This window comes from Cupressus sempervirens, chromosome 7 (genome assembly GCF_028749045.1).
Source record: "Cupressus sempervirens isolate cs-2001-9-10 chromosome 7, ASM2874904v1, whole genome shotgun sequence".
Classification (NCBI taxonomy): domain Eukaryota; kingdom Viridiplantae; phylum Streptophyta; class Pinopsida; order Cupressales; family Cupressaceae; genus Cupressus; species Cupressus sempervirens.
In genome coordinates this window covers 20,927,501-20,987,500 of record NC_143124.1, presented here as the reverse complement: position 1 = coordinate 20,987,500, position 60,000 = coordinate 20,927,501, and the positions used below count along the sequence as shown (strand labels likewise).

The 60,000-nt window shown below is 32.0% G+C and overlaps 2 pseudogenes; one reads left to right on the top strand and one right to left on the bottom strand.

Annotated features, from left to right (window-relative positions):
* Window positions 1–36,277: 36,277 nt before the first annotated feature.
* On the bottom strand, window positions 36,278–37,075 carry LOC149545216 (uncharacterized; annotated as a pseudogene).
* Window positions 37,076–45,615: 8,540 nt separating this feature from the next.
* Window positions 45,616–46,750, top strand: LOC149545215 (putative 12-oxophytodienoate reductase 11 pseudogene; annotated as a pseudogene).
* The last annotated feature ends 13,250 nt before the right edge of the window (window positions 46,751–60,000 follow it).

Here is a 60,000-nt window from a genome sequence, read left to right as displayed (position 1 = left end):
CCCAAATGGGGATGTAAAATAGTCAGCTCTACACAAACATGGTTACAATTATCCATAACCTAATTACAGTAAATTAAGGCTTTCACTTCATCGGCTAAAAGTAATTTTAATGTAAGACCAGTCTCATCAATCAATCAGTTGATCACCTTCAGTAGCACCTAAGAGGAGTGATGACTACCATGGAAGAATGCCAAATGTATGTTGATATGCCCTAATTTGAGTAATACAAAACGTTTGGTTTAGTTTTCATGTTCACCCAATAAAGTTTGAAAATTTTCTTCAACTATTTCCCCGAAGGTGAAATTAAAAGGACAGACTTGAACGGTTCTAATAAGGAAAAAAACACAAAATTCTTGTGTTAATCAGAACTAGAATTTTTGGTTTGACCAAACTCGCTCTGTTAAATAATGAATATCAAATCAGATGATAGAAACTATGAACAAGTATCCTTAGTCCATAAAAAAAATCAAATTGTAATTATGAACTCAAATAAAAGAGACATGAAAAATAAACTTGACAGAAAGACACAATTCCTAGATTTCAAGAGATTGAGTTTTTCACACTTGTATTTCATCAAACATGTAACTAGAAGGTAGGAAAAATGATGAAAATTTTATGCAAATAAACTCCACAAAGTACAAATGTATTTCAGTACATTCCAAACCTGTCAAAACATGAAAGTGAATCAGAGCTGTGTAATTTTTATAAAACAATGGTATAAGTTGACCAAATTCTTCCCTAGAAAACTAGGTTCCTAGTCTGGTCTGGTCCAAATAAGGGTTTGATTTTGGTGGAGCCCAACTATGGGTTCGGATACGTTCAGATCTAAATATAGCCTATGTCCTACATTCCCACTGTGGGTTTGCAGAGAAGGATCCAGGAAGAGCTTTCCCAAAATTGAAGTGAAATTTGATGCATGCCGTAGAACCTAGGTAGAACTTGAGTTGTGAATTGAGACAATGAACTTAAAATAGGATTTTCAGTGGTGTCCTTTAAGAACTACTTGTAAACAAACCATATCTAAGGAGTTGTGATTGGAATTCCAGAATGGTTATCACCAATAGTCAAAGTAGAGGATGCATCACAACTGTATATCATACAAAAAGACTATGGAAATTTATATTCGATACTATGGAATTATTTTGTAAGGGAATGATCAGTTGACATCATCCAGACATATTAAAAAAAATTGGATCAAGGAAGAAGCAAATCAAAATTCAAGAACAAATCTGCGAAGAGATCACTAATACTAATGTTTAGATTCTCCAGTAGCTTGGTGGTTTATTCTCCTATAGATTATTAAGGGAGAAAGCAGCTTCAAGGCTTGCGTCACAGTTTATCTAAGGATGAAATTGGAGTCATCCTTGAAAATGAAATCAGCTTATCTAAGAATGCAAATGGGATTGAGAATAAGTGAGGAAACAAAACATAAGACAACTACTCCCATAAGGAATCAGTTCAAAGGTTATCAATAGTCGCAACTCTGATAACTACTATCACCTTCACTACAGCTTTCACAAATCTAGGAGGAGTGAGCAGCGATAAAGGTATTCTGTAGAGTTGAGATCAGACTTTTCATACAAGAAAGAAAAAATTCAGCATGGCCTAAAGCAATGCTTGATGCATCAAAATCCTAGGACGATCCATGGAGTGGAGAGATAAATGGTAAGGAACCACGTCAAATTAGGGCAAAACATTGTAAAACATACAATCTCAATGAAATTATTAAAAGATCAGGATATCGCACATAGTAGGGCATATAAAAACAAAGAAAGCTTATTAATATATTATGCAGCCACAACAAGTGTCTTACCTCAGTTAATGTGTTTGAGATGGTCCAAGGCTGTTAGCAGTTGATGTTTTCCAGCCTAAGCGATCTTTTTTCATTAGATTGAAAACCCAAAATCCCAAAGACCATATTAATTGTGCCAAACTAGAAAAGTATAATGCAAATATAGAGGAAATGGAGCAAAAACGATTAAACTTACAAGAGATCAAAAGGGTATTTACCTATTTATTATGCTTATCAGAATCTTTCTAGTTGAAGGCACCGACAGTTAGGGCATAATAGATCGGGATAAAAAATGTGATATAAATGATGAACTCGTCATGACTTCCAATCATATCCACGATGATAACCCTTTTTCTTCTGTTGAGAACTGCCGATGGCGCAAGGGTATGATAGATCAAGGAAAAAATTGTGATATAACTTAGGAACTTGTCATGACTTCCAGTCATATCCATGAGGAACCGACCTTTTGCCTTTGTTGAAATCTGCAGATGATGCCCTGTTCAGAACTACGAATGATGCCTTGTTAAGAATGCCTAAACTGAGTTAGGCTAATGAGCGCCATAACAATCAATCATTTTAGAAAAAGTCAATCTTTGATACATATGCTTCGATAACACCACATATACCATCCTAATTGTCAAATGTCCAACACCCTTGCTACTTGTCCAAACCATTCATTACTTTTTGCATGGGAGATAAACAGTATTTCCAACAGCCCCAGAATTGTTTTGTAGATATGTGCGAAAGCAACTACACAACATCTGCAATGCCAATCAGCACACTCCATAATAGTTTGTATAAAAAGGTTGCTTAAAAAATATGCAAGTTCTCGATATTACATAAGGCTATATAAACCTATGCATAAGTTTCATGTAAATTGATTGGCTGAATGAAAAGTGATTGATTAATCTAAAAAGTATTTTCATTTCATCTGTAGAATATGTTGAAGAAATGGCGAATATAGATTTTGAATGAAATTTATCTAGCCTTTAGCTTCTTTGGAACCAAGTGCAAGCTTCACATCAACAGAAGTCAATATAGAGAATTGATAATACCTTTCTACTTTATTTTACTAGTTTTGTTATATTTTTGGGTTATTTCATTAAATAGAGTTAGCATTTGGATAACTTAAACATCACATACTAAGATTCCTTTCAAAACTTAAAGTGTTAAATATTCAAAGTTGACTTATTTTTTTGAAGCTTAATTTTCTTCTTAATCTCTTTAGTCTGTAATGTTTAAAAGTGACAATTTCTGTCCCAAACCAATAGCAAGATAAAATTTCATATGAAGCCATTCATATAAACAGAATATTTACATTTTCATATAAAAAAATATTCTATTCTTTTATAGTTTCCTTTGGATAGATCCGCTTTACAATCATTCATTATTTTTTGTTTTTTAAAACCATAAGATGCTAAACTCTATTGTAATGCATCTCAAATTCATCATCATTTACTTGTATTAAGATACAAACCTTAACCATTATTCAATCAAGCACGAGCTTAGTACTAGGTAATCTTTAAATATTATATTTAGCTGAAAACTCTTCTAGTTCACATTATATGTATCATCATCCCTACTAACTACTCCTATGACAACATAGAGAAATCATGTACTTGTATTATTTTCCCGCATATATTTTAAGATTTATATATTACAAAACACCTTGTGCCCTAACCCTATTTATAACCAACTTTCCCAATGTATAGAAGAAACTATTAACAAAATATTGTAAATATAGATTTTATGCAGCTGCCTAACCATAGAGCCTTTCTTACATCTTAATTGTTTTGCCCGTACTTGTCAAAGCTTTGTTTTTGGTAGACTCAAAAAGGACGTTTAACTTTCCAAATTGATAAATGTAAATTGTAATATAAACATCTAATATAATTGATTATGAATTTATAAATGTCAAAAATATTTTAATTTAAAATTAATATTTTAAAATAATATAATAAATAGATTCAACAGTACATGGACATTCAACATAGAATGTTACACTAAAGAGAAATTGAGTACAAGAGAACATAAATATTATTAAATTATTATTCCAGAAATAATACAAACCACACATAAAAACTCCAAAAATGAACGTAACATCATGTCCAGTCATTACATTATCACTTCTAAAAGTTTTATTGGTTATTGTCCTCCAAGCCTCTTTATTGTCTTATAAGTCTTCGGCTTCATTAATTTCACGATGTCCTAGAACTTTTCTCCAGCCTTCTCCTTAAGAGCGTCTTTCATATTCTTCTCTTTGTTTCCCAATTCCTCATCAATAAGCTGCGCATATAGACATCCCAACATATAATATAAAGCAAGAAATTAAATTGTGATTCTCAAAATATTGTTCTATAGTTCAAAACAATCAAATTGAACAAACTAGGCTAAGAAGTTAAAGAGAAGTTACAGTAGTCGACGAAGATATGCTTGTGAGATTGGGTTTTATAATTGATCCCTTCTCATCCATTATCCCTTCACTCTCATTTGGATCATTGAGCTCTACCGCAGCTGGAGGAAGAACATTTTCCACATTTCCATTAACATGTGGATCTGCAAGACTGGTTTTCTCCTCATGGCTTTCCTCTTCATTCTTCTTCTCTTCTTCATTTGTCGCCGGTATTACTTCACACGGAAGAATACTTTTTATCAAACCCTCTTGCACTGCATCATTTGCTTCACTGGAGTCTCTAGAACCCACCATTTTCTCTTCAATTTCCTTGCCATCCAAACCGAAGATCTCACCATCTTTCTGCTCTCTTGCATTTGCTTCTGCCATAACTTCACGAAGAAAAAAAAGCTCAACAACACAAAGAGAAGAATGTGGTAGAGTAATATTGTATAGGGTGAAGGTACATTTATATGCTTGGGATGGTATGGACGACGTACTCTGGGCATTCTATTGTTGGTTGCAGATGAATGACAAATTATTCATATTATCCGTTATGCAACTCTCCTAGTGGATATTAAAGATTGCTGACAGTATACTTTGCCCTAAAAATAACTTTAGCATATATGCATGGTAATGCAGCTTTAAAGGTTTGCACAGGGATGGAGAATATTCTTGCAACGTTCCTCTGACAGGTTATACGACTTGGACTATATTTGGCCGCCCAAAAGAATTCTAGTCCATGCATGCTAATGCAGCCTTTAAGGTTAATAGACAATGTAACGCTCATTGTTTCCAGAATTGGGACAAATCAGTGAGAGAACTCCACTCATAAATTACAAAGAATCTAAACCGTCCCATTATCATCATTAATATGAAAACAATTTATCTATAGAATAAAATTCAATATAATCAATTTTCAAGATATTTAACATTAAGTAAAATCTTGCATGGATTAAATATATATGATTTATTAATTAATACAATTATAAGTTTCATTTCATATCTCTACATTGGCCTCATTTATGCCAACATTTCAACAATAAATATTAATTTTAATAATGCTATTAGGTTTCAATTATTTGGTTTATAAGTTAAACTCACTATCCAATATTTTAAGAGTAGTGGTTTACAAGATCTCATCTTTCACAAGAATAAATGAAAACTTTGCACTCATTGCATCTTAGTGATGGTCACAAAGGTAAATCACTCTTGTATTGTGAACCACCAGATATGAAACGTAGGTTAATGTGTTTGACTTGAAAATTACATTGTTGAATCCTAGTAGCAATATCGCATTTTGACATGTTGTCCAAAATATGTCCCACTTATCAATTATTAGAAAATTAAAAGTAATTTTTAAAAGAAAGAAAGTGACATATAAAAGAATAAGAAAAATTAAAATATATAAAAAATAAGAGCCTCTCATAAAATTAAACTATGTCATTTATACTCCATCCAATAATGTGTGAGGGTTTTGATATCCCTCACAAATATTATGGTAAGGTAAGTAGTGAGATTGAGATGTAGATATTCATCATCATATTTGTTGGTTTTCAAAAATTATGAGAAATGGCATTTGGAGGTGTAGAAATGATAGATAAAATAAAAAGTTGATGAAACTCTCTTTGTATAATGAAATGAGAACTTTACATAGAATAAGAGAGTTCATAAAAGCATAAAGAATGAAAGGATTTCATTAGAGTTTGTGTGTGCAAGAGGATTATTCTCTCCATGATAAATTTAAATTATCAATGCTTTCTTTGAACCCATGTTTTCCCTTGAATCATTAGAGAAAAAAATGTTTTCAAAACCAATTCCACTTTTGGTACTATAATTGGGACCCAAATAAGTAATTAAGTGTATAAATAAGCCTTTTGGCACTATACTTAAAATCAAACTTTAATGTACTATCACCATGTGGTTATAGTTTAAAATGCCACTATTAAGGCTAAAGGAATGAAGAGGAGGTGAAGAGTGAGAAATAGAGAGATGCTAGAGTTTTAAAATCTACATTGGTAAAAAGGGAGCTTTGTGCAATGAAGATCATGTTGGACCTTCTATAGGTTCAAGGATTCAATTATTATTTTTTGGTTTAAAGTTTTTTTCTTCTATGGCATTAGGATTTTAGGTTTTGTTTTGTTGTCATATTGACTAGCTGCAACTTATATGAGCTTGGCACTTTGGGGTTCCCAAAATGCATTTTTTTGGGATTTATCCCTATCTCATAAATTATTCACAAGGCATTATCTCTTTTATATTCATGCTAATATTAATTTCTTGATCTATTAGAGACCCTTTAGATTTTGGCCAATGTTTTCTCTTTGACTTCTTGTGTGTGATGGTGAGGTTTGGAACTTGTTTCTCTAGTTGGTATTTTTTATTTTATTTCAACTCTTGGATTCGATGTTACTATGGTAGGAATTGGACTTCCTTACAAATAGTGGGCTAGGTATCTTGTTTATGCCTTTTCATTGGCTATTCTAGTGGATGTCTAGAGTATTTTTAAAATCTTTTGACTCTAGGGTCGTTGTTTCTCATGGAATTTCATTTGAGCTATGATAGCTTTTCTAACTATTCATGTTATGTGCTATGAATATTTTAGCATTAGTTGCCCTGATTAAGTGTGATAGCCTAAAGAAAATTATGTTTTTTACCTTTGGGCCTTGTTGTGTCGAGTGTTTCCTACTACTTGATTATATTTACTGTTAGATCTAAATAGCTTGTCATTCATGGTTTTTGTTTCTTTATGACGTTTTTTTGCTTAGTCTTTGCTATTTTTATCTTTTTAGGATTTTTTGGATTTTACTCCTCCCTTACCTATATGATTCATAAAGAGGTCAAAATTTCTTCTATAAAGGTGAGAAAGTTTCTCATGATTACTATTTAGGTTTTATTCTCTTTCCCTCTTTCTGCCTCCTTTGTTGATCTTACTAAGGTAGGAATATATGGAGGTAGAGATTTTCCTTTTAAGAGAGCTAAGAATTTGTTCTTCAAGGGTTTCACATATTATTGGTTTCTTAAACAAAGGGTTGTAATGAGGATGTATTTTCTACTAAAAATTTTCACCCTTTTCTTTCCCTATGGAGATGGGTTCTTCTCCTATAGAGGTTGATAGTGGTTTTATCTAGGAATTTAAGACTTGTGAATGGAAAATTATTCATGATGACCACTTTTTGGTTTTGGGTTTCATTTTTAAAGCCAATTATAATCTTTAGGAGTCCTTTATAAATCTTGTGGTCCCCCTCTTTTCGTGGGTGGCTCTTTAATATCTAAGGAACACTTTTTTTATATTATTATTACCTCTATAGAATGTAGGTGAGTTACATAGTTTTTAGAGAAAATCCTTATTTGATAGTTGCAAAATGGTTTTGTGTTCAATAATATACTTTGAAGAGTTAGGTACACTCAAACTTATTTAGTTTCTCCATTGAGGGATAATCTCTCTACTCTCCAATATATTTTTATTTATTATACCATGTTACTAGTTATAAGGAAGGTTATCCAAGCCTTGATAAAATACATTTCTAACTTTGGTCGGTTAAGGGATCCTACATAAAAGACTTACCTAGTAAAACCCATGGTTTTTAATGCTTTAGGTTAAGTGATCCTTTTAAATATATGTGTAGTGTCTTGTAAGTAATCATCTAGTTATTGATGGAGCAAGTTCCTTGTATGCTCTACTTTTAGGTTATTTTTGTCATTATGTGTTAAATTATTTTTTAGAACTATATCTTTGCATTTATTTCATTTGTAGTTACAAATTATTTATAAAATCTATTTTTAAATGGTTCACCTTTTGTACAAAACCTATTTTTATTTAATAAAAATATGTGGATTTAGTTTTTAGTTATTCATTATTGTTCACTGTCTTTATCATGTCACTAGCAAGATATGAGATATAAACAATCTCACATTATATGTGTATCGTATAAAATAGTTATCAATATGTAAGGTAGGAATATGAAAGCAATCCAACCACTACATTAATGAAGGGGTAAGACCAAGACCTACCCCTTTAGTTAGGTTTTCTTCATATAAGAGGAAGTATCAATGAAACACCATAATACAAAATGAATGAATGACTCATATTTATTTCCCTCTCAACTCCATCTTAAGAGGGTTTAATAAATAAGATATAGAATATAAAGATGAGATGAAATGATAAAGTATTTATAAATGAAAGAGAGGAAGATAATATGTACCTTGTGAAATACAAAGCTAAAAATGGGTTGTCAAATAACCTAAGAAAGGGCCAATTCCCACTTATTAGATTTTAAACTTTGCTACAAACAAAACCCATAAATTAGTTGATGATCTGTTAGGGGTGACCTGGGTAATTAGGGGGAAAATGGAGCATCAGTAGTACTATATGCCCCTAATTGAAAATGCATGATGTTGATTCTGATTTCAAAGTTTTGAAGAAAATGATAAGAGTATCTAGTTTTACAACCTTTTCTTTGATATGAGATCTAAATCTTTCAAAGTAAGGATTCTTTTTGTTTTTGGGAGGGTGGAGGGAGGGGTGCCTCATTAAAATATTTTTTAATGAATTAACATTGAATTGAAATAAAGGTAGAATACTGTCAAGTAGTAGTGATAGATATAACATAGAATCATTGTAAATCTATGAATATGCTCTTGAATTTTTAATGTAATCAACTATGTAGATGTAATAGCCTTAACTTGACTTCAAAACTCTAGAAATAAAATCAAAGTGAAATCAAAAGCTTCATAAGTGAATGTGTTGGAAATCCTCCTCAAGAATGCATTTAGGTGAATGTACATCTTGAAGGATGGATGTAGAAGATCCAACAATGAATCTTAAATTCAAGAATAGAGATCTTGAATTTTGAAATGGTAGCTCTTGCATAAACTCCTTCAATAGATTGAATGCATCAATCCTTGCTCTTTAATGAAGAGATAACATGAATGACCTGAATTCCTAAAGAATACTTGAGAACTTGAGAGCTTGAGTTTGTTACTTCTTGAGCACTTGATGATGGGGTATAACAAATGGAGAAAAATAAATTGAAGGGTTTACATGGATTTCATAATTTACTAATGCTCACAAGTTAACTTGTCTAAGAATTAAAACCGAAAACATACAACTCAATGCCAAACCTAAAGAGGAAACCCAAAATAGGTTCCCATCAGGGGTGCTCTACACCCCTAATTGGCTCATCTAGGTACATGGCACCCCTTATTGGTCAAGGGCGCACTGGACCTTTAATAACTAGTTCATGGAACCTTTGGGATCCTCTAGAGATCCAAAATAGTTCTTAGATCTCCAAAATTAAGTGTAGAATCTAAGATATAGGTGTTACAGTGCAAGTAGTATATTCCAAGTGGATAGGTGAAGGAAGGAGAGGACCTAAAAAGGATAGATCATTCCTTGAGATTAATTATGTGAAGATAGAAGCTTTAAAGAGAATGTCTTAGGTTTTACAACAATGGAAGAAGAATGAAAGATGTAAGGATATTGATGATCTCTTATTCAATATGTTCTAAAGCTTCATTAAATTAGATTGCATCTAATTTAATACAAGGTACATTTGGCACCCATTGTAGTGAAAGTTGTGATCAACTCACACTTGCATTAAAGTATAGAGAAGAAGATGTCAAGTGTCCAACAAATCACCATGAGATAGGACACCACTTAGTCAAAGAGAATAAGGCACCAAGACCAAGTTTAATAACCCCACATTCTTGAACAAGGTTGCAAAGGATAAAAAATAAGAAAAAAATAAAAAAGACTTGACAAAGGGGTCGGCACTAAAAAATCTCAAACAAACCAATGAAAGAGACCTCAGCTAAAGAAAAATCTCACCCATCAATATCATATTTGGAAAGCCATTATAGGAGCATAAGTGAATGTGCGTAAGAAATTCTAGAGAATGATCATTAATAACATAGCTTCAAAATCTCTCTTTATTAGAATGAAAGAAAAAGATAGATAAGAAAGCAAGAGTGATTACCTCACTTGGTAAAGTGTCTACCCACTATGAATCACGAAGAGAGCTTTCGCAAATGATAGCATTGAATGGTCAAATAGAGTGTTAATATTCTAGTCACCATACCATAGTTCCATGTATAAATCAATATTTATTACATCAATATGACATGGTCTTATGAAAATGTGTTACCCGTGTATGGGACTTAGCATTTTATTCTTGAATGTGTTACTTATATTGCGAATTAGCAAGTTGTTATGTGTTACTTAATTATAAGATTTAAATATATGTGTCTATATGCATTACCCATGAATGAAATTTAGTAAGTTTATTTCCATTTCTCAATATGAGATTTATCATATGTCTCTATGTATAAAAAAGAGAGATGAAGTAATGATGCGTACATTTTAGAATGACTTAGAAAGCATACCTATCATCTAGGAATAAAGGACTCTAAGCAATGCTAAAAATATCTATTTGATACCCCATGAGAATAGAAATGATGTATAAGGAGGGTGTATATATGGTACCTTCATTATCATGTTTAGTTATTAAAGATGAGAATAGAGAAAACAAAGGATGCCTACTTAAAGTATCTACAAGATATCCTTAAAGGAAGAATCCAAACAAGGTTCATAGCGAAGAGCCTAAACTCTTTCAATCTAAGAACATACACAAATTGTGAAAAGTATATATCACTTATAGAAAGAGGATCCTCAAGAGGGAGAACTCTCAATGACAAGACATCTACCTAAGATGATTTCTTCATTATGATAACATCTCCAAGAATAAGAGAAGAAGAACAAGAGTGCACCTAGTCAACCCACTATATATAGGTAAAATAGGGATCTTTTGATGAAGAATGATAATCTCCAAGCAAAGGAAAGTGTGCATAATGGAAATATGTTTAATTGATAAAGAAGAGATTGTGAATTAGGAAATTCACCTCTTGAAAAAGAGATAACATACAAGTGTTTTTCCCCCTAAGAAAGAGACAAGAAAAAGAGATCTAGGGTCGATTATATAGAAACATATTGATGGAAATAAATATTAGTCATAAGAAAAACCTATAGTAATGCACAAAACACAAACATCCCATAGGAAACCAAGAGGATATAATGCTACATCATAGAGGGGATAAATGAAACATGATAGGATCATCAATTCTAACATAAGAAAAGATATGACAGATGATGTAAACTAGAGATGATCACTGAATGATAAAAACTAAAAGATAAGATACGAAAAGAAACTTATTATGCAAAAACCAAATCCATGCATGTAACTAAGAAAATCATACCAACAAATAAGAATGCTACATAAGATAATATATATATATATATAGAAATGGGATAAAGAGTTGAAAGGACATTATGCCTACATAGTTATCATCAAAGAAACAATAAAGGGATAAGAAAGTGTAGATAAAACATAGAAATAAAGTCCAATATACAACCCAAATGATATATCCCTTATAATAGCATAATAAGTCATAAGGGATATTTGATACATTAGATAAGGGAAGAAGTAAAAATTATGTCTCCTTAAGGGGTTTCAATTTGCACTAACATGTAATTCAAGAAAGTCAATGAAAGAAAATATGTCATTGTATAAATGGAAAAGAAGTTAGCAAAGGGAGAGAATGGATCCAATGACATACATAGAAAGAGAAATAGGGCCTTTGTCCCCCAAGTAAAGATTCAAGGTAAATGATTATTATGTTCCTCACAAAGTAGGAAAATGAATCCCCAAAATATAGGCTATCAATATCACAAACCTAGGAGAAACATAGTAGGGATATAAATGAATCAATGAAAATGATCATAAAAATTATACTATTCATCATTGCAAACAACATTAAACATAATATAAGTGATGAATTGATAAAACATTAAAAATCAAGATATATTATATGTAATTAAATTGATATGTAATGAGAATGAATCAACTTGTGTATACTCATCAAATAAAGGATTTGAATACACAAAGTCAAGGATGTATGATGTTGATGTGAAGTCGAGTGTGTCTCAATCATCAAGAGACTATAAGCCACTTATAGGGTTGATAAGAATAGAATATTTATGTGATAATGTTGAATAAAGGAAAGGAAGGTCATAATGATTATAATGTTCAACAAGACAAATTTATTTGAGATGCATTTTGATAGGAACAAGAACAAGAATAAAGGGTGTGGTCTTCTACAACTAATGAAATCTAAGGATAAGGACAAACAAAACTCATGAAGGCCCTATGCATAGAAGGAATACCAATGAAATACATAGAAAAAGGTTTATCAATAGACTAAATAACCATTTTATCATCAAAAAATGTCTCATAAGTAAGATATTAATCTATATGATATCTACATCCTTAGTAGTACAGAATCATCTAAGGAGGGAAGAAAACACACATTAGAGGAGGAAAAATCATGAGTCAAATAAGTATTAAGAAGGGAAAAATATTCAATATTTCTATCTAAGGGCTCATCTCAAATAGTATTGCTATCAAAGAAAGGAACATTATGAATCAAGAAAGGTTGATCAATATCATCTTTAATGATGTAGATCATCTTGGGTGTAAGGAAAATTATTCATCACCTAAAATTTTTATGCTTTGTCATTTTCAATAAGTAATATTTTGGTAAAGAGTTACTATTTATAAAAACTTATAATTTTAGTAAGAGGGCCATAAAATCTTAGAATGTTCTGATTTAGGAAGTGGAGTTTTGTCTTAGTCATATTAGCCTACTAGTGTAGTTTTATTGTAATACCATATGTATTACAAAAGTTATTGAGGATTTCCAGTATGAATCCTTTGAGCTCAATTTCGAAGGCTATAGTGGCTTCAAAATAAGGTCATGCTTGGACTGACTAGTGCTTGCACATGTTAGGTACTATAGTTTAGGTGTTGATGATTCTAAAATGTATTTATTGTTGAAAATAAGACACGGTTTGAAAGTTTTGGACTCTAGAAGTTGGTATAGCTAAGAACATAATTAGGGTTGACCCTATGTAATTAATTTATGAAATATTTTTTAGTTGGAGTTTTATTGACAACAAGGGCTGAAGTTAATTTGTAGAACCTACCCATATAATGAAAAATTGCCTATATAAGGAAGGCTTCTAGTGATGTTAAGGTAGCTATAGGTGGTTTTTGTGGATCTATATTAAAGAATATTTTAATGGAATTTCCCATGTGTATTTTCATATTGTATGTCTAAAGATATAGAATTTTACATTAGTGTCGACATAAGAAGCCCACTTACTTATGGTTAAGAAAGAAACCTCTGTAGCAAATTGTGCTTCGATAAACTGGATGGGATCTCGAGAAAGATGGATAAAAAATCTTGACAAAAGTATCACTACTAATAGTGCAGAAATAATAAAGGGATTGAACCAATGAAATGCCTCTACATAGAGCCTACATTACAATGAGATAGAGTAAATAGAAGAAGCTATGCAAGGACTTCATATAGCATTTGGAGCACTAGAAAAAAAATTTCACTTTAACATGGGAAGTAAGATACAAAAAATATTTTAAAATGGGAAATTCTAGTGCACTCTGACATATATACAAAACTCTTTTGAAACATGTGTGGAATAGTCCATTGCATAGATGAACCGAAATTATAGATTATGTTCTTCTACATAGATTGGAAATTGGACACTATTTTCTAATGTAGAAAGGTAAAACTTACAAAAAAAATTATTGGCCTATATTCTTGTAAAAAAATTAGGCATTTTATACTATTTTTTGATGTAAAAAGGTAGAAGTTGATATTTTCTTTATCCAAATCTAAGATGCTTAGCAACTACTTCCTACTTGTTCAAGCTTTTATCTAGTAATATAGGAAGGTCTGAGTTATTACATAGTCATTTGATTTTTCAAATATTTATGGAATTGCTAAGATATTACATAATCATTTTTTTGGGGATATATTTATGGAATTGTTAAATTAATGCTTTCATATTTCTATTAATCTCCCTTTACTATAACATGTGCTCATAAAATGCAACTTGTCACTTTTTTACACATGTAGACACATTATTAATTCACTTTTGATGATAATTAAAAAAATAGGGGAACAAGAGCATCATAAGGAATTAAACAAAAAAAGCATGAATAACACTACAAATCAGAGGAGAAGGCATGGGATTGGCCACCCATTTTCAACTAATTTTACCCTTGCTTTGTATTTTTTCATTAACTAGAATATACTTATTGTTTCCATCTATGTGCCAATTCCGTGAAATGTTGTGCAAGAAATTTGATATCCATTATTTCCTAATTCTAAATCCAAAAACCAAATTTTCAATAAAAATAATATGGACTTTATTCAAAAAAAATTATTTCTATGGTATTGAAATAAGAAATAGAAAAAGTTAAGAGTCCACTACATCATTATGCTAATTGTAATACAATATGATACTATACATTGAAACAAAATGACCCTATCTATTGCATTTTAGTCTAATCTAGAAAAGCTCATGAATTGATAAGGAATAGATATTTTTCACAATTATTCAAATTGTGTTATTGATAGAGAGTAAGGAAATAGAGAGAGATGTGGAGATGGAGACTAAGAAGAAGATAGATGTGGAGAAGAGCTAGATAGAGATAAATGGAGAGAGTAGAGTTGGAAGTTATAAAGAGAGAGAGAGAGAGAGAGAGAGAGAGAGAGAGAGAGAGAGAGAGAGAGAGAGAGAGAGAGAGAGAGAGAGAGAGAGAGAGAGAGAGAGAGAGAGAGAGAGAGAGAGAGAACAATCTATAGTGACAAAAGATGTAGAGAGATATAGAGGTAGACATAGAGAGGGAGAGATATGCAAAGATATAGATGGCCAGATGGATTGATAGATTGATAAAGGCATACATAGAGGATGATATAGAGAAATGGATAAAGAAACAAATACTTATATGATATTTCATAAATCTACCCATTGCACACTAATGTGAATTTGATTTCATTGTATATTTTGGTGTTATTCTTATTTGGAAATTTCGTAGAAAATGCAATCTTTGCAGTTTTGAGTATGGTCTAAAGTTTTAACCATTCTAAATCTTATATATTTCATCCAATGCCATAGAAATAACACTCTGAGCTTCTCTGTAATCACATTTGAGGCTATCCTAATTTAGAACAAAGAATCTTATATCATACTAAAGATAAGGGTATGTATAGTTAAACAATTTTCCTTTCTCATTAGAAGATTGGGAGTTCAACATAGATTGAAGTGATATGGGAAATCCAATTATTTTATTGAAGGATCTTTATTCGTAGGTATTGATGTCATATGATGAGTAGACTAAATATCCCATAAATAAAACTACCATACTTATATTTAGAAAAAAATTATAAACTTGTAATGAGAGCTTTCTTTCCACCAATCTCTTCTTGTTGTTTTTAGTGTGGGCTAAGCTGTTATAGAGAGTGAAATCTAAACTAAATAAGAAAGGGAAGCTAGTCAATAAGGATAACACTTTTCTTGGCAACTGATAATGAGAAAATCATTTTCATCTTACCCAATTCACAAGATGTGAAAAAAGCCACAAAATGCAATGGAAAAATACCCAATGACTATATTTCATGCACTATGAATGCAATGTTACAATAATTTTACCTTTCATAGTTCATCCACTTTCATTTTGTATGAGGAACATAGTTTGAAAAAAATCTATTAGGCGTTCCTTTAAACTTTTAGGCATACTACTAAGTGAATGCGACATGCCCCATATGGCCTCTAAATTTTTAGTTTACCTTTATCAAATTAAGTAGATATCAGCTTTCATTGCACTTTCCTAGATGGACTAATCTGATTATTCCATGCAATTGCATCCAATAGTGCAACAATTAGAGCTCTTTCTAGCATTCAGTCAAACATTCTCATTTCCCAATTTACAAGTAATATAAAGGTTGATGTAGTGCAAGGCAGGAGAATCCCCAATAGAGATATCCTAACCTCCACTAAATAACCAACCAACATAATATAAACAAAAACATAAGATCTTATACCAATTTGCAACTCTTTATTCATAAAACAACTGATTATAGTCAATGCATCAGGCTATAACTATTTGATACAATTGTTCAATTATGTTTTGTCCTTGATGTTACACAAATGTCATATCAGTTTGTAGACAGAATCTACCAAGCTCATTTTGTCAGCAAAGCAAATTCTAGAGTCTATCGAGCATTCTTGAAAAATACTCTGTGGAAACTATGTTTACCAAGTTTACTCAAGTGTTGAAGGATTTTGTGGCAAAATTCAATGGCAAGTAAGCTCATAGGGTTAACTAAGGAAAGTTAATGTTTACCAAGTTCACTTGGTCTCCAAAGTATTTTTTAGGGTTCACAGTGTTAACCAAGCTTCAATTGGTTAACATTGGAAATCAATTCTAGAGAAATGTTTATCAAGTAGGGTCGACCAATGAAGGATTTTGTTATTTTGGGAAATAAAGCTCAAATGTTTCATGCAATAATTGTAGCTAACTGATTAAATGATTATTGATATTTTTAAGTTGTAATTGCGCTGACTTGACAATTTGTAAGGTATTAATGAAGGGTCAAGTTGAGAATTTTAAAGTATGAATGAATGAATGAGTAAGCATGCAAGTGTATTGATTGAAGAAGAAAGTGTGAGCAAATTTTTAAGGATGGTCAAGTATCCTTAAGGAGTAGCAAAATTTTATTCGATCATAGAGGATCTAGTGAAGTAGAATTGAGATCTATATCAACACTTCAATTGCATCTCATTCAGGTCAATTCGTTGTTACTTTCTCACCATTGTAGTAGTGATTTCTAAATCTCTTAACAAAGTTGGTCTAATATCCAAATTGTAAATCCTTTAACAAGATGATAGTTCTATTGAATTCTTCTAAATTCCTCTAGCAAGGAAACTCCTAACAAGGTGATTAAATCCTCTAAAAAGGTCACACCTAATAGTGTGTTTTATAACCTTTAACCAGGTTGGTCCTAACAAGGCTCATCTCAAAAGAGGAAAAATTAGTAGTTAGTTACTGGTGTTTTTTTCCCATATTGGGTTTCCACATTAAATCTAGTGTCTCATGTATTTATTTTATTTCTTTATGATTGTATGTTAATCATTGGGAATATTTAAGTTCTATGAAAGATAATATACATTGCATCTACCGAGTTATAGCATTTTTCTGTATAGCTACCGAGTGACAATAGTAACTAGTTTTATAAGACATCTAAGGGATCTATGGATTTATTTTGTGGTAACTAATTCACACCCCCCCCTCTTAGTTACTCCATCTATATTTCCAACAATTGGTATCAGAGCTTTTGGTGCTTGCACGAAGGATTGCAAGGATCTAAGCTAAAAATTAGGATGTCTTACAAGAGGGAAATTCCAAGGCTTAACAGGGATAACTTTTCAACATGGCAAGGACTAATGAGACTTCATTCGGCTTCCATTGGAGACACAAGATTAAAGTACCTTGATGAAGAAAACACAACTCCTTCTAGAACATTATCTATTAATGACATTGCTAAGAAGAAGACTTATAGTACCATGATGATAGGCATTGCATCTGCTCTAAGCTATGAAGAATTTGGTTATATCAAGGACTACAAAACTACATTTGAAATGTGGACCAAGCTAACAAAAATCTATGGAGCTTAGTTAACTCTGTAAACTCGGTTCACACAAGAAACTTGTTTCAACACTGATAATATTGAACAACTTGATTTTTTCTGTGAGCTCAGTTAGCATAGTATACCTTCATCTACTCAAGCTACACTAAAATTTTCTCCATAATGGAAAGCTCGGTTGCAATATTAACCAACCTTCTTGGATAGCTTAAATGGTTTGTCACTAATTGACAGTATGCCTCACCATAGGGTTAAAAATCTCCACCTTTGGCATTAGTGACAAGAACACTTATCTTGAGTAGTTCTGCCAATAATACAAAAATGACTTAATCAAGATTTTCTATCAAACTCCCCTTTTTCATGTGCTTGGTTATGTAACTCAATTTAAACTAGAATATTGTAACTCAATTACAACTTTATCTAAATTTGGATTTTTCGAAATTATTTTTTGTTTGACTAATCATCTATCATATACATATTTCCTTTATACATTTCCTCATATACATATATAACATGATTTCCCCCCTTGATTATATATGCACTATTTTTTCCCCCTTGTTTTTGTTGCAAATGCCAAAACATGTATTTAAAAGATAATACAAGAATGTGTGAGGAAATCATTATGCACTTTCAATTTTAAAGACATAGTTTTATCCCAATTTTCCTATAGTACCTTCAAAATGTGTAGTTCAAGTTGGATTTTAGTTGATGGCTCCATCATGAGATCTAAAACTAAGAGGTTGGTGCCATGAACCAATATCTTAACATGTGCCTAATACTTCTGCATCACATCCATGTGAGGATGTATCATACTCTAGATGTATGAAATGCTTGCCCTTATCATGGCTTCCTCCTTTAATAACTTTGCCTACAAATCTGTTAAAAATCTGACCTTCACAAAATAATTTGAGCTGGTACTTGTGTCAAGTGCTAACTAACTAGCATTGTTCTTCAAATCTTCATTATTTTAAAATTCTAGTTTGTCTTTTATTTCATTAGTGAAAATTGATGTATCACTCAATTTTGTGAACAATGAAAGAACATTATTTACAAATCCTTCATGAGTTCCAATAAGAGTGAAACATTCCACTTGGTCAATAGAAATTTTCTTTGCTACATTCTCCAAAACTTCATTCTCAAACTTTCTTTCTTCCCTTTGTAAAGTTTATTCTTGGCCATATATATCCTTGTTGAATTTATTTATAGTATCTACTAATTTCTCAATAACAAGGGTCTCATTATTTACCCGAATTTGCAATACATCCAATGATATGTCCTTGATGTCTTTAAGAACTTTACCTTTGTCTCTTTCTCCTCTCAACTTCCTTTGTTGTGCTCTTTACCTCCATAGATCATTGAGGATCTCCATATGATCAGCAGTGAGATTAGATTGATCCTAGTTTGGAATCATAATCTCATCATCAAGGTCTATCTCATCAGAGGTATTTTCCTTTTCCTTACCTTTGGCACTAAGAGGGACTATGATTGCTTTATCTTTTTGCTCCTCTTTCTCCTCTTCATTTGGTTGACTCTAAGTTTCTTCTTTTCTTTCTTTGTTAACCTTATCTTCATCCTTTGGTTTTTTCTTAGTTAAAGTTGTCTTGGAGGTAGATTGAGTCTACAACTTGACTCCTACTTGGGTGGAAAAAAGACTTTGTTCCTTCTTCTCTAATTTTTCTACACTAAATTTATCAATGGCTTGGCTTAAAGTGGAGGGTAGAGATGCAATCTTAGCTACTACAATCATCTCTATATTATACTCTTCTATAGTGTGTACCTCTTGCTCTTCATCCTTCTTCAATTTACCTTCTTCCTCAAAAATTACTTTCGATAGCTTTGTTGTCGACTACACAAGATCCTCAATATTATTTTTCAAGATTTGAAATACTTTGAATCTTGGAGTCTACATATTCTCCTGCTTTTCCATGGCCTCCTTGATTTCTACATTTAAGAGGTTAGGCATGATACTTTTTAGAGTTTTCTCTCTGATGTATCTTTATGTTTTCACAACATTTTTCCATCTCTATGTAACTACCTTTAGTATGATTTCAAGGGATTGGCTTTTTAACACATTTGTGTCATATTTCCATTTAGCCATTTTCTCTATTAGATCATCTTCAATCTATTGTTTCTCTTCTCTACCTCTGGTTCATACTTGATATACTTCAAACCTTCCATGCCACTTCCTTCTCTTAGCCTCTTTACTTATTGCTCAAAGGATAGTGGAGGATTCTTGAGCTAGATGATAGGAGCATTATCCTTTTCTTCATCTTCATCTTGAAGTTCTAGCTTCCACTTGGATTTTTTGGCAATTTTGAATATAGGGGTAGCTACCTTCTTGATTGTAGCCTTCTTAGGTGCCAATGTAATCACTTTTCCTTTCTTCTTAGGGGGTTCTTGTTCTTGTTCTTCATCTACTTCTTCCTATTCTCCCTCTTCTCCCTCCTTTGAATCTTACATTTACCCTCAATTACGATAAGAAGGTCATCTTTAAACTTCTTCTTCAAGGTCTCCATCCTCTTCTTCTCTTTTCAATGCTTGAGGAGTCTCTATCTCTAGAGATATCTTGGTCTTTTCTTCATCATAGGTACCAAAGTATGTTGCCTTAGGGTTAGTAGTCTCATTAAAAATAGCCTTTATGATATCCCCTGTACCATCTATATTAACTTCATATCTCAAGGGTTTTACCCATGTAGTCCAAGGAATGATTGCATGAATGTGAGTATTATGACAATCACCCAAGAAACAAATATCATGAGCATTCTTCTCAACCAACTACTAAGGTATCATATGCATGTTTTGCATTTCCTTCTTGAAATTCTCAAAATAAGCTTCCATTATGCCATCAAAATTGTCTCCCAAGTCTTTTATGTAGTCATTGAGTTGATAAATTATTGGCCTATCCTTAATCCAAACAACACAACCTTTGGATGTAAATAACTTTTGAAAATAAAGAATAAACAAATTAGGTGGGATCCAAACTTATGTATGTTCTTTAATACTCAAATGCTCTCCATATTTTTCTAGTGTTTACTAAGTTGCAACTCAGCAAGGCCAAATGATAGGTTGTTCTTCACCATCTTGTAAGCCAAGTCAACAAGTTCACAAGGGACATTGTTTGGTCTACTTGGACTGTCTATCATGTGAGAAATGACATGGATCCTGAATTTTATTTCCATGTCAATTAAATTGTTTAGCTTCATTCCTCTATCATCCCATTCAACTAAGGTCTTCTTTGCTAATTCACCACAAGCTATGGTTTTTGTCATTTTGGGTCTATCAAGCATAAGGTAACTTGTAACTTAGTGAACCATATTCTTCATGATCTTCACAAGTTGTTCTAACTACAAAGACATGTCTTGAACTCTTCTCAAATTGAAACCAATCCACTTAATTTTGAAATTGTTTGGCATGTACATGGCATGTGTTAAAACCTTAATCTCTAGTAGAGTAAATGGTTCTTTTCCATTTCATTCTTCTATTAAGTTTACTTAAGTGAACTTATAAATTAAGAGGAATTATATATTTTGATTCTTACTATTACTAGGAGGATATTGTTGATTCATCCCTTTGACTTCAACTACTCCTAAAATTTTACGTGGTTAGTTCCAATTTGGACACCACCCTTCTAGATTGTAGGTGGATGGTAGGTGGTTGAGTCCATGAGGACTCTACTTCCTCCAAGTTGAAACACTTGTCTAAATCTTGTCCAAGACCTCTATTAACTCATCCCTACATAAATAGGCTAGCTCTTTGTATTTCATATCTTAGATATCTATCAAATATATCATACAATACATTAGGAAATATTGATGTTATTATGCCTCTAAGCATTTACATTAGAAAGTGGTCTCATATAATTATTATATCAATTTCATTTCATCTTGTTTGATCTAACTCTTTCAATAGATTATATTTTATGTATTTATTTTCACAAATTCTAACATGGTGTCAAAGTAGTTATTGAAAGATTAGATTATTTTTAGTGGTCTTGGAAAATCTTGTATGATCTCTTGCATTTCTATATGAACTGGAGAATCAAAAAGGATTCTTTAAGACTCATTAATCTCTTTTACATATATATTGTTTTTCTTGATCTAGTCATTGTAGCACTTTGAAGGAATTTAGATCTTGAGGACAACATGCAAATAGAGCTTCTTTTTTCTGTTAGTGTGGTCCACCTTCCCGTAGGGCCCACCTTATTGTGGGGCCCACCTACTTGTAGTATCCTACGTCAAGCAAGGCCCACACCAAGTGGGTTCGACCTCCAACAGGTCCAACTTCTAGTGGGTCTACATCAAGCAGGACCCACACTGAGTGGGGCCCACACCAAATGGAGCCCACACTAAGTGGGGTTCACATCTAGCAAAGCTCACCTCTAGTAGGGCCCAAATCAAGAATGACCGACCTCTAGCAATGTTCATCTTCTTGTGGGGCCCACCTATTATGGGTCCTTCTTATAGTTCTTGATGACAATCCTTCTACAATCATGAATTTTGCATCTTCTAAGGTATTGTTTGAGCTCATATAGACACTTTTTTAGATGCTATTTTTTTTTTAAGTAAATGATTTTTTCTACTTCTTAGCTTTGGTATCAATTCTAAGATATTATGGTTAGACATAGAACTTTAAGAATTTTGTCCAAATTGGCCTAATTTGGCACTTGTAATCTATTAGATCCTTGAGTGATCTATGTCCTAATTGTATGAATCTCTTTTTGCTTCATATTTGAAGTTGTAGTTATCAAAATCCTAAGTTCACTTTGGTCCATTTTTGTAAATGAAAATTTTAAATGCACTAAATTATAAAGTGTCAAATTATTGCATCTTTGGTGGGGGTGATTTCTCATCTAGTAAATTTGGGATGATGAACTTGTGTTGTGTTGGTGTCATTTTTTCTTTCTTGTAGTACAAATGGGAAAATCACAAATTGAACTCCTAACTCTATATAATTATGAATCATGGAAAAAATTGGTATGGAATTATCTAAGGGAAAAGGGTTGCACATGATATGTAAATGAAACTATTACTACACCAACTGATGCTAATGCTCTTCAAGCATGGGAGATCAATCTTGAGAAAGCTCTTGGATTCATTTTTTCATTAGTCTTTGTTGATTTTAAATTTCATTTGGAATCCTTTAATACACCTAAGGAGGCTTGGGGTTCTCTTGAAACTTTGCTTTTGTAAAACTGACAAGATTAAGGGTTATCAAATTTATAATGATTTGATGAATCTTGATCCAAAAAGTTTCAACAACATCCAATAATAAATCTCCAAGATTAAATAATTAATAACATAGCTAAAGGACTACAAGACAATTAAGGAAGATATACAATTGACTCTCAATGTGTTATCCAAGGTTGGTCCTGAGTATTGTGTATGTGTTTCTAACTTTCATACCAATTAGTTTTCTATGGGAGCTACATATGTTGATCCTACTTTTGATGCTTTTTGAAATCTTCTAATCCAAGAGGAAGTAAAGCTAATTAAAATGGGTATCATCAAGACATCCAAGTCACAATAATTAATTGCAAGTAAGGCAAAGGTGTAGAGAGATGCAGAGAATCTTGAAGAGAAAAAAAAGAACAAATAGATTAAGTCACAAAGAAAATTTGGATCTTCTTCCTCAAATAAGGAATTATTTAAAAAGGAAAAGTATATTTGTTCATGTTGCAAGAAGAATGGACATGAAGAACATCATTTTTATAAGAAGGATATTGATGAACTCAAGAATACTCTTAAGAAAATTAAAACAAATCTATCTTCAAGAATGACTACTTCATCCTCTTCTACTCATTCCAATGATGCTAAAATAAAATATAACAAGAGAAAAGGTCAAGACTTAATTTCTACTTCAAGTCATGATTCAGGGAGATGGCTTCTAGATTGAGGAGATTCTCATTATATGGCATCTTCAAAGTCTTTGTATTCTTCATTTGAGTCTTGTAATGCACCACCTATTTTGTTGGGAAATCATACTTACATGAATGTTATTGAGAAAGGAACAATTGATAAGGGGGAGAGAACCTTCAAAGATGTGTTGTGTGTACCCCACCTTACTCACAATATATTTTCCATATATCAAGTCACTAATGAACCAACAAGAAGGATTGTAGAATTCAATACTGAATTGGTTCTTATCAGAGAATTGAAGAGTAGAGAGATCATTGCTACATTAATGGTTGATCATGCATCTTGAATATATACTTTTGAAACTTTTATTCAGATGATGATGGTGATTATTCAACAAATTTTGATCACACTTCTAGTATTGATTCACATATTGGCTACCTAAACTTGGGTATTCTTACATATGATCTAGTTCGTGAGTTATCCATTCCTTATTCTTCTATTGATATTATTTCTACTAGTACTTATGATGATTCTTTCATTCATATAGCCATTCATTCACAAAAATTATTTGAACAATTGATGGAGATCATTTTATGTTCACATGGATTAGTATAACAATTGGAGATCACTTTCATCAATTAGTACAACAATTAGAGGAGATCACTTTATCTTAAGAGGGAACTATTGATTCTTTACAACATGGTCTAGATTCATCCTTGGTTGATCATGAGTCATCTTTTTATGTAGAGTTCCCAAGTACAAATTATCACATGGATCAATTACCATTAGATCCTTGTTTGTCACCTTCTTTTATTAGGCTTGATCCTGATTGGTTTATGACATCTTCTTTCAGCCTTGACATGGAGACACTTGAACACAATCTAGTGATTCTATACTTTCTAAGATTTCTTCCTTCATATTAGGGAGACTTCATTGAAAGACCTTTGATTTTATTTCTTCCTAAAGGGAGGAATGTTATTATTCAGTCATGGTGAAGTTTCTACATCAAACTTAGAGCATCTACCACTAGTTGACATTCTATATTGAATAAGGGCTATTATATCTATCTTCTTCTCATACTTATGTATATTTTATGCATGATGTATGCCATAACGGGGGTGTCTTGATTATACCTTACATTCATGCATCTTTTTTTTTCTAGCTCTCTCTTTTTAGGGGAGAGTTTTTCCCATGTGGTTTTCCATTTTTGCCCCTTTTTTTGAGAGATTTCATATTTTTAGTTGTACATGGATAGCTAACATGGCTTTTTTTTCAGGACCCATTAGCTATTTATTGAATTAAGATACTTCCTAATTTTCACTTAAGGTGGGGTGTTAGAGTAAATGGCTCTTTCCCATTTCACTCATCTATTAAGTTTACTTAGGTGAACTCAAATTAGGAGGAATTATATATTTTGGATATTATTATGAGAATATTTTTGAGTCATCCCTTTGACTTCAAATGCTCCTAAAATGTCACATGTGGTTAATTCCAATTCAGACATCACCCTTCTAGATTGTAGGTGGATGGTAGGTGGTTGAGTCCATGAGGACTCTACTTCCTCCAAGTTGAGACACTTGTCCAAGCGCTCTATCAACACATTCCTATATAAATAGGCTATCTCTTTGTATTTCATACCTCAGATACATATCAAATATATCATACAACACATTAGGAAATATTGATGTTATTGTGCCTCTAAGCATTTACATCAGAAATTGGTGTCATATAATTTTTATGTCAATTTCTAATACATGTCTTATCCCTGTTAGTGTCTTTACAATACCATCAAACATCTTGATTCTAATACTCCCAATCCCAATAGTCTTACAAGAAGCATTATTTCCCATTAAAAAAAAAAACCTCCATCAATAGGTTGGTAAGAAGAAAACTAACTTCTATGTAGACACATGTGATCAGAAGCACCAGAATATAAAATTCATTCATCTTGATTATGTAAGATATTACAAACAGATAATAGTTTACAAACTATACCTAAATTTTCCTCAGTTGGACTCACTTCCTTTTTGAATTCATCATTCTCTGCTCTTTTCCAAAAATATTTATTGAGATGCCATACTTTATTGCAATACCAACATTTACCCTTACTCTTTTTGCCTCTTGACTTGGATCTGGATTTATCTCTCAAACCTTCCCATTTTTCTATGGAACAGCCTCTAGCCACCATTGCTTCTAGTGTTGAGGTTTCTATATTAGACTTCATTTGAACCTCTTTAGAGAAAAAAGCTCCCACAATAGAATCAAATTCGAGGGATTCAGTTGTACTAAAACTAATAGAAGTAACTAAGTGATTCCAGGATTTGGGCAAAGAGTATAACAGAATAATTGCTTTGTCTTCATCATCAATTTTTACATTCATACTTCCCAATTGAAAAATTAGAGTATTAAAAATATTTAAATCATCAAGAAAAAGTATACCTTCCTTCATTTGCAAGCTATATAGTTCTCTTCAAGTAGATTGAATTTGTGAAGGATTTTTTCATATAAAGACTCTCCATTCTACCCCATAAACCTATAGCTATATCTTCTTCAAAAAATTTAAAAGAACCTCATCTAGAAAACACACCTAGATTTTTCTTAGGGCTCTCACATCCAAATATTTGCAATCATCCTTTGCCATATTTATCAGTTTCTTTGACTTTCCAGCTAATGTCTTATGCAATCCTTGCTACACTAACAAGTCACGTGTCTTGAGCTACCATAGCTCAAAGTTGTTTTGCCATTAAATTTCTCCACATTGAATCTTACATTTGAAACGTTTTCCATTTGATACTGAAAAAACTCAACACCAAATTCTAACAAAACCACTGTAAAAATTAAATTGCCCAGATATCAGTTGTTATGGGAGCAGAAGCATTAACCAAAAACAATATACTTACAAAATAAATTAGATGCAAAGAAATAGTGAGAGAAATATAAAAGAATAACAATAGAAACAACAATGCACAGATATATGTGGTAAAATCTTAACAATATGTCAAGGAAACATCCACGGGGCAAGTATTGGTTTTCTTATTGCTCAGAAGAAACTCATTACATCTTCAACTTCACAGTTGCTGCAATATTTCTATTCATACATTGATAATGCCTTAACAAAGAAGAAAGATATATAACCTCTTGAAAATAAGAGAAAAATTTCTCAACATAGAATAAAACTCAATTTATACTTCAAAATGTTAAAGTTTCCTTTTGAAGATAAAAGCTTTGTTTTTTTTTTAAATAGAAAAAAGATTGTTTTCATAATCTTGTTTTTTCTATTTTGCTTTAATTGTTGTCATTATCTAATATGATTATCATTTCCTACACACCTGGCAAGGGAAAGATGAAAAAATGTTATTTAGAGAACAAGTGTCCCTAAAATTAATACTATGCAAGGAAAATCTCTTGTCATGATAGAAAATTATTTCTGTTATGCATTTTTTTCCCTTCTCTTGGCCGCTAATTTAAAGTTCATTAGCTAGAAATTATAGTCCACTACATAAGATGTGTGTAGACCTGAAACAAAAATTTATTATGAAATTATTAGAAGAATATAAAGCATCTAACATTGACACATACCATTGGAATTAGTTCACACTAACATATGTGGACCTATGAAAACTCCATATTTAGGAGGAAGTATATATTTCCTAAAGTTTATTGATGATTTCAGCAGGACGATTTTGATATACTTTCTCAAACAAAAGAGTGAAGCTTTTGACAAATTGAAGGAGTTTAAAACTTTGGTTGAGAAACAATGTGGTCTCTATATCAAGGTATTATGATTTGATAGAGGTGGTGAATTCAGTTCTAGGGTGAAAGTATGAAGTTCTATCACATTTTAGGCTAACTAATCAGAATGACTAAGTTTGAGTATTTCTATCTATTTTTTTTTTTTTTCAAATATATGATCTTGTTAGATCTATTCTAGCTAAGTTATATATGGTCTCGCACTTTTCCAATTGGAAATGTCTATTAAATGCATGTTTTATAGTAGTTAGTGTCAAATTACCAAAGAAATTAAATTATTTCAGAAAGCTAACATTTCAATAACTCTTACTATTTTTAATTTTTTCTTTTAACAACATATAAACACCATTTTATAGAGCTCAAAGTCAAGAACATTCTAATATAGAGTTCATAGAGTTTTAATCAGATATAATAAATTGTAATTAAAAAATTGTACAAGTATGCATTTTAACACTCGAGAAGATGTCAATTTTGAGAAAGAAAAAAATAAAAATCATATTTAAAAAATTTCAAAATTATACAATGTTCTAGAGGAGAGAGTCCTCTTCAAGAATCTATAATTTTTATTTTGCTTGGAATAGATTTATTTACAAAAATGTGGTGGGAGATGAAAACTATCAATTTGAATAAGTTGAAATTTGAATTGTTATAAAAGAGAAAATATAGGTCTAAAGTCAATTTTGTTTTTTATTGTTCTAGCTACATATATTATCTATATCATAATATGAGATCAAAAGGAAATAATTTTATTTCCTTATAGTTTTGTAGTGGGAACTAGACCACTAATTTCCAGCATTTTTCAACAACTAAAAAGTTATCTTTAAAATAAAATAAAATCTATGATTTCTTTTTTCAAATAATTATAAAAAATTATAATTCTAAACTTCATCTACTTCTACACATCTCATTAGTTTACTTCATTTTCAAATTCTAAATAATAATATAAGATTTATATCATTGAAGTTGAACAATTATACTTTAGTTAGCCTTTTCTTTTGTAAAAGGGTGATATGGGTTTGTACTTTTACCCTCTAATGAGTTTCTAAAATTTTGAAGATTTCATGGAATTAAGAAGTAGTTTACCACCAGGTACACACCACAACAAAATGGTGTAGTAAAGAGGAAGAATAGAACCATAATGGAAATGGAAAGGAGTATGTTGAAGGCCAAAAATCTATCTAATGAGTTTTGGGCAAAAGAAGTAGCATGTGTTGTATACATGTTAAACAGGAGTCCTACAAAGAGTGTTAAGAACACAATTCCACAAGAACGGTGGAATGGTAAGAAATATAATGTATCCCATTTTAGAGCTTTTGGATGCATTGCTTATTTATTGGTGCCATCTGAATTGAGAAGGATATTGGATGATAAATGTGAAAAATGCATCTTTGTTGGTTATAGTGAAGAATCAAAGGCTTATAGATTGTATAACCCTATTTCAAAGAAATTGATCATTAGCAGGAATTTTAAATTTGAAGAAGAAGATTCATGGCATGGAAATGATAACAAACAAGTCACAAGAGAAGCACCAATATTACAAAGTGATGATGAATTAAAAGAACAAGGGACACAATCACCACCCATTACTCCACCAAGAAACTTTGTGCAAGGAGCCTCACCTCTAGGTTCAAATGTAAGTGATAAATTAGATTCTACTTCTCAAGACGAAGTTACAAAGGTAAGAAGACAACAAGCTTAAAAGAGATATATGATCAAGAAGAAGAGAACGTAGACATATACTCAATTTTTTCCTTATTTTCTTGTGATCCAATGGTATTTTGAAGAAGCAATTAAAGAAGATAAATGGATCAAAGCAATAAATCAAGAAATTGACTCTTTTAAAAGAAATAAAACATGGAAATTAATGGGTTTACCTAAAGGAAAATAATGTATAGGAGTCAAATAGGTCTACAAAACTAAACTTGACGCAAAAGGTGAAATTGTTAAGCATAAGGAAAGAGTAGTTGCTAAATGTTTTTCACAACACTATGGAGTTGATTATAATGAAACATTTGCTCCAGTTGCTAGACTTGACATAGTTCAAACTATTTTAGCAATAGCTACACAAAAATGATTTAGAAGTGTATCAAATGGATGTAAAATCAGCTTTTTTGAATGGTTTTCTTGATGAAAGGTTATATGTTAAACAACCACATGGTTATGAGGTTTGTGGGCATGAAAACAAGATATATAAACTAAACAAGGCACTTTATGGTTTGAAACAAGCTCCTGGGGATTAGTATAAGAAAATTCATTCATACATAATCAGTAATCAATTCAATAGAAGTAACAATGAGCCCATGTTGTATGTCAAGACTAATAAGGAAGGTCAGATTTTGATTGTGTGTTTATATGTTGATGACTCGATATTCACTATAAATCTGTCAATAGAAATTTTCAAGTCAAAAAATATGAAACAATTTGAAATGATAGATTTGGGGTTGATGAGATAATTATTAGGTATTGAAGTTATTAAATGTGACAAAGGTATCTTCGTTTGTAAAATGATGAATTGCAAACCCAGCATCAACTTCAGTTGCAATCAGAACAAAACTTAGCAAGCAAGAGAAGGGCTCAAATGTTGATCCAACTACATTTAGAAAAATATTAGAAATTTAATGTATATGATAGCTACAATGCCAGATATCATGTGTGGTGTCAGTATGATCTCAAAGTTCATAGAGTCACCACAAAATCCTCACTAGCAAGTTGGAAAAAAGATATTGAGATATATTGTGGGAACAACATGATATGGAATCCTATATTCCAAAGCTAACAATTTTTGTTTGATTGGTTATGCTGACAGTGATTTTGTAGGTAGCATTGATGATAGGAAGAGCAGTTCTAGATATATATCAAGAGCCATGTCATGGGCATCAAAGAAGTAGCCTATAGTAACGATCTCATCAGCTAAAGTAGAATATGTAGCTGCCACTTCTACAGAATGTCAAGCAGTATGGATGTGTCAAATTTTATTCGATCTTCACCATCATTACGTGTAACCAACAAAAATCCTTTGTGATAACAAATCAGCAATAGCATAATCTAAAAATCATGTATTTCATAAAAGGAGCAAACATATTGATACAAGGTACCACTTTATCAAAGAATTGGTCAACAATGGAGAAATCTACCTTGAGTTCTACAAATCTAAAGATCAATTCGTAGATATTTTCACTAAGACATTGCCAAAGAGTAAATTGTAATATCTGCGAGAAAAATTGAGTATTATTGATGAAAAAAATGTAAATGGTAGAAATTAAGGGGGAGTGTTGGCTAATTTCTTTTGACCACCCACCATCCACAACCCACAGTCCACCATAGATAGCAAGCAGCCTAGTTGTCCCAACCATTTGACTCAGCAGTCCATAATGCACTATAATATTTTATATGCTATGTAATAAGTGTGGTAGACTTTTAGACACTTCTCGGACCTCTATAAATAGAGGCTTATGTAATGTATTTCAAAAAGGTAGTATGACAATAAACTAAGCTTTAGTTCTGTGTGTTTGTTTATCTTTGCCTTCACTAGATAGACAGAAGTGTCTAAAAATAATGATTTGACTATAGTAAAGATTTACTCCAAAAAAAAAAAAAAATGCATTGAAGGGAAAAAGGAAAGGTGAAATAACTTTTGTACTTCTCTGGCCCTTATAAAATTCAAATCTTGCTTACATTCTAATTACAACATGAAAGTGTGTTTTAAGACAACATTAGAGACAATTCTTAAGGGAATTGTCGTAATTTGAGACAAAAAAAGAAGTTGTGTATTCTTTTACCTATTGTCTTTAAGTGATTGTCTTAAAAAATTGTCGTAAATTATTGTCTTATAAAGACAATAAAGAATAACATTGTTATTGTCTCTTAGAGACAATTTTAATTTTGTCTTTATATAAACTATTGTGTCTTTAATCTCACTTATTGTATTTCTTAAGATGATTACGGAGAAAATGGTACAAACTAATAAATTTTTAAAAATTATATTATTTAGTATAAACTAAAATATAACTAATTATTTCATGTTAAGGCACGATGGATTCGAACCACCATCCCCTACTTTTAATGCAGGTGCTTGTCCATTGAGCTAGCACCTTTTAAAATAAGGAAAATTAGAAGTCTAAAGGTTTTGCAAATATGAGCCACAAGAAAGGAGCAAAACAAATTAATTCAATGAGTAGGAACATTGGTGGTGAGCTGGACTTACATGTGGATAGACGGTGTTAGGTTTTGGCACATTCAAATCTGGCACTTAAGGTTGCTAGCTCATCACACAAATGTAACAAATTAGATGGGACTTAAACTTGTTTTAATTGTAGACTATAAAACATGATTTCAATTGTTGATTACAAGATTTTGATAGTTTAAAAAAAAAAAAATTCTAATTTAAAAACCTTTACGGTATGTTCTCTATGTGTGTTGGCTTAAGGCTTTGAAAATGGGTATGCACATATAGCAACAGAGAAATTTTAGCCGCAACTGATCTGGTATAAATGTACACCTAATGTGGAGGCACCGACAAACATGTCAATCATTTGTCATCACCACTTATGCCAAGAATGAAAGCCTTTAAAAGTAACTAATTTATAAAATCAATTGTAAATTGTTGCATTCCAAGAAGACCATTCAACTCCAATTCTAAATATGATAGTAGGCATCGAGTATAAGTTGAATCACCTTGGAGAAGGCAAATGGAAAGAAAAAAGTTAAAAGAGAGAAGCGCATTGGAATTAAGGGAGCATGGAAAATTTGGTAACCAATGTGGATGGAAAGCTAGTTAATGGAAGACATTGTCCCAGTTACCTCTACTCTCCACATGGTGTTTCTGCCACCTTCTCTCAACCTGTAGACTCATCACTACAAACATCGTGGCATCACAAGATACCTGTAAGCCAGAGCATTAGATATTGGCTCATGACTTAGCACAATGTAATGAATTTTATTTGGCAGATAAACCATCACATCTAGGATGTAAGAACGTTGGTTTTGGCATTCATTGCTCCCACCATAATGGAGTCCAGTACAAAAATACTAAAAGTTATGTAAGCAAAAATTTCTAATTTCAGACAAAATGTTGGACAGGGGTCAAAACAAGGGCCTGCTTCAACAAGGTTGGACGCTGTCACCATGCATGATTGGTACGCCACGCAAGCAAAAGATATTGAACCAAAACAACCTAAGACATTAGGAGTTTTGGATTTAATATGGGAGCTTTCTCAGCCATATTGGACCCCACACAAAAGAGCTAGTGCTCATAGAATAAAAAAAATATTGGTAGAACTTTCATTACAGAGATTCTTAGAAATATATTTGTTCATATGATAGAGGATTTTTTGACTGTGGCAGCATCTAAGAACAATCTAGTTTGTGATGTGGAGCAATACAATGGAGAATACAAAAGTATGTTTCATCTACCAAAAAATTTGTGGCAGGTGATAAAAGGACTACTTTGTAATTTTGAATTTGGGAACACTGATCATTGAAAGTGCAAGAGTGATTTTGGAGCACTCTCCCTACACAATGGAGCTTGCTAAGGAGCAGCAGACACTAAATGATTCAAGTACATTAGAGGAGCTCTATCTTTTACATATTTTAAATTTTCAACACCAGTGGAATCCAATGAAATTCCAAAATCCAATTATCTCATTTAAGGAAATGGAAACAATTGGAGGAGAAGAAATTTTTGACTCTAATTTAATTTAGAAAAGAATCATTTGAATGGTATTAGAATAGAGTTTGGCAACCTTGAGGTCGTCTCAAGATCTTATTGTTATCTAAGATTTGGCAAAAAGAAGGGAATGTTACTGTACATGACTCTACCGATGAAATCGAATGGTAAACAGGGGATGTTGTACTGCATAGCTATGCCAGTTGGACTTAATACATTGTAATTATTATTTTTTGAGTCCAACAGGTATTTTTGACTTCCGATGAGTAAAAGATTTTTATACCACACACAAGTATATTTATGTAAAAACAGATAACTGGGAGAGCAACATTACATACCATAATATACCCTACCAGAAGTCCAAAATGCTAGAGCTCCGCAAACACTGAAGATGCCAATTGTTTGCCGCACCATTGTTGAGTAGGGTTTTTGCATCTAATCTCATTAACTCCCCATTCAACCATCCTAAAAATTGCCTCAGGGCCATCTTCCTTCTTTTCGATACTTTCCTATAATCTTCCTCAATCACAACCAATTACCAAAATCACCAATACTTTTAATATCAAAATATGATAGTAATAAAAAGAAAATCTAAACACATATCACTTATGGAAAAAGAAAAATAAACTCCGCAGTGATCCCTACCAATGCTTGTGAGTTGAGGGTGAGATTTCACCTCAGCCCCTCCCATACATTCCTCTCAAGATGTGTGGCAATTAAAGAAGTTCCTCTCTTATAATATATGGAATAATCATTTACTTTTTAGGACAAAGAAAACTTTCTTCTATAGCCCACAATATATAATAATATTCAGCTCCTTGAATATTTTCATGATGAATTCTCTTATATAAGCTTTTCCAATTTTCAAGAAGGCATCAATCTGCTCACCTAAGATTATTATCACAAAATTAGACAGTCCTAGACTCTCGTAACATTTGGAAAATCATTTTCACATTGATTATTCAAAATCATACACAACCACTGAAAATACAATTCATTTAAGTACATTTTTCTTGTAATCACAAACAAATATAATTTTTCAGAAAGAGGTTATCATGAAAAGTCTATGCTCCTTTAAGAATAATCTGTTCCAGTTGACCTCAATGTTCAAAGATGTTTAGATTGCATAAGATACAAGATCTTTCAACATTGAGGCCCTAGCTGGAAAAAATTATTTCTTAAAGGACCATAGATTTATCATGATAACCACTTTCTGAAAAACAATATTTGTTAATGACTCGACAAATTTTCATTGCATGAACTCTAGTCTGATTTTGTTAAAGAGTTGAATAAGAATTTAATATTTTTTTGGCAAGTTCTAACCAATGAAATTATTTGGTTTTTGTGAAAACAACAAAATCAGGATTGTTTTCAAGGAACAAAAAAGAAACTCACTGAGTCATCTAAAAAACTCATCTTTGTCTATATTGTCATGCAGATTACCCTTACACTAGACCTTACATAGAAAAAAATCTGGGAATTAATTTCCCATGCAAAATCAAGATAGTGAAAGTCAAAGTTGAAGATGGAAAAATGTTGGCCTTATTCTAAAAAAACAAAAAACAATTTTTTCAAAAGCTACAGGAAATTCCAAAAAAGGGACAAGAGGAATTATACCTATCATAAGCTTTAAGAGGACAAGAATCTTAGAGAAGGAATGATAGTGCTGAGGAAGACATGGCATGAAAATGGTGAGATTTAATGACTCAATTTGAGATAACAATCAACTAATTGGAACCTATGATATGGATACATACAGTGAATTGGAATATGTATTTTGCTAATCCTTTGAAATGTTCAGCCCTTGCATTGAACCACCATCTATTCCTCTATATTTAGTTCTTCTTGGTTAAACTGTTGTATCTACAACTCATTTTGCTAAGACCAAGAAGATAATGCATATTCATATATATGTGTGTAACACTTTCCTGTTCATTCACATAGTTGCCCTGCCTCTAAACAAAGAAGTATGAATTCAGTGAATTAAATTAACATGCACAGAAGAAATATTTTCTAACAATAAAAACTGATTTTTAAAACATGAGATGTCAATTAAAATGAGCACAAAAAATAAATCATTGAGGCTTTCCTAATGAACACCAAAGTTCAATTCCCCAAGAAGCATGTTAAATGCTTCAAATATAAAAATCTTGAAAGTTGAATTGGGTAATCTAACACATCCAATTAATGGTATGATGCATCCCAACAGGTTGTATGTTGTATCACAACAAGGAATTCATGTCTGAATATGACATCTGAGATAACCGTCGAAGGAAATCCCATGAGGTGATGTTAACCACACAAAAAATGATATAAAATAACTTACAAACGGTTCCACTTTCTATGATCTCAGCATCTCTAAGGCCATGCGTGCATGTTTGAAGATCTTTACTTTGAAAGGTTGAACAAGACAATCTAGTAAGTGGTTGAATCCCTCTAGACACTACAACATGATATTTTCAATTTGTCAACATTCTCCATTCTTACAATGTCAAATAAAATTAGAATGGTTTACAGCTCAACCTAAAATCAAAATACTAGATCATACAGGGGCCAAAAAAGATATTGACATTCTGTTTGCTTAATCTGGACCTCTTTCAAAGAACAAAAAAGATCTAAGCACCCATAACAAGTATAATGAATATTTTTAAAGAATCCACTCAGCCCATTCCATAGCGAACAAAATCAATCTCTAATAATCAAGGGGAAGTCAATTATGCAGCCCTAAATAAAAGAGTATTTCCAGATTTTTTTAACATTGATTTTTGCAGCCAAAACCATAATATTAGATGCCAAGAAAATGCTAAGAAAGTCTCATTGTGTGCAGCCCAAATCAAAGAACATTTCAGATTTCTTATGACAGATTTTGTTGTCCAAAACAATGACAAGAAAATTATAAGGTAATGTAATAACATGCACCCCATTAATTACCCAATCCATAACGTAGGAAGCAATCTAAAAACTAAGTTAATTGGGGATAGATTCAATTACTCCCAAAGATTTACTTGTCATCAACACAGCCAATAATGAAACTGATCTCTTTCATTTTAATGAGCAATATTTAAAACAAACAAACTCATATGCAACCGAGTACAACTTTCTCTATGAAATGCAGAAATGTCTTATTTCCATGTTTCTCTCTTTACATATTATTACTCTTCCATAGAGAGAGCTTTGTTTTTTGCTCTCCAGTCCAGATTGGATTCTCACAAATTTGTTTTTAAAACAAAACTATGTTATACTTTTCCTATCAAGAATCAACCCTGAGACCGCAAGGAATGCACCAATGAAGTTGACACTAAAAAATACATCAAAAAACCAACAACAACTAGATCATGAAGTGGCAACTCCATTTGACCAAGTCTTATTGGCACAATAGTGTCAACATAATGAAATGTACCCCAATAAACATAGAGAACCTTTATTACCACAAAGGCACCAAATGTCTTAAGGAAAACAACACCACAGAATTTTTCTAAAGCCAAAAGAGCCCCAAAAAAAAATGTTGTCTCCCAACTTTTAAAAATAGATGAGAAATAATTCTATTTTAAACCCAGTGCTAATATTTCCAAGGTCCCCAAGCCAACTACAAGTTTGTGCTACATATCCAATATCTGTGGTTTCCAATGACTGATGATAGTTGTGAAAACTAAAAATTTTTGTCAATGTTGCTATCTTATCAAGTTAGATAAGTGTGAGTTAGGGCAATCACAAAGCTCTATTTGCTGGAGGGTTTTGATCTAATGCACAATAATCATGGTGAATTCTAAAAGAATCAAACTAATGGCCTGTATCCACATGTATATTTTCATCCCATGATTTAGATTCATCATCTATTATACTAATAGTTAGCTCTGCAAGTTGTTTCAGATCACTCCTTGAATTTTGTCTGATACACCATGGTGATTTATTGAAGTGTCTTTCATGTGCTGCTGTAGAAGCTGGCACAGATTCCAATGAATGCATACTCTGAGTACACTTACTTTCACCTTTTTCCTTCATTGTTTAGAATAGATCCCTAGCTAAGGCAGCTAGGACCATTAAATCGTAACCATTTTTTTAGCATATAAGGATCGATCTAAATTGTTCTCATGTGAATTTTTCATATCCTTTCTTTCCCTTTAAACCAATAAACACATTAAACAAGTGTTAATGAGCTTCCTTTGAATTCACTTCATTCACCAAATTATGACAATTGACATGAATAAATAAGATTGATATTTAGAACCTGCCAAATTTACCCCACAATCTAATACTGGTGAGGCCGTAAATTGGGGATGCTATCTTTATAAATCCAAAAGGATAAAACTATAATATTTACCAAATTCCAGTTTATTCTAGTTTCTTAGGATGGGGTTCCATGGAGAGGGGTTGGGTTGATATATGGTCAAAATATTTCCTATTTTACCTCAATCATATTTAGAGGGCCTCATGCATGGCATGTATATAATTTTTTTATAGTTTACTTTATTGCAAAGTCATGGATCTGTACTAATATACAAGTTTATCATATGGTTGCACTTAAGAATGCATAGTTCACCCTCAATGGGAAGACATCATTTGTTTGTCACAAACGAAACAAATGACATTTTTCAGTGATTTTCGTATTGTTATCAGCATTTTTTTTTCATGGCTATTTAAATTTCATTTGTATATTCATTTCTTGGGCTGGAGATCTATAATGATTTTGTGAGCTGCACATAATCATCCCTAGTTTTTCTTGTATAAATACAACATTGATTAGCCTTGTTAATTTTTTATTCTATTTCTTTTGGGTGAAGTTGTCAAGCTATACTCTTCATCAGCATCATAAAGAGTTGCTCTCCTACTCGGCCCCGCCCCCACCAAAGGGTAGGTAGATTGGTTGCTGATAATAGAAGAGTAGCGGGGAGCTGTAATGTACCCTAGTTTTGCAAAGAACAGTGATTGAGCTCAGGACAAATTTAGCATCAATACAAGGACAACACTTATTTCGTATTACCACTCTAGCTAAACATTTGAGGGCTTCATTTTTCAGTGGGGTTGCCAAAACGTCATTATGAAATAATGTAATAGAAAAGAATTGGGTGACACTAATATGTGGAAGTGGAGATGGTTGTCACTCATCAATCAAGTAATCATGGTAAAAGCAGTTACAGGGGTGATGTGTATATATATATATATATATATATATATATATATATATATATATATATATATATATATATATATATATATATATATATATATATATATATATATATATATATATATATATATATATATCATGTCTTGATTGGCAGGAGTCTTCTAAAATGAAAGAAGGTTGAAAGAATTTTTATTGGTAGGGGATGAATGAAAGAAAAAGATTCTCATTGGTGCACTAGGACAAGGTGACTAAACCATTTGAATATGGTGGGGTGCGAATTAAAGATATAAAGTAAGAAAGTCAATGCATTAGGTGCCAAATTGGCTTGAAAGGTGTTCAAATACCCTAATAAATTGTGGTGCCAAATCATGTAAAACAAGTATTTGGATAGTCTCAATCCAAGTAGGAATCTCACTTTGGCATTTAGTAATAGCAGTTCAATTGTATTAAGGTTCGAGTGAGATTGTCGATAAACATTATAAATTATCCAACTTGTGGGTGAATAATTGGAGAACAAACTTTTGGGCTGACTTGTGGGATGGATTCCTATAGTATTAAAAGAGATATTACTTCAAACTTGGGTGAAGAATGTGCAACATTATATTGACGGAGTACACATTCAAGGTAGGATGGTATAGGAAAACATTGAAACTATTCGGATCAAGGAAGAATCAAATTAAAATTCAATAACAAACCTGTGAAGAGATCACTAATACTACTCTTGAGATTCAATGGTGTGCTACCATATTAGGCCAATACTAAGCCCACTTGAGCTACACGATGACAATATCTACTAGTAACACGCAGAATAATGACGACTACCCAATAAAGCTTTTTTGGATTAATAGATTTCTTTTGAAAGCAAGTGCTTTTCTTTGGACCATTTTGAACAAATGTGTCCTTACAAGAGACAGGTACATAGAACAAAGATGAGTGGCCCAAGCTGGTGTGTTCTCTGCAAAAGTGCGAAAGTGATATTTCACCAATTAGCATAATTTAGAGGATTTTAGGGGCTACACAGGTAATAATGGAGATTTTCTCAGGCAAAAAAAAGCTATATAGGATAGTAGAATTTGGTATAGGAATAGGCTTCCTCTTGATAAGAACATGTAGGAAAGGGCTCACAAAATTTACTGAAAGGGGAATTGAACAACACAAAAGGAATGCATTTTTACTTCGGCACACATTAATGGTGTGTAGTTGAATCAAGAGAAGAGTAGGTTGTGTTCCTCTTCTTACTACTAGATGAAGAGGATAGAAACATGATTATCAACATTGTTGATGCAAATGCATGGTCTAAGCAACCAATTCATGATGATTCATGAGGCTGTATTTGAGAAACTAGAGAAAGTGCTAGGTCACTTCTAGATGCTCCAATATACTCAACATATCATCTAATCTAAGTCTCGGGATACTTTGGACAAATCAATCAGATGGATCCTAAAGTATCCATAATCTAGTGTTATGTTGGGCATTTTAGATTTTGAGGCTAAGAAAGAAAAATGCATGGGGAATGGAGGGAGGTTGATTAGTTGTATGGAAAAGAAGTATAATTTGGGGGAGTTTAGGGGTTGCATATGCAATAATGCAAATCATTTCAGTCCAGAAAAACTAGATAGGACATATAGTTGACCAACATGAACTCAAATAATAGATCATATTAATTGAAAAACCTCAGACAAGTAAATTGGGATGTCAACCAAGAAATAGAAAATTATTGGGATGTCACAAAAGCCATCTCTAATTGGATGGCTTAGTTAAGAACAATATTTACTTCATGAAATAGATTAAATTGTCCAATAACAACAGATAAGGTTAATGTGTCCTATAGAACTAAAGTTGAGATTGTCCAACAGTGGATAAGGTCAATGTGTCCTACAGAAAAAAGGTTGAAAAGTTATGCTTGGAAAAAATGGTATAACATTTTAAATTCAAAAGAACTCGACAGCATAGAAACATAAACCTCAAAAATTGGGACGATGACCTCTATCTGAAGAGGGGTGTACACATCTTGCACATCAAGAACCACAAGCATTGACGGCTGCACAAGGAAAGAAAGCTATGAAAATGATAGATGTACTGAACCTTTATTTTAATATTAGTATCACAATAACATTCAATATTGCTGCAGTCAAAATAGTTCATAACTTTATCATATATCACAACATGAAATTATAATGTTATTTAGATAACAATATATTCAAAAAAAATTCTAGGCTAAACTATATTGCATTACCTTACGATAAATGACTCTTGGTAATTAATCAATTATTCAAATTTCATCCTTATATTGCTACTTTGCTAAGTGGGTTATTATAGAAAGATTCTCATTTCTTATCAAAAGAAGCTGGACAAATTTATTAAAACACAAAACAAACATTATCATCAACAAAAATTCTTGCAATGTAAGGTTTTAGAAACATTAGATACTGAATAGATGACTCTGGATCGAGAAACTTCATAATTAGACAGGATCAACAACACCCTATAACATTTAAAGCTCCTAAAAAAATGGTAAAATGAACTCTTTATGTTTCATCAAAGTGCATATCAAGACATCCCCAGCATGGCTTTGTGATCTCTACGGTACCCAAATGGGGATGTAAAATAGGTAGCTCTACACAAACATAGTTACAATTATCCATAACCTAATTACAGTAAATTAAGGCTTTCACTTCATCGGCTAAAACTAATTTGAATGTAAGACCAGTCTCATCAATCAATCAGTTGATCACCTTCAATAGCACCTAAGAGGAGTGATGACTACCATGGAAGAATGCCAAATGTATGTTGATCTGCCCTAATTTGAGTCATACAAAACGTTTGGTTTAGTTTTCATGTTCAACCAATAAAGTTTGAAAATTTTCTTCAACTATTTGCCCGAAGGTGAAAATAAAAAGACAGACTTGAAGGGTTCTAATAAGGAAAAAACCCACAAAATTCTTGTGTTAATCAGAACTAGAATTTTTGGTTTGACCAAACTCGCTATGTTAAATGATGAATATCAAATCAGATGATAGAAACTATGAACAAGTAGCCTTAGTCCATAAAAAAAATCAAAATGTAATTATGAACTCAAATAAAAGAGACATGAAAAATAAACTTGACAGAAAAAACACAATTCCTAGATTTCAAGAGATTGAGTTTTTCACACTTGTATTTCATCAAACATGTAACTAGAAGGTAGGCAAAATGATGAAAATTTTATGCAAATAAATTCCATAAAGTAAAAATGTATTTCAGTACATTCCGAACCTGTCAAAACATGAAAGTGAACCAGAGCTATGTAATTTTTATAAAACAATGGTATAAGTTGACCAAATTCTTCCCTAGAAAACCAGGTTCCTAGTCTAGTCTGGCCCAAATAAGGGTTTGATTTTGGTCGAGCCCAACTATGGGTTCGGATATGTTCAGATCTAAATATAGCCTAGGTCCTACATTCGCACTGTGGGTTTACAGAGAAGGATCCAGGAAGAGCTTTCCCAAAATTGAAGTGAAATTTGATGCGTGCCGTAAAACCTAGGTAGAACTAGAGTTGTGAATTGAGACAATGAACTTAAAATAGGATTTTCAGTGGTGTCCTTTAAGAACTACTTGTAAACAAACCATATCTAAGGAGTTGTGATTGGAATTCCAAAATGGTTATCACCAATAGTCAAAGTAGAGGATGCATCACAACTGTATATCATACAAAAAGACTATGGAAATTTATATTCGATACTATGGAATTATTGTGTAAGGGAATGATCAGTTGACATCATCCAGACATATTAAAAAAAATCAGATCAAGGAAGAAGCAAATCAAAATTCTAGAACAAATCTGTGAAGAGATTGCTAATACTAATGTTTAGATTCTCCAGTAGCTCGGTGGTTTATTCTCCTATAGATTATTAAGGGAGAAAGTAGCTTCAAGGCTTGCGTCATAGTTTATCTGAGGATGAATTTGGAGTCATCCCTGAAAATGAAATCAGCTTATCTAAGAATGCAAATGGGATTGAGAATAAGTGAGAAAACAAAACATAAGACAACTACTCCCATAAGGAATCGGTTCAAAGGTTATCAATAGTCGCAACTCTGATAACTACTATCACCTTCACTGCCGCTTTCACAGATCTAGGAGGAGTGAGCAGCGATAAAGGTATTCTGTAGAGTTGAGATCAGACTTTTCATACAAGAAAGAAAAAATTCAGCATGGCCTAAAGCAATGCTTGATGCATCAAAACCCTAGGACGATCCATGGAGCGGAGAGATAAATGGTAAGGAACCACGTCAAATTAGGGCAAAACATTGTAAAACCTACAATCTCAATGAAATCATTAAAAGATCAGGATATCGCACACAGTAGGGCATATAAAAACAAAGAAAGCTTATTAATATATTATGCAGCCACGAAAAGTGTCTTACCTCAGTTAATGTGTTTGAGATGGTCCAAGGCTATTAGCAGTTGATGTTTTCTAGCCTAAGCGATCTTTTTCTGTTAGATTGAAAACCCAAAATCCCAAAGACCATATTAATTGTGCCAAACTAGAAAAGTATAATGCAAATACAGAGGAAATGGAGCAGAAACGATTAAACTTACAAGAGATCATTAGGGTATTTACCTGTTTATTATGCTTATCAGAATCTTTCTAGTTGAATGCACCGACAGTTAGGGCATGATAGATCGGGATAAAAAATGTGATATAAATGATGAACTCTTCATGACTTCAAATCATATCCATGATGATAACCCTTTTGCTTCTATTGAGAATTGCCAATGGCGCGAGGGTATGATAGATCAAGGAAAAAATTGTGATATAACTTAGGAACTCTCATGACTTCCAATCATATCCATGAGGAACCGAACTTTTGCCTTTGTTGAAATCTGCAGATGATGCCCTGTTCAGAACTACGGATGATGCCTTGTTAAGAATGCCTAAACCGAATTAGGCTAATGAGCGCCATAACAATCAATAATTTTAGAAAAGGTCACGAGTTTCTCTATTGTCTTTATTTAAAAGACTTAAAATAATTTAAATATAAAAAATTTATTAAAGACAAATTTGATATTTTGTCTTTAACTAACGTCTTTAATGGAGCTAGCGTGTAGTAGTGTATATATAATATGTTAAATATTGTATCTTCAGCATAATTTATTTTAACCATGATCATCTCAATATAAGCATATACCTTTTACCTTTCTCAGCCTTAAAATTGATAAGCACGATAGATCGCACCCAAGAAACTGCCATTTTTGCACAATCAAAACACTATAATCTTCTAGAAATATACTATTTTATTTTTCTGCAAGATGCTGCCATTGCAGCTATTTTATATAATCCCATGAAATCACCAGCGAAAGACCAAGACAAAAGCTTCTCCTAGATTTTGGCAAACAAAATCTATGACTTGTAGTACATGTCTAGCAGCTACATATAAAAGGAAGACTACTCCCCATCAGCCAAATAGATGATGCATGATTGATTTTTCAAATTGTGTTATAATTGTTGATTGTATAAGCTCTAATTTTTAGATGATAGACACTTGTCTTTGATACTTATGCTTCGATAACACCACATATACCATCCTAATTGTCAAATGTCCAACACCCTTGCTACTTGTCCAAACCATTCATTACTTTTTGCATGGGGGATAAACAACATTTCCAACAGCCCCAGAATTGTTTTGTAGATATGTGCGAAAGCAACTACACAACATCTACAATGCCAATCAACACACTCCATAATAGTTTGTATAAAAAGGTTGTTTAAATTTTTTGCAAGTTCTCGATATTACATAAGGCTATATAAACCTATGCATAAGTTTCATGTAAATTGATTGGCTGAATGAAAAGTGATTGATTAATCTAAAAAGTATTTTCATTTCATTTGTAGAATATGTTGAAGAAATGGCGAATATAGATTGTGAATGAAATTTATCTAGCCTTTAGCTTCTTTGGAAACAAGTGCAAGCTTCATATCAACAGAAGTCAATATAGAGAATTGATAATACCTTTCTACTTTATTTTACTACTTTTGTTATATTTTTGGGTTATTTCATTAAATAGAGTTAGCATTTGGATAACTTAAACATCACATACTAAGATTCATTTCAAAACATAAAGTGTTAAATATTCAAAGTTGACTTATTTTTTTGAAGCTTAATTTTCTTCTTAATCTCTTTAGTTTGTAATGTTTAAGAGTGACAATTTCTGTCCCAAACCAATAGCAAGATAAAATTTCATATGAAGCCATTCATATAAACAGAATTTTTACATTTTCATATAAAAAAAATTCTATTCTTTTATAGTTTCCTTTGGATAGAGCCTCCTTACAATCATTCATTATTTTTTATTTTTTAAAACCATAAGATGCTAAGCCCTATTGTAATGCATCTCAAATTCATCATCATTTACTTGTATTCAGATACAAACCTTAACCATTATTCAATCAAGCACGAGCTTAGTACTAGGTAATCTTTAAATATTATATTTAGCTGAAAACTCTTCTAGTTCCCATTATATGTACCATCATCCCTACTAACTACTCCTATGACAACATAGAGAAATCATGTACTTGTATTATTTTCCTGCATATATTTTAAGATTTATATATTACAAAACACGTTGTGCCCTAACCCTATTTATAACCAACTTTCCCAATGTATAGAACAAACTATTAACAAAATATTGTAAATAGAGATTTTATGCAGCTGCCTAACCATAGAGCCTTTCTTAAATCTTAACTATTTTGCCCGTACTTGTCGAAGCTTTGTTTTTGGTAGACTCAAAAAGGAAGTTTACCTTTCCAAATTGATAAATGTAAATTGTAATATAAACATCTAATATAATTGATTATGAATTTATAAATGTCAATAATATTTTAAAATAAAATTAATATTTGAAAATAATATAATAAATAGATTCAATAGTACATGGACATTCAACATAGAATGTTACACTAAAGAGAAATTGAGTACAAGAGAACATAAATATTATTAAGTTATTATTCCAGAAATAACACAAACCACACATAAAAACTCCAAAAATGAACGTAACATCATGTCCAGTCATTACATTATCACTTCTAAAAGTTTTATTACGCCGAGAGGCGTTCTTTACGCCGAGAGGCGTTCTTTACGCCGAGAGGCGTTCTATACAATGGCAGCACAAATGCCCAGCACGAGAATATGCCAAGATTCCTGTCAATAAAAAAGAATTGGGAGCAGTTACAAACTTCCAAATTAAATATTAAAAAAGAATTCCCAAAATAATAGCTGGACGAAATAATAGGAAGCCAAATGGAGGCCAAAATAATAGGCCCGAAAAAGTAGGGCCCGAAAAAGTAGGACCCGAAAAAATAGGGCTCGAAAAAATAGGGGCGAAATAATTTCAATATGATTTTTTTTTTTGTTAAATATAATTTTGCATGCACATTCATGCTTTTTTTTTGCGAGGAGTGGGGGAATTTGAAACAAATTCGTGGAATGTGAAGAGACGTCTGTTGGGGGATATGAGGAGCCTCTCAGAAGTTATAAAACCAAGGCTCCTCATTTCATTTTCATTTTATGTTTTTGCAGGAAGGAAGAGGTGGAGGTTATTGGAGGATTAGATTGGAGTTTTTGAATAGGAGTAAATTGAAGTTTTGGAGTAACATTTTTGCAGGTGAGATTTCTATTTTTTATTTACATTTTCATTTAGATTTAGATGTGGATGTAAATTGAAATTCAAAATTAGTTTTAATATTCTACTTTGATTTAGATTTCAATTTTAATTAATTTCAATTTGGTTGGCTCTCCTCCACAACAAACAGTGTATTGTGTATTTAATGGGTGCATTGGAATGCAGATTATCAGCCTAATGGCCAATCTCCAGTTTCCTCCACAAGCAAACCAATCTCTGGAAAGATCCCTCTTCCGAACCGAAAGGATGTGGCAGATTTCTTTCCTCCCCGGCCTCTGAAAACAGAGGAAATTCCCAATATAGTTGCTAATTTTCGAAATGCTGCCAGGAATGCAATAGATGCAGGTATGTTTCTTTATTCTGATCTATCTTGGTTTGAAGAAGAGAATGTTCCTTTTGTTGACATAATTAGTCCTTTTACGAACAGGGTTTGATGGTGTTGAGATCCATGGGGCGCATGGGTACCTTGTGGACCAGTTCATGAAGGATAGCGTGAATGATCAAACAGATGGCTATGGCAAAACATTGAAGAATCGTTGCAGATTTGCACTTGAAGTTGTGGAAGCAGTGGTGGAGGAAATCGGAGCAGAGCATGTGGGAATTCGGCTTTCTCCATTTTCGGATCATGCAGAAGCATATGACTCAAATCCAGAGGCACTGGGACTTCACATGGCAGAGGCTCTGAATAAATATAAGATATTGTACGCTCATTTCTTTGAGCCCAAGATTGATAATTCGCAGACGACAATAGCGAGTGAAAAGAGCCTGATTCCCATAAGAATAGCATTCAAGGGAACATTTTTGGCTACAGGGGGTTATGATCGGGATGATGGTAACGAAGCTATTTCCAGTGGCAAGGCAGATTTGATTGCTTATGGCCAACTATTCTTGCTAACTAATATTTCTATTGTATATTCTCATACCCAACACAGGAAGTTTTAATCTATATAGTTTATTTTGTGCATTTAGTGCACAAAATAAAGAATGCATATGCAATCAATTTTTTTATCAATCTTTATGATAGCTTTTTTTTTAAAATAGAAAATAAAAAATAGAAAATAGAAATTATTCTTTTATGTATGTAGAAAAAAATTAGAAAGATTTTATGTATGTAAAAAATTAAAAGAATTCTATATACGTCTAGATTTTTTGAAAAGAATTCTATTTACATCTAGATATTTTGATTGAAATAACCATAATGTAAAAACAAAATATAAAATAGAAATGTTAATATATGTATGTAGAAAAAATTAGAAAGATTGCATGCATCTAAAAAAATTCTATTTACATCTAGATTTTTTTAGAATGGAAAAAAATGGATAATAGAAATATCAGTTGCATGATTGTAAAAATAAATTAGAAAAACATGTATCTAGAAATTAAAAAGATTCTATATGTGTCTAATTTTTAGATTTTACTTTATTCTAAACTAATTATTGATGGAAATATATTTTAAAAATATTTATGTAGTTTAAAGTTTAGATTTTAATTAATTTGTATGCAAATAGGAAAAAGAATAAATATTTTATATATATGTAGATTAATTTCTATTTTTAAAATTTACAAGTAAATGAGTACTTTATTCATTTAAAGTAAACAAGTTTTTAAGTAATATATTTTTATTTTAGAAATATATTAATCATAATGTTCATTTATTATTACTTATTTAATATACTTACTCTCAAATCTAAGACAATAGAAATGATATTTTATTAACTTTGAAATAGGGAAGTGTTAAGCAAGTTCGTTTACAAAAATACCAAAAATATATTTGGTCTTTGATCAAATTGGAGTTAATATTAGAAATATAAATATGATCATTAACAATTAAGCTAAATTCAGTTCAAAACAATAATATTATTTAAATTTAAATAAATCTTTTTGAAAAGAATTCTATTTACATCTACATATTTTGATTGAAATAACCATAATGTAAAAATAAAATATAAAATAGAAATGTTAATATATGTATTTAGAAAAAATTAGAAAGATTGCATGCATCTAAAAAAATTCTATTTACATCTAGATTTTTTTTAAATGGAAAAAAATGGATAATAGAAATATCAGTTGCATGTTTGTAGAAATAAATTAGAAAAACATGTATATAGAAATTAAAAAGATTCTATATGTGTCTAATTTTTAGATTTGACTTTATTCTAAACTATTTATTGATGGATATATATTTTAAAAATATTTATGTAGATTAAAGTTTAGATTTTAATTAATATTTATGCAAATAGGAAAAAGAATAAATATTTTATATATATGTAGATTAATTTCTATTTTTAAAATTTACAAGTAAATGAGTACTTTATTCATTTAAAGTAAACAAGTTTTTAAGTAATATATTTTTATTTTAGAAATATATTAATCATAATGTTCATTTATTATTACTTATTTAATATACTTACTCTCAAATCTAAGACAATAGAAATGATATTTTATTAACTTTGAAATAGGGAAGTGTTAAGAAAGTTTTTTTACAAAAATACCAAAAATATATTTGGTCTTTGATCAAATTGGAGTTAATATTAGAAATATAAATATGATCATTAACAATTAAGCTAAATTCAATTCAAAACAATAATATTATTTAAATTTAAATAAAATAAGCCATGTTTACTTTGAAACATCAAACAACTAATTAACTAATACAATAATTAAAATAAATGAATCTATTATGACATAGAAAAATATTTTCGAAGTATAATTTCTTTGTTTTTGAATCAATATGAGTTTTTTTTCTACTTGAAAAGATAAACCATCCTAATTGTCATCCTTAGTTAACCCTAACAACAACCCCTACCTTAGCCCTAGCCCCAACAATGATGTACAATATAACTATAATCCAACATTAAACTATAATTATAGCACTAAAACATATCCCTATTGATATTCTAAACTCTAATCATAATGAAAATCTTAGTCCAAACCATAATCTAAACCAAAAACCTACACACTAATATTGGTTATAGTCCTAACCCTAAAATCTAACCCTTAACCATAATGTAAAAACAAACTCCAAAATATTGATCAAAATCCTAAACCTACCTATATGGATAACCATGATATTAAACTCTAAATCCAGTCCCAAGGTCCTAACCATGGTGTAAACCTATAACCGAACTCTTAAAAAATTTACTAATCCCTGATCCTAATCACATTCCCAACTTTAAACTTGAACCATAAACCATAGTTGTAACCATAATCATAAACTTAAACAAAACCCTAACCCTAAAGGTACAATCATAAAATTAATAATAGCTTAGACCCTAATCCTAGCACAAACCACAATCATGACCAAATATAAATCTTCACCTTACCCCTAATCATAATTTCAATGTTAACCCTAACATTAGTTTCAATCCTACCATGATATGAACCCTAATATAGACTTCACCTTGATCCTCACCCTAATCTTAAGTCTAATTAAACCCTGACTAAAACCTAATCTAAATGATATATCTAACTATAATCCTAACTTTAATTATCATACAATCCAATGCTAACCCTCATGTATATTTAATCCCTAATCTTAACTCTAAATATTCTATAAACTCTAGAATTGACCTTGATTCTAACCATAACCCTAAAATCTAAATTGTAACCATAGCACAAAAGGTGGGGACCCCCACTACATGGCACAATTCTGGGTCTTGGAGCCTCGTGAAAGCACTACAGAGTGAGGAAATGTCAGAAAGGTGACATGTAGTAGCATGACGCAATTTTGGGCTTTAGAGCATTGCAGAAACAATGCAGCGTAAGGAGGCGCTAGAATGGAGACTCATGGAAAGAAGAGGAAAGACATTCATGTTGCTAGCAAAAAACTATGAAAAGAGATAACATGATGTCTTAACCTTCCACAAAAAATGCAAGGTTGATCCCAAGGGGGAATTTGGTTTCCCCAAAAATGAATGATGGTCATCAATGAAGGTCTTCCTCTCGAAATAGACAGCATAGATGCATCGTGAATCCTCACCAATGAAGGATTAAATCACAACCGTCGATGTAGATTCTCCCCTCAAAAAGGATGACTGAGATGCAACAAGGAAACTCCTCCCAATGAAGGATTAAGTCACATTCGTCGATCAAGATTGGCTTTATTTCCAATGGATGATTAAGATGTAGTGAAGAGATTCCTCCCAACAAACGAAGAAGATAGCACAAAAGGTGTGAACCCCCTCCATGTGGCACAATTTTGGGTCTCAAAGACTCATGAAAGAATTGTGGAGTGAGGAAATGTTGGAAAGGCAATGCGTGGTAGCATGATGCAATTTTGGGCTTCAGAGAATTGAAGAAACAATGTAGCATGACGATGCATCAGAATGGAGATGCATGGTAGCATCTTGTGCAATTCTAGGCTTTAGAGTGTTTCGAAGACACTAGCGTATAAAGAAAAGTTAGAATGGGAATGCATGGCAACATCTTGCACTTTTGGGAAGATGGGAAGATAGCTCGCGAAGAAATAAGAGTTATCGAATCTCGCAGCATGAATCAACCCAACCAAGAAAAAATGATCCAGTGTGGTCAATGAAGAAATCGAGCCAACACAAAATGTTAGCCGCCAAATTTAGCGATGTTAACCCTCTGCAAAGAACCTATCCCATTTAAGGTCTCTCAGATCAAACATCAGTGATGGGTTGAATAGGGGGAAAAAATAGCACACAATGCCCTCCTAAATGAAATTCTAAATGTAACACTAATAACCATGGTCCTACTTCTTTCCCTAACCTTATCCATGAGCGTGGGAATATACATATTATTATATAGGGCACCTTATATAATAATAAATATAATCTAAAATCCCAACCCTTACTCCCCTCCTAAATATAACTGTGACCATAAGAAAACTTCTAAATATAACCCTTCCTCTAACTCTAGCCTTAATCATGAGCATAACTCTAACTCTAGATCTAACTCTACCATAATTGGACACTAACCCTAACCCTAACCTTAATTTTGATCCTAACTCAAACCCTAACCCTAACTCTAACCTTAACCTTGATTCAAACCTTAACCCTAACCCTAACCCTGGCCTTACTATAACCCTAACCCTAATCATAACCATAACCATAACTCTAACCCTAACCTTAACCAGGGCCATAACTCTAACCCTGACCTTAACCATAAACATAACTCTAATCTGAACCTTAACCATAACTCTAATGATAACCATAACCATAATTCTATCCTTGACCTTAACCATAGCTCAAACCCTAACCCTAACTCCAACCCTAACCCTAATGCTAACCCTAACCCTAATTCTATCCCTGAGGTTAACATTAACTGTAATGTTAACTTTGTCCCTAACCATATATCTATGTATGACTATAACATTTTACATTACAATATCCCAAAAAAAAATTTTTTTTTATCTAAATTAAATTCCTTATATTAAATTAAAAGATATATTTGACTCAAACCCTATCCCTAACCCTATCCCCACTATAACACTAACCATAACCATAATGATGACTCTAACCCTAACCTTAACCATGAGCATTACTCTAAACCTAACATTAACCATAAGCATAACTCTACCCCTAACTCTAAGCCTAATTCTAACTCTACCATAATTGGATTCTAACCCTATCCCTAACCCTAACTATAAGCATAAGTCTGACCCTAGCCTTAACCATGAGCATAACTCTAACTTTGGATTTGACTCTACCATAATTGGACTCTAACCTTAACCCTAACCTTAATTTTGATCCTAACTCAAACCCTAACCCTTTAAACTCTAACCTTAACCTTGACTCAAACCTTAACCCTAACCCTAACGTTAGCCTTACTATAACCCTAACACTAACCCTAATGATAACCATAACTCTAACCCTAACCTTAACCATGACCATAACATTAACCCTAACCTTAAGCATAAACATAACTCTAATCTAAACCATAACCATAACTCTAGCAATAACCATAACCATAACTCTATCCCTAACCTTAACCATAGCTCAAACCCTAACCCTAACTCCAACCCTAACTCTAATGCTAACCCTAACCCTAATTCTATCCTAAGGTTAACATTAACTATAATGGTAACTTTGTCCCTAACCATATATCTATGTATGATTATAACATTTTACATTACAATATCCCAAAAATAAAAAATATATTTTTAATCTATATTAAACTCCTTATATTAAATTTTTAAAAATATTTTGAAGCATAATTTTATACTAACTTAATACAACTCTAATTAAAAATTAATTAACAATTTTATAGTAACCTTATCAAAATAAAAAATAAAAAGTAAATATTTTTCCTATTGCGCCGCGACTGCCACTAGCTATATATACCTCTATATATATTACGCCGAGATTAATCGTTCTCGAGGCGCCTATTTTTATTTTCATTAATCCCAATTTCGATTAAAATAACTTTGGGATTAAATAAAAATAGGCGCCTCGAGAACGATTAATCTCGGCGTAATATATATAGAGGTATATATAGCTAGTTGGTTATTGTCCTCCAAGCCTCTTTATTGTCTTATAAGTCTTCAGCTTCATTAATTTCACGATGTCCTAGAACTTTTCTCCAGCCTTCTCCTTAAGAGCGTCTTTCATATTCTTCTCTTTGTTTCCCACTTCCTCATCAATAAGCTGCGCATATAGACATCCCAACATATAATATAAAGCATGAAATTAAATTGTGATTCTCAAAATATTGTTCTATAGTTCAAAACAATCAAATTAAACAAACTGGGCTAAGAAGTTAAAGAGAAGTTACAGTAGTAGACGAAGATATGCTTGTGAGATTGGGTTTTATAATTGATCCCTTCTCATCCGTTATCCCTTCACTCCCATTTGGGTCATTGAGCTCTACCGCAGCTGGAGGAAGAACATTTTCCACATTTCCATTAACATGTGGATCTGCAAGACTGGTTTTCTCCTCATGGCTTTCCTCTTCATTCTTCTTCTCTTCTTCACTTGTCGCCGGTATTACTTCACCCGGAAGAATACTTTTTATCAAACCCTCTTGCACTGCATCATTTGCTTCACTGGAGTCTTTAGAACCCACCATTTTCTCTTCAATTTCCTTGCCATCCAAACCGAAGATCTCACCATCTTTCTGCTCTCTTGCATTTGCTTCTGCCATAACTTCACGAAGAAAAAAAAGCTCAACAACACAAAGAGAAGAATGTGGTAGAGTAATATTGTATAGGGTGAAGGTACATTTATATGCTTCGGATGGTATGGACGACGTACTTTGGGCATTCTATTGTTGGTTGCAGATGAATGACAAATTATTCATATTATCCGTTATGCAACTCTCCTAGCGGATATTAAAGATTGCTGACAGTATACTTTGCCCTAAAAATAACTTTAGCATATATGCATGGTAATGCAGCTTTAAAGGTTTGGACAGGCATGGAGAATATTCTTGCAACGTTCCTCTGACAGGTTATACGACTTGGACTATATTTGGCCGCCCAAAAGAATTCTAGTCCATGCATGCTAATGTAGCCTTTAAGGTTAATAGACAATGTAACGCTCATTGTTTCCAAAATTGGGACAAATCGGTGACAGAACTCCACTCATAAATTACAAAGAATCTAAACCGTCCCATTATCATCATTAATATGAAAACTCCCATTATCATCATTAATATGAAAACAATTTATCTATAGAATAAAATTCAATATAATCAATTTTCAAGATATTTAACATTAAGTAAAATCTTGCATGGATTAAATATATACGACTTATTAATTAATACAGTTATAAGTTTCATTTCATATCTGTACATTGGCCTCGTTTATGCCAACATTTCAATAATAAATATTAATTTTAATAATGCTATTGGGTTTCAATTATTTGGTTTATAAGTTAAACTCACTACCCAATATTTTAAGAGTAGTGGTTTACAAGATCTCATCTCTCACAAGAATAAATGAAAACTTTGCACTCATTGCATCTTAGTGATGGTCACAAAGGTAAGTCACTCTTGTATTGTGAACCACTAGATATGAAACGTAGGTTAATGTGTTTGACTTGAAAATTACATTGTTGAATCCTAGTAGCAATATCGCATTTTGACATGTTGTCCAAAATATGTCCCACTTATCAATTATTAGAAAATTAAAAGTAATTTTTAAAAGAAGGAAAGTGACATATAAAAGAATAAGAAAAATTAAAATATATAAAAAATAAGAGCCTCTCATAAAATTAAACTGTGTCATTTATACTCCATCCAATAATGTGTGAGGGTTTTGAGATCCCTCACAAATATTATGGTAAGGTAAGTAGTGAGATTGAGATGTAGATATTCATCATCATATTTGTTGGTTTTCAAAAATTATGAGAAATGGCATTTGGAGGTGTAGAAATGATAGATAAAATAAAAAGTTGATGAAACTCTCTTTGTATAATAAAATGAGAACTTTACATAGAACAAGAGAGTTCATAAAAGCATAAAGAATGGAAGGGTTTCATTAGAGTTTGTGTGTGCAAGAGGATTATTCTCTCCATGATAAATTTAAATTATCAATGCTTTCTTTGAACCCATTGTTTCCCTTGAATCATTAGAGAAAAAAATGTTTTCAAAACCAATTCCACTTTTACTATAATTGGGACCCAAATAAGTGATTAAGTGTATATATAAGCCTTTTGGCACTATACTTAAAATCAAACTTTAATGTACTGTCACCATGTGGTTATAGTTTAAAATGCCACTAGTAAGGCTAAAGGAATGAAGAGGAGGTGAAGAGTGAGAAATAGAGAGATGCTAGAGTTTTAAAATCTACATTGGTAAAAAGGGAGCTTTGTGCAACGAAGATCATGTTGGACCTTCTATAGGTTCAAGGATTCAAGTATTATTTTTTGGTGTAAAGTTTTTTTCTTCTATGCCATTAGTATTTTAGGTTTTGTTTTGTTGTCATGTTGACTAGCTGCAACTTATATGAGCTTGGCACTTTGGGGTTCCCAAAATGCATTTTTGTGGGATTTATCCCTATCTCATAAATTATTCACAAGGCATTATCTCTTTTATATTCATGCTAATATTAATTTCTTGATCTATTAGAGACCCTTTAGATTTTGGCCGATGTTTTCTCTTTGACTTCTTGTGTGTGATGGTGAGGTTTGGAACTTGTTTCTCTAGTTGGTATTTTTTGTTTTATTTCAACTCTTGGATTTGATGTTACTATGGTAGGAATTGGACTTCCTTACAAATAGTGGGCTAGGTATCTTGTGTATGCCTTTTCATTGGCTATTCTAGTGGATGTCTAGAGTATTTTAAAAATCTTTTGACTCTAGGGTCGTTGTTTCTCATGGAATTTCATTTGAGCTATGATAGCTTTTCTAACTATTCATGTTATGTGCTATGAATATTTTAGCATTAGTTGCCCTGATTAAGTGTGATAGCCTAAAGAAAATTATGTCTTTTACCTTTGGGCCTTGTTGTGTCAAGTGTTTCCTACTACTTGATTATATTTATTGTTAGATCTAAGGAGCTTGTCATTCATGGTTTTTGTTTCTTTATGACCTTTTTTTTCTTAGTCTTTGCTATTTTTATCTTTTTAGGATTTTTTGGATTTTACTCCTCCCTTACTTATATGATTCATAAAGTGCTCAAAATTTCTTCTATAAAGGTGAGAAAGTTTCTCATGATTACTATTTAGATTTTATTCTCTTTCCCTCTTTCTGCCTCCTTTGTTGATCTTACTAAGGTAGGAATATATGGAGGTAGAGATTTTCCTTTTAAGAGAGCTAAGAATTTTTTCTTCAAGGGTTTCACATATTATTGGTTTCTTAAACAAAGGGTTGTAATGAGGATGTATTTTCTACTAAAAATTTTCACCCTTTTCTTTCCCAATGGAGATGGGTTCTTCTCCTATAGAGGTTGATAGTGGTTTTATCTAGGAATTTAAGACTTGTGAATGGAAAAATATTCATGATGACCACTTTTTGGTTTGGGTTTCATTTTTAAAGCCAATTATAATCTTTAGGAGTCCTTTCTAAATCTTGTGGTCCCCCTCTTTTCTTGGGTGGCTCTTTAATATCTAAGGAACACTTTTTTTTTATTACCTCTATGGAATGTAGGTGAGTTACATAGTTTTTAGAGAAAATCCTTATTTGATAGTTGCAAAATGGTTTTGTGTATTGTTCAATAATATACTTTGAAGAGTTAGGTACACTCAAACTTATTTAGTTTCTCCATTGAGGGATAATCTCTCTACTCTAAAATATATTTTTATTTATTATACCATGTTACTAGTTATAAGGAAGGTTATCCAAGCCTTGATAAAATACATTTCTAACTTTGGTCGGTTAAGGGATCCTACATGAAAGACTTACCTAGTAAAACCCATGGTTTTTAATGCTTTAGGTTAAGTGATCCTTTAAAATAAATGTGTAGTGTCTTGTAAGTAATCATCTAGTTATTGATGGAGCAAGTACCTTGTATGCTGTACTTTTAGGTTATTTTTGTCATTATGTGTTAAATAATTTTTTAGAACTATATCTTTGCATTTATTTTATTTGTAGTTACAAATTATTCATAAAATCTATTTGTAAATGGTTCACCTCTTGTATAAAACCTATTTTTATTTAATAAAAATATGTGGATTTAGTTTTTAGTTATTCATTATTGTTCACTGTCTTTATCATGTCACTAGCAAGATATGAGATATACCCAATCTCACATTATATGTGTATCGTATAAAATAGTTATCAATATGTAAGGTAGGAATATGAAAGAAATCCAACCACTACATTAATGAAGGGGTAAGACCAAGACCTACCCCTTTAGTTAGGTTTGCTTCATATAAGAGGAAGTATCAATGAAACACCATAATAAAAAATGAATAAATGACTCATATTTATTTCCCTCTCAACTCCATCTTAAGAGGGTTTAATAAATAAGATATAGAATATAAAGATGAGATGAAATGATAAAGTATTTATAAATGAAAGAGAGGAAGATAATGTGTACCTTGTGAAATACAAAGCTAAAAATGGGTTGTCAAATAACTTAAGAAAGGGCCAATTCCCACTTATTAGATTTTAAACTTTGCTACAAACAAAACCCATAAATTAGTTGATGATCTGTTAGGGGTGACCTGGGTAATTAGGGGGAAAATGGAGCATCAATAGTACTATATGCCCCTAATTGAAAATGCATGATGTTTATTCTGATTTCAATGTTTTGAAGAAAATGAAAAGAGTATCTAGTTTTACAACCTTTTCTTTGATATGAGATCTAAATCTTTCAAAATAAGGATTCTTTTTGTTTTTGGGAGGGTGGAGGGAGGGGTGCCTCATTAAAATATTTTTTAATGAATTAACATTGAATTGAAATAAAGGTAGAATACTGTCAAGTAGTAGTGATAGATATAACATAAAATCAATGTAAATCTATGAATATGCTCTTGAATTTTTAATGTAATCAAGTATGTAGATGTAATAGCCTTAACTTGACTTCAAAACTCTAGAAATAAAATCAAAGTGAAATCAAAAGCTTCATAAGTGAATGTGTTGGAAATCCTCCTCAGGAATTCATTTAGATGAATGTACATCTTGAAGGATGGATGTAGAAGATCAAAAAAGAATCTTAAATTCAAGAAGAGAGATCTTGAATGTTGAAATGGTAGCTCTTGCATAAACTCCTTCAATAGAGTGAAAGCATCAATCATTGATCTTTAATGAAGAGATAACATGAATAACCTAAATTCTTGAAGAATACTTGAGAACTTGAGAGCTTGAGTTTGTTACTTCTTGAGCACTTGATGATGGGGTATGACAAATGGAGAAAAATAAATTGAAGGGTTTACATGGATTTCATAATTTACTAATGCTCACAAGTTAAATTGTCTAAGAATTAAAACCCAAAACGTACAACTGAATGCCAAACCAAAAGAGGAAACCCAAAATAGGTTCCCATCAGGGCTGCACTACACCCCTAATTGGCTCATCTAGGTACATGGCACCCCTTATTGGTCAAGGGCACACTGGACCTTTAATAACTAGTTCATGGGACCTTTGGGATCCTCTAGATATCCAAAATAGTTCTTAGATCTCCAAAATTAAGTGTAGAATCTAAGATATAGGTGTTACAGTGCAAGTAGTATATTCCAAGTGGATAGGTGAAGGAAAGAGAGGACCTAAAAGGATAGATCATTCCATGAGATTAATTATGTGAAGATAGAAGCTTTAAAGAGAATATCTTAGGTTTTACAACAATTCTACCCAGGAAGAAAGGCAAAAAAATGGAAGAAGAATGAAAGTAAGGATATTGATTATCTCTTATTCAATATGTTCTAAAGCTTCATTAAATTAGATTTCATCGAATTTAATACATGGTACATTTGACACCCACTCTAGTGAAAGTTGTGATCAACTCACACTTGCATTAAAGTATAGAGAAGAAGATGTCAAGTGTCCAAAGAATCACCATGAGATAGGACATCACTTAGTCAAAGAGAACAACGCATCAAGACCAAGTTTAATAACCCCACATTCTTGAACAAGGGTGCAAAGGAAAAAAAATAAGAAAAAAATAAAAAGACTTGACAAAGGGGTTGGTACTAAAAAATCTCAAACAAACCAATGAAAGAGACCTCAGCTAAGGAAAAATCTCACCCATCAATATCATATTTGGAAAGCCATTATAGGAGCATAAGTGAATGTGTGTAAGAAATTCTAGAGAATGATCATTAATAACATAGCTTCAAAATCTCTCTCTACTAGCATGAAAGAAAAAGATAGATAAGAAAGCAAGAGTGATTACCTCACTTGGTAAAGTGTCTACCCCACTATGAATCACCAAGAGAGCTTCCACAAATGATAGCATTGAATGGTCAAATAGAGTGGTAATCTTCTAGTCACCATACCAAAGTTCCATCTATAAATCAATATTTATTACATCAATATGACATGGTCTTATGAAAATGTGTTACCCGTGTATGGGACTTAGCATTTTTTTCTTGAATGTGTTACTTATATTGCGAATTAGCAAGTTGTTATGTGTTACTTAATTATAAGATTTAAATATATGTGTCTATATGCATTACCCATGAATGAAATTTAGTAAGTTTATTTGCATTTCTCAATATGAGATTTATCATATGTGTCTATGTATGAAAAAGAGAGATGAAGTAATGATGCATACATTTTAGAATGACTTAGAAAGCATACCTATCATCTAGGAATAAAGGACTCTAAGCCATGCTCAAAATATCTATTTGATACCCCATGAGAATAGAAATGATGTATAAGGAGGGTGTATATATGGTCCCTTCATTATCATGTTTAGTTATTAAAGATGAGAATAGATAAAACAAAGGATGCCTACTTAAAGTATCTACGAGATATCCTTAAAGGAACAATCCAAACAAGGTTCATAGCGAAGAGCCTTAACTCTTTCAATCTAAGAACAGACACAAATTGTGAAAAGGATATATCGCTATTAGAAAGAGGATCCTCAAAAGGGAGAACTCTTAATGACAAGACATCTACCTAAGATGATTTATTCATTATGATAACATCTCCAAGAATAAGAGAAGAAGAACAAGAGTGCACCTAGTCAACCCACTATATATAGGTAAAATAGGGATCTTTCGATGAAGAATGATAATCTCCAAGCAAAGGAAAGTGTGCATAATGGACATATCTTTACTTGATAAAGAAGAGATTGTGAATCAGGACATTCACCTCTTGAAAAAGAGATAACATACAAGTATTCTCCCCCCTAAGCAAGAGAAAAGAAAAAGAGATCTAGGGTTGATTATATAGAAACATATTGATGGAAATAAATATTAGTCATAAGAAAAACCTATAGTAATGCACAAAACAGACATATCCCATAGGAAAGAAAGAGGATATAATGCTACATCATAGAGGAGATAAATGAAACACGATAGGATCATCAATTCTCACATAAGAAAAGATATGACAGATGATGTAAACTAGAGATGATCACTGAACGATAAACACTAAAATATAAGATATGAAAAGAAACTTATTACGCAAAAACCACATCCATGCATGTAACTAAGAAAATCATACCAACAAATAAGAATGCTTCATAAAATAATACATATATATAGAAATGGGATAAAGAGTTGAAAGGACATTATGCCTACATAGTTATCATCAAAGAAACAATAAAGGGATAAGAAATTGTAGATAAAACATAGAAATAAAGTCCAATATACAACCCAAATGATATATCCCTTATAATAGCAT